General features: G+C 42.7%; 2 protein-coding genes across 2 annotated transcripts; both read left to right on the top strand.

Moving 5' to 3' along the window:
- The first annotated feature begins 18,739 nt into the window (after positions 1 to 18,739).
- Positions 18,740 to 52,738, top strand: LOC120066364 (proline-rich protein 5-like). Its single transcript, XM_039017681.1, has 9 exons — positions 18,740 to 19,064; positions 19,189 to 19,269; positions 49,680 to 49,728; positions 49,843 to 49,900; positions 50,215 to 50,306; positions 50,546 to 50,686; positions 50,802 to 50,940; positions 51,034 to 51,321; positions 51,490 to 52,738. The coding sequence occupies exons 1-9, from the start codon at positions 18,934 to 18,936 to the stop codon at positions 51,756 to 51,758; spliced, it is 1,248 nt and encodes a 415-aa protein (XP_038873609.1). The 5' UTR covers positions 18,740 to 18,933; the 3' UTR covers positions 51,759 to 52,738.
- A 9,914-nt stretch (positions 52,739 to 62,652) lies between these two features.
- Positions 62,653 to 64,578, top strand: LOC120066363 (transmembrane protein 60-like). The gene is made up of 2 exons (XM_039017680.1): positions 62,653 to 63,020; positions 63,327 to 64,578. Exon 2 carries the CDS (start codon positions 63,400 to 63,402, stop codon positions 63,802 to 63,804), a length of 405 nt encoding a protein of 134 aa, XP_038873608.1. The 5' UTR covers positions 62,653 to 63,020; positions 63,327 to 63,399; the 3' UTR covers positions 63,805 to 64,578.
- Positions 64,579 to 72,089: the final 7,511 nt, after the last annotated feature.

Here is a 72,089-nt window from a genome sequence, read left to right as displayed (position 1 = left end):
AGCTGGTGATGTTGAATGGGCCGGTCTCACAGGCAGCCTCACGGTCTGGTGAGGCTGGGAGCTCCAAGGATCTGAACCCGAGGTAGAAGCCACTGGAAAGGGAAACAGAACCGAGGACGAAGACGCAGGTACCTCCGGATCTGGGGAAGCCACAAAGGACGAAGGAGCCGGAACCTCTGGATCCAGGGCGACAAAGCTGTTTCTGGTCTGTATCAGTTCATGGCTCAACATCTCCATGGAGACCCCCGTTGCCAGAGGACGCCTTCTTCGACTTCCACGGTGAGTGACGTACCTCCATGGACGGTTTGGTTGGGTCGAGAACAGCTTCGTTCTCCAGGGAAGGGGAAAACCCGTTCAGGGATGGAACCCTGCCTAGCACCGGCCATTCAGCTGTGGAGAGCGGCGACGAAACTTCCAACAGACCAGAGCGGCGTCCAAATACTGGCGTGGAAGAAAAATAAAAAGTAGGTGGGCGTGGGTTCCCCAGTAGCTTATGTAGGTTTGCTACTTGCGTTCTAAGAGTAGAACTTCGCACCTGTAGTCCTCCGCAAGCAAGCAGTTGCTACATTGAAAGTCATCGCAGTCCACATTGTCCTGGAATTAGGGACTTCCATGCTGCAGACATTTTTTGGTACCTTTCCCCAGATCTGTGCCTCGACACAATCCTCTACAGGACAATTCCTTTGACCTCATGGCTTGGTTTTTGCTCTGACATGCACTGTCAATTGTGGAACCTTATATAGACAGGTGTGTGCCTTTCCAAATCATGTCCAATCAATTGAATTTACCACAGGTGGACTCCAATCAAATTGAAACATCTCAAGGATTATCAATGGAAACAGGATGCACCTGAGCTCAATTTCGATTCTCATATGAAAGGGTCTGAATACTTAAGTAAATAAGGTATTTCATATTTTTATTTTCGGTTTGTCATGATTGGGTATTGTGTGTAGATTGATGATGATGATGATTTAAAAAATAATAATTTTGGAATAAAATGTAACTTAAACAAAATGTGGAAAAGAGGAAACGGTCTGAATACTTTCCAAATGCACTGTATAAGTTTTTTTCCACGCGCCATAATTTGTCCCGTTCGCCAAGCACGACACACCACACATATTGATGCGCTAGAGAAATGCATACAGAAGCAATCTTTCAACCACTTTTGAGACAAGAAAGCATGGTACTTTCAAAGTGGCCTTTCCGCCCCAGACAGAGGCCCGATGCGAGTGTTAACTGCAACCTAATGCCTCAAATTTCCCGGCTGCATCCCCTTTGTGTGGCCATAATCCCCCTAAAACAATCCATGCCTTTGCGGCCAGTGGCTGAATATAATAATTATAATTCCCTTCTTCACGCTGTGTGCCAGTGCACCTCTCACTCATATAGCTCTTAGTCACGTGATCGGGTCTTTGTCACCGGCTACAAGTGAAGACAGACACATCGGGGACGCAACTGTGTGCGTCCTTATCCAATTCCGAGGCGCATATTGAAGATATTGGAAGAACTGTTCATATTTACTTTTCGTCAGCAAAAGCACTAGTCTATGTCAATCTACTATCCCCCACAGTACAAAAGTTGACCTATTCCATTCTGTGCGAGAAATAAATATTCCAAACATAGCCCGATGCGATAGTTCCCAAATTAATACAACCACTAGCATCAAAAAACCTGTTATTAAAAGATTTGCCTGATGCAACAGATGAGAACATTTAGCTTAAAATGTTGATGAACTGTTAGGCTATTTCTTCACATTCTAAGTGCAGCACTGCGCACACGGAGTAGGCTATAAGCACAAATGTTCCATTAGCAGGAAAACACCATCATCAAAAGTGACCACAAATGAGATTATGCATGTAATTATTTTATTATAAAGGTGCATTTTTATGTTGAAAATGTTCTTCCCTGTCGTGTCTTTGGCATCATTAAACTGAAGAGTTATTTCTATCAAAAATCGCAGTCCACATTGTCCCGGAACAAAGCAAAGTAAACACAGTTCCTGCAATAGTGGAAACGTTCAATAGCGGCCTCCCTTTAAGACCACCGAGCCAGCTAGGCTAATCAAAAATTCTCTGTAATTATTATTACGTGATTAAACTAACTTAATCATGTAACTGTAATTAACTAGGAAGTCGGGGCACCAAGGAAAATATTCAGATTACAAAGATATTTTAATATCTGATCAATTAGTCTTCCAATTAATGAATTATTCTTTACCTCACTTTAGTCTCATTCCAAACGTCGTAAATTGTTGGTTATCTGCACGAACCCAGTCTTCACTATGAGTCATCCATACATCAATTGTCTTAAATCATTTATTTACTAACTAAATAAATCACAGAAATGCATAAACAAACAGTAGGTATAGTTACAAGGAAATGATAGCGGATGTGCCCTAGTGGGCTAAACCGGCATCGCGGCTTGGTGGACAAAAGGGAAGTGGGGGTCGACTGAGACAAAAGACACTACAAAGTTGATAATTATAACAATTGAAATGCTAATCCTTTGCACATGAACGCTCACTCATTCGGGAATAATTGCAATCAATATATATATTTACGCTCAGTGTATCGTCTTGATCTTTGTTGGAAAGTTTGTTTTTGTTGGAGAGTTTGTCCGCCCTCTCTCTCTCTCTCGCTCTCTCTCTCTCTCTCTCTGCCGTGGTTAGAATGGATAGTTCAGAGTAACATTCAGCAATGTCGTTATAGAATAGATGTTTCGGCGGTTGTCGGTCTTCGCGTTCAATGATACCGAATTCCTAGCTGCAGACTAGTAATTAGTATCAAAGATTTGTTCTTATTCTGTTGGTTAGATAGTCTAAGAGTTTAACCACGTGGTATAGTTAAGAATTCAGCAAGAGAAATGCATGGTCTCTACTCAAACCTTAGCCCTCTGTGATGAGGTACTGGTCTATACTCAAACCTTAGCCCTCTCGGTAATCGAGTTAAGCTTGGTCTAAAGATAAATTCCCAAGGTGGGTGTTATATTCGGGAGAGCAGAAAGGGGCTGTCCCACGACGCCAGATCAGGCCTGTGCTCATGGGGCGGGCCTCTGATTAGGTTGAACTCCAAAGGGAATTGGAGTTTCCTTCATTAAACAGTCTAAAATCACATTACATAATTTCACAAATAGTTTCATATTTACTCATTCACCCCATACAACAATTAGACGCAAGCCCCACAACCGAGATTCTTGTATAAACAGGGTTATGGTAATGTGGCTGTATTGTCTCTCATGAGTTTCACAAAATTGTACTAAATGGACCAGTTCGTAGCTGGCTACGTCACCAACCTTTTATACATTCTCCAGAACATGAATATTGTTCGGTTCTCAAGTTCTTTGAGGTGGAAGAAATTCCTTTGTTCTCTCTATGAAAACTCACTCTCTCTTATACTCTGGCCATGAGGAGAGAGCTCCTCAAGGAATTTATGACCTGCCTAACATAGCCTGGTGTAGGGAGTATAGAGAGAGGGGGATGGTGCAGAGAGAGGGGGATGGTGCTCGCTGTACCCAAAGAGGGCAACGTCATGACATCCTTAAACTTGAAACTCACGCGCTGCGTATGTATTACAGTTAGGCTATACACCGCTTGTAAAGCGGATTAATGTGCTTAATTTTAAGAAGTTATTTGGCCACTTTAGTTGTGAATAAACCTGATCAAAACATATAGGCCTATTGGCTAGGCTACTTGAGGTGTGTGACTATGATTTGAAAAATTCGCTAAAAAAACATGCACTGTTTTACTTAAGCTGGGCATCATTCACAAGTGATAATATATCATTCACAAGTGATCAGCTAATATTGTCACCGATCAGACTATTCTTGATTTAATCTTGTCTTTACATATACTAAATAATATATGTGTGAATTTGTTTTTGATTTAGAATGGACCATTATCATGCACCTGTCTCGAAACAGGGGCCAGGGGAAAAATACATGTTATCTCTGCACTTAAATAGCGAATGGAGGATGCTTTTCCCATGGTTAATTTTCATATAATCCTGTTTTAAAGAGATGCAATGTACTTAATATTAGGAAGGTTGAGAAATAAATATACTAGGCCTAGCCTATAGAAAGCTGTTGGGAACCTCCTCTTTTTAATAGAGGCCATCACGCAGTTTTCTCATGCAATTGCATAGCCTATAGAAATGTTGCGCAACATGAGCTCATGGGCTCTCATGAAGTGTTTGATTAGATTTTTGATTACATTTGCATTGATGTCAGAGTGGTTAGAGGGACAATAGAGTGCGGAGTACCATGCAGCTAGCAAGTTTGGTAGGCTACTAATGACCATCAGCAGCATCAGAGCTTGGAGAAGCCTACCATGACTAAATGGTCACATGGAATTTGACTGCCATCATGACTCATGACTGCCGGTGAGGCGGTAATACGGTCACTGTAACAGCCCTATACCAGACTAAACGGCAAGCTAAAATATGTGATGGATAAAGTAATGCCGCATAATCAACTTTGTCAGGGTTTTATTTATTTTACCTTTATTTAACTAGGCAAGTCAGTTAAGAATACATTCTTATTTTCAATGACGGCCTAGGAACAGTGGGTTAACTGCCTTGTTCAGTGGCAGAACGACATATTTTTACCTTGTCAGCTCAGGGATTCAACCATGCAACCTTTCGGTTACTAGTCCAACGCTCTAACCACTAGGCTACCGGTGACATCAAGCACCCAACACCGTCTTTTCCACAAGCTTGTGACAGAATCAGAGGAGGCCACCTACGATGATCTCCTGCTTCACAGCAACGTGCGCTGTCTGAGTAAAGGAAAAGCGCTGGAGCAGTTCTGTGAGCTGCATGACCAGGTTGTGGATTTTCTCAGAAAAATCTAAATGAGGGCAGCAGCTGACCATCTTCGTATTCTGGAAATATAGGAATTCCTCTCCCGTGTTGCTTTTTTTGGTGATATTCTGTCACTTAAATTGGCTAAATCTGCAGGTACAAGGAAGAGGGAAAACAGTTGTGGACGTGGTGGAAAAACTTGAGGCCTTTACTAGGAAGCTTGAGTTGTTCGATTTGGACTGGAAGGCTACTGCACTTCAGCACACTGAAGAAACAACAGGCAGAGGGACCAGGCCGCAGTATTGTCACAGAGGTGATGGAAGATTTCATCAAGCAGCTGAGGGATAACTGTCAGTGTTAAATCTCCCAGAGGCCCACTTTCAGTTCACACAGACACAATAGAGTTATAAGAACCTTCTATTCTGTTGCATAAAACAACCATTTGATGCAATTACAGTATTATAACATAATCTTGTAATTTCTCCACCAATAAAAATGATTGTTTAAATTAATTACTCAACTGGTGTAGTTTCTTTCCATCTGTTGCTGTGCGCCACTTGCATAACAAGTTAGCTATATTTTCCGCACCAGACCACCAGACCTATTGTTTGTGCTACGGTTGCAGCTTTACATTTCAGCACCACCAAATGGTCCACTGTCTGCTTTATTAGTTGACTGTTTCCTGCATTCAACTGCTTTTTCTTCTTCTAAAGTGCTACAGTTTGGTTTAATATTTGTCTTTGGAAATCTTTTGTGTTTAATTAATTAATTTGTCTCTGCTTTAATCCTTTTTTAGGTATACATGTCTTTAGTAGCCTACTTCCCCAATCTTGCGAATATGAACTTGATATTTCCATGGGAAAATGACGAACATAACCTACCCAAGACTGATTGGGCTATCGCAGGGTTCCCCAACTGGCGGCCCGCGGGCCAAATCTGGGCCGCCAGCAATATTATTCGGCACCCCAAAGCCCCCAAAATGTATTATGAATATTAAAAATAATAGTAATAATAATTTAAAAATCTCAGACCCGAGATGCAAAATGTCCCAAAATAAATATCTCAAGAAGGAAGTTACCCCCCTAAATAATGCAAAAGTTAAATTTTTACTTAATTCACGAGGAGAGAGAATGCAGGAGACAGTCAACAATAAAGCAGGCAGCTTCACGGTAGGAACCACACATGCAGAGATCATCCGTTCACCTACTCTGTGTCTCACAAAGACACGGTGGTTGGAACCAAAAATCTCAAATTTGGACTCATCAGAACAAAGGACAGATTTCCACCGGTCTAATGTCTATTGCTCGTGTTACTTGGCCCAAGCAAGTCTCTTCTTGTTATTGGTGTCCTTTAGTAGTGGTTTCTTTGCAGCAATTTGACCATGAAGACCTGATTCACGCAGTCTCCTCTGAACAGTTGATGTTGAGATGTGTCTGTTACTTGAACTCTGAAGCATTTATTTGGGCTGCAATTTCTGAGGCTGGTAACTCTAATGAACTTATCCTCTGCTGCAGCAGATGTAACTCTTGGTCTTCCTTTCCTATGGCGGTCCTCATGAGAGCCAGTTTCATCATAGCGCTTGATGGTTTTTGCAACAGCACTTGAAGAAAATTTCAAAGTTCTTGAAAATTTCCGGATAGACTGACCTTCATGTCTTAAAGTAATGATGGACAGTTGTTTCTCTTTGCTTATTTGAGCTGTTCTTGCCATAATATGGACTTGGTCTTTTACCAAATAGGGCTATCTTCTGTGTACCACCCCTACCTTGTCACAACACAACTGATTGGCTCAAACTCATTAAGGAAAGAAATTCCACAAATGAACTTTTAACAAGGCACACCTGTTAATTGAAATGTATTCCAGGTGACTACCTCATGAAGCTGGTTGAGATAATGCCAAGAGTGTGCAAAGCTGTCATCAAGGCAAAGGGTGGCTACTTAGAAGAATCTCAAATATAAAATATATTTTGATTTGTTTAAAACTTTTTTGGTTACTACATGATTCCATATGTGTTATTTCATAGTTTTGATGTCTTCACTATTATTATGCCATGCCAAAAAAAAAAAAAAAAAAAACCCTGGATTGAGTAGGTGTGTCCAAACTTTTGACTGATACTGTATCAGCGTGGTTGCTTTGCCATAATCAGTTCAGTTTTTATCAAGTTCTGTTTCAATATTAAGGCAGGCAAGTATCTATCCACGTCATGGCCAGATTGGAAGGTTATGTCCCGGTCTTTGTGGGTGATTTTGAGACTCGCCGGGTAGAGTAGTTTGAATCTTATTTCATCATTGTAGAGGGCAGATTTAACCTTCTTAAATTACTCTCGCTTTTTGGATACCTCCACAGTGTACATTTACATTTACATTTAAGTCATTTAGCAGACGCTCTTATCCAGAGCGACTTACAAATTGGTGCATTCACCTTATGATATCCAGTGGAACAACCACTTTACAATAGTGCATCTAACTCTTTTAAGGGGGGGGGGGGGTTAGAAGGATTACTTTATCCTATCCTAGGTATTCCTTAAAGAGGTGGGGTTTCAGGTGTCTCCGGAAGGTGGTGATTGACTCCGCTGACCTGGCGTCGTGAGGGAGTTTGTTCCACCATTGGGGTGCCAGAGCAGCGAACAGTTTTGACTGGGCTGAGCGGGAACTGTACTTCCTCAGAGGTAGGGAGGCGAGCAGGCCAGAGGTGGATGAACGCAGTGCCCTTGTTTGGGTGTAGGGCCTGATCAGAGCCTGAAGGTACGGAGGTGCCGTTCCCCTCACAGCTCCGTAGGCAAGCACCATGGTCTTGTAGCGGATGCGAGCTTCAACTGGAAGCCAGTGGAGAGAGCGGAGGAGCGGGGTGACGTGAGAGAACTTGGGAAAGTTGAACACCAGACGGGCTGCGGCGTTCTGGATGAGTTGTAGGGGTTTAATGGCACAGGCAGGGAGCCCAGCCAACAGCGAGTTGCAGTAATCCAGACGGGAGATGACAAGTGCCTGGATTAGGACCTGCGCCGCTTCCTGCGTGAGGCAGGGTCGTACTCTGCGAATGTTGTAGAGCATGAACCTACAGGAACGGGTCACCGCCTTGATGTTAGTTGAGAACGACAGGGTGTTGTCCAGGATCACGCCAAGGTTCTTAGCACTCTGGGAGGAGGACACAATGGAGTTGTCAACCGTGATGGCGAGATCATGGAACGGGCAGTCCTTCCCCGGGAGGAAGAGCAGCTCCGTCTTGCCGAGGTTCAGCTTGAGGTGGTGATCCGTCATCCACACTGATATGTCTGCCAGACATGCAGAGATGCGATTCACCACCTGGTTATCAGAGGGGGGAAAGGAGAAGATTAATTGTGTGTCGTCTGCATAGCAATGATAGGAGAGACCATGTGAGGATATGACAGAGCCAAGTGACTTGGTGTATAGCGAGAATAGGAGAGGGCCTAGAACAGAGCCCTGGGGGACACCAGTGGTGAGAGCACGTGGTGCGGAGACAGATTCTCGCCACGCCACCTGGTAGGAGCGACCTGTCAGGTAGGACGCAATCCAAGCGTGGGCCGCGCCGGAGATGCCCAGCTCGGAGAGGGTGGAGAGGAGGATCTGATGGTTCACAGTATCAAAGGCAGCCGATAGGTCTAGAAGGATGAGAGCAGAGGAGAGAGAGTTAGCTTTAGCAGTGCGGAGCGCCTCCGTGACACAGAGAAGAGCAGTCTCAGTTGAATGACTAGTCTTGAAACCTGACTGATTTGGATCAAGAAGGTCATTCTGAGAGAGATAGCAGGAGAGCTGGCCAAGGACGGCACGTTCAAGAGTTTTGGAGAGAAAAGAAAGAAGGGATACTGGTCTGTAGTTGTTGACATCGGAGGGATCGAGTGTAGGTTTTTTCAGAAGGGGTGCAACTCTCGCTCTCTTGAAGACGGAAGGGACGTAGCCAGCGGTCAAGGATGAGTTGATGAGCGAGGTGAGGTAAGGGAGAAGGTCTCCGGAAATGGTCTGGAGAAGAGAGGAGGGGATAGGGTCAAGCGGGCAGGTTGTTGGGCGGCCGGCCGTCACAAGACGCGAGATTTCATCTGGAGAGAGAGGGGAGAAAGAGGTCAAAGCACAGGGTAGGGCAGTGTGAGCAGAACCAGCGGTGTCGTTTGACTTAGCAAACGAGGATCGGATGTCGTCGACCTTCTTTTCAAAATGGTTGACGAAGTCATCAGCAGAGAGGGAGGAGGGGGGAGGAGGGGGAGGAGGATTCAGGAGGGAGGAGAAGGTGGCAAAGAGCTTCCTAGGGTTAGAGGCAGATGCTTGGAATTTAGAGTGTAGTGTAGTAGTGTAGTCAGGGAAGAGTTGGATGTTGCCTTAGTAGGAGAGCTGTGTTTTCCCTGCTGCCTGGAGAACATGCTCCTTCATGCAAAAGATTATAAACTAAACCTTGTATTTTCATTTGTTAGAGTGTGTGTTTGTTTGCATGCAGGGTGCATATTACGGGGGAGCAATGGAGGGCTCAGCTCCCCCGAATGAGACGTTAGCCTCCCTAAATACAACAAAAGTCTAGCTTTGGGGGGGGTCTCTAGATTTAACTCTTTCTATTTTTAAAATGCAGTGGTAAATATTAAAATAAAAGCTTCCAAATGAAACGAACGCCCCCACCTCTCTGTCATTGTTTAAACCATTTATTTCTATGTGGTTGCGCTGTCCACTCAGTAGTGCTGAATTTCATCCTCTTCTGAGCTCCTTTATGCATCGATTTTCCTTTGTACTTCCTAATTTTCACCATTTGTTTGACATGATAAAAAATAGCCTTTATTCCAATACATTAGATTTATCAGTTGATTTATCATTGTTTGCTTTTGTCGGTCAGCTGTTTAGAGCGCTCATTACTTTGTTTTTCAGGTGCACGCAGGTACTGGTGTTCTCCGTGCCATCTGTGGCCAGAAGTAGCAAACCGTTTATTTAGCTTTATTATTTTTTATCAATATTTATTTTCTTTCCTGGATCAGCTGATGATGGTCGACAATATCACTGGACAACTAGCCTACAGCTAGACACCAATGCACATCCGATCCGACAAAACAGGGTACAAACATTATTGGGCACAGACAACAGCACAAAGGGCAAGAAGGTAGAGACAACAATATATCACACAAAGCAGCCACAACTGTCAGTAAGAGTGTCCATGATTGAGTCTTTGAATGAAGAGAATGAGATAAAACTGTCCAGTTTGAGTGTTTGTTGCAGCTCGTTCCAGCGCTAGCAGCAGCGAACTGAAAAGACAAGCAACCTAGGGATGTGTGTGCTTTGGGGACCTTTAACAGAATGTGACTGGCAGAATGGGTGTTGTATGTGGAGGATGAGGGCTGCAGTAGATATCTCAGATAGGGGGAGCAAGGCCTAAGAGGGTTTTATAAATAAGCATCAACCAGCAGGTCTTGCGACAGGTATACAGAGATGACCAGTTTACAGAAGAGTATAGAGTGCTGTGATGTGTCCTATAAGGAGCATTGGTGGCAAATTTGATGGGTGAATAGTAAAGAACATCTAGCCGCTCGAGAGCACTCTTACCTGCCGATCTATAAATTACGTCTCCGTAATCTAGCATGGGTAGGATGGTCATCTGAATCAGGGTTAGTTTGGCAGCTGGGGTGAAAGAAGAGCGATTACGACAGAGGAATCCAAGTCTAGATTTAATTTTAGCCTGCAACTTTGATATGTGCTGAGACAACCACAGTGTACCATCTAGCCATACTCCCAAGTACTTATATGAGGTGACTACCTCAAGCTCTAAACCCTCAGAGGTAGTACTCACACCTGTGGGGAGAAGGGCATTCTTCTTACCAAACCACATGACCTTTGTTTTGGAGGTGTTAAGAACAAGGTTAAGGGCAGAGAAAGCTTGTTGGACATTAAGAAAGCTTTGTTGTAGAGCGTTTAACACAAAATCTGGGGAGGGGCCAGCTAAGTACAAGACTGTATCATCTGCATATATATAGATGAGAGAGTTTCCTACTGCCTGAACAATGTTGTTGATGTACATTGAGAAGAGCGTGGGGCCTAGGATCGAGCCTTGGGGTACTCCCTTGGTGACAGGCAGTGGCTGAGACAGCAGATGTTCTGACTTCAGACACTGCACTCTTTGAGAGAGGTAGTTACCAAACCAGGCCAAAAACCCCTCAGAGACACCAATACTCCTTAGCCGGCCCACAGATAAGTATGCATTGAAAGTATAGGGAGCGTTACTTTTTTCACCACTACATCACTGGCTACCGGTAGGCCTGTTTGAAGTTCCTGGTAATACACATTGTAGCCTAGTCTAGTAAGACCATGTGTGTTAGGGTGACCATCCTGTTTTTCCCGGGACAGTTTCAGCCCCATTTCAGGTGTCCCGACTTTCAGACTACAAAAAAGGTACATTTGTCAGCAAGACGCATCAATTTATATATGCCTAATCAATGACAACCATTGAATGTCATTAGGAACACTTTTTGGTGTTAACAGATGGCTATTTCCATTGATCAAATGGCAAGTATACATGCAGTTTGGGTGATGGTATTATTTTGGAGTGGATGAACATGACTGCTGAGCTACTTTTGAAGTAGGTGCCAGGTAGCCTACTTTTGAAGTGATTTGTTTGACAATCAGATGAAAATATCTTGAGTGTTTGTGTTCATACCACAATTAAAGGTAATTAATTTTTACCATTTTAATTGTCTTTATTATTAGGCCCATAAAATGTATTCAAGCAGTGCACTCAATAGAGACTCCCTGAATGTCATGGTGTAATTTGCACTCTGTGAGTGATTTACCGGACCCATATGCATTGGGTACATAACCTGTTTATTGTTTACTCCATGTGTAACTCTGTGTTGTTGTCTGTTCACACTGCTATGCTTAATCTTGGCCAGGTCGCAGTTGTAAATGAGAACTTGTTCTCAACTAGCCTACCTGGTTAAATAAAGGTGAAATAAAAAAATAAATAAAAAATAACCTACGGTGCTTAGAATGACAGAAATCACATTTAGATTATGGTAATTCATCTTAACAGAACATGCAATTCCTGTAATGAAGCAGCCAATAGAACGTAATTTTCAAACATTTGCCAAAATGAGAGTGGTTCTGTATTTGACAGAGATGAAAATCTCTGTTAGAAACTTAGAAAGAAGGGGAATCTAAAGATAAACCGCAAGAATGAGTTGCTGATATGACTAGGATTGCTTTTAGCTTCTGGACAAATAAATAAAGTATGAGCCAATAGAACAGGAGAGAAATGGCATAGCGGCAGGTCCAATGTGCTAGCTGGGGTAGTAAATTAAAATACATTTGCCAAAATTATACAGAAATAAATAAAATACTTCACCAGAAAGCATGACTTAGCCACAGAGGAATCGAGGATCATTCGCTTCTTTAAAAAAATATCTGTTGATTGTTTCAAATCCCAAATTAGTTTCAAATTTTCTAACAAATGTTTCAAATTCAAATTAGTTGATTTTTATCACTTTATTGTAGATTTGTATGATTAACAGTGATTTGTAGAAATGAAAACATTATCATTGAAATGAAACTGTTCCACGAAAATGTGCATATTCAATCATAACTAGGACGCAGATAGGTAAAATTGTAAGATAAATTGTAAGCTTCCACAAACTTGAAACACAGATGCTGACTATGAAGTAGGCTATTTATAAAATAATTGCCTCCATCGTCGGATTTTGCCTATAGGCTACTTTGAAGCAAGGTAAGTAGACATGCCTCATAATATGAAGTACAATTTGCCGGTTTCAAACAATTAAGTATGCCTCCAGCTCACATGTTGATGCGCTGATAATCTGTTGCCTGCACTTAAATGGTGAATCGGAGGCGAGCATTAAATTATCAGTTGAGAAATAAAATATAGTAGCTCTTTTAATCGTGCACCAAAACAGTTTTTAACATGCGATTGCATTAAAAATTGTTGCTCAATGAATGGGTTAATAAAAGCACATGTTTTACTCCAGCAGCAACCAGCTGAGGAGCTGCAGGAGAAATACTAATCAAAATATACTTTGTATGCTGTTTGTGTGTGTAATAGTTGTGTTGGATAAATAAGATACATGAAGGCTAATTAAAATACATATGCCAAATGGACTACCTGACATAATTCCGCCCAAGTTTTTTTTTTCAACTGGCTCCTCCTTCACGACGTCGCCTGAATGTCCACCCGCTAGCCTGCTAGCCGCTGCCCGCTAGCTGTCTAGAGCACATCGGACTGTTAGCTTAAGAGGCTTATCGGACAAATTCTTTGGCCACTATACCTATTTTGCCAATTGGCCTGGTTTACCACACGAAGCCCTGCTGATCCGTCCTCTGAACCGGAACCCCCAACAGAAGCTAGCCAGCTAGCTTGCTACTAGCTAGTAGTCAGCTAGCCACTGCTAGCAGTCATCAGCTACCTTTAGCCCGGACAACTCTTGCCAGTCTGCACAGCACGACTCAAACCAGAGCAAATCTGACTTATTTTTCTCCATATCTCCGGATTCCTACCGCAAGCTCTGAACCTTTTTTTTCACCTGGATCATCGCAGCTACCTAGCTGCTATCCGAGTGTCCACTTCTGGCTAACGTCTCTGTCCCGAAGCAACAAGCAATTAGCCTGGAGCTAGCCTTGCTAGGCCCATCTGATAGGCCCATCTCCCGGCTAGCGGAAGAGGTCCATCAGCCACTCCTTGGGCTTCAATACCTATTTTGCCCATTGGCCTGGACCCCTACCGACCCATCATGACTGGACTACCGAAGTGGTTCGCCCGAGGGGGTTTCTTAACTGGCTCCTCCGTTGCGACGTCCCCTGAATGCCCATCCGCTAGCCTGCTAGCCGTGGCCCGCTAGCTGTCTAGAGCGCATCGGACTGTTAGCTTAAGAGGCCCATCGGACAAATTTTTTGCCCACTATACCTATTTTGCCAATTGGCCTGATTTACCACACAGAGCCCTGCTGATCCGTCTGCTGACGTAACAGCACGAGGCGGCCACAACAGACTTTCTTCCGTTGCGACGTCCCTCAAAGGCCCTTCTCCTAGTTTGCTGGCCCCGGCCCGCTAGCTGCCTGAAGCCACTCACTGGACTAATATGATCACTCGGCTACACATGCCTCTCCCTAACGTCAATATGCCTTGTCCATTGCTGTTTTTGTTAGTAATTATTGCCTTATTTCACTGTAGAGCCTCTAGCCTTGCTCAATACGCATTAGTTAACACTTTAGTTCCACCTCCCATCACCTGGTTTAAATTATATTTCTAGAGACAATATCTCTTTCATCGTCACTCTATGCACAGGTTTACCCCCACTGTATTCACATCCTACCATACCTTTGTCTGTACATTATGCCTTGAATCTATTCTACCGTGCCCAGAAATCTGCTCCTTTTACTCTCTGTTCCGAACGTACTAGATGACCTGTTCTTTTAGCCTTTAGCCGTACCCTTATCCTACTCCTCCTCTGTTCCTCTGGTGATGTGGAGGTTAATCCAGGCCCTGCAGTGCCTAGCTCCACTCCTATTCCCCAGGCGCTCTCATTTGTTGACTTCTGTAACCGTAAAAGCCTTGGTTTCATGCATGTTAACATTAGAAGCCTTCTCCCTAAGTTTGTTTTATTCACTGCCCTAGCACACTCTGCCAACCCGGATGTCCTAGCCGTGTCTGAATCCTGGCTTAGGAAGACCACCAAAAACCCTGAAATTTCAATCCCTAACTATAACATTTTCCGACAAGAAATTTGCAGGGATAGCCTGCAGAGTTCTGTCTTACTATCCAGGTCTGTGCCCAAACAATTTGAGCTTCTACTTTAAAAAATCCACCTCTCCGGAAACAAGTCTCTTACCGTAGCCGCGTGCTATAGACCACCTTCTGCCCCCAGCTGTGCCCTGGACACCATATGCGAATTGATTGCCCCCCATCTATCTTCTGAGCTCGTGCTGTTAGGTGACCTAAACTGGGACATGCTTAATACCCCGGCCATCCTACAATCTAAGCTTGATGCTCTCAATCTCACACAAATTATCAATGAACCCACCAGGTAAACCCCAAATCCGTATACACGGGCACCCTCATAGATATCATCCTAACCAACCTGGCCTCCAAATACACCTCTGCTGTCTTCAACTAGGATCTCAGCGATCACTGCCTCATTGCCTGCGTCCGTAATGGGTCTGCGGTCAAGCGACCACCCCTAAGACACTTCAGCGAGCAGGCCTTTCTAATCGACCTGGCCCGGGTATCCTGGAAGGATATTGACCTCATTCCGTCAGTAGAGGATGCATGGTTATTCTTTAAAAGTGCTTTCCTCACCATCTTAAATAAGCATGCCCCATTCAAAAAATGTAGAACCAGGAACAGATATAGCCCTTGGTTCACTCCAGACCTGACTGCCCTTGACCAGCACAAAAACATCCTGTGGCATTCTGCATTAGCATCGAATAGCCTCCGCGATATACAACTTTTCAGGGAAGTTAGGAACCAAAATACACAGGCAGTTAGGAAAGCAAAGGCTAGCTTTTTCAAACAGAAATTTGCATCCTGTAGCATTAACTCCAAAAAGTTCTGGGACACTGTAAAGTCCATGGAGAATAAGAGCACCTCCTCCCAGCTGCCCACTGCACTGAGGCTAGGAAATACTGTCACCACCGATAAATCTACGATAATTGAGAATTTCAATAAGCATTTTCCTACGGCTGGCCATGCTTTCCACCTGGCTACCCCACTGGCTCCAGGTCATCTATAAATTGTTGCTAAGTAAAGCCCCGCCTTATCTCAGCTCACTGGTCACCATAGCAGCACCCACCCGCAGCACGCGCTCCAGCAGGTATATTTCACTTGTCACCCCCAAAGCCAATTCCTCCTTCGACCGCCATTCCTTCCGGTTCTCTGCTGCCAATGACTGGAATGAACTGCAAAAATCACTAAAGCTGGAGACTCATATCTCCCTCATTAGCTCACAGATCACTGCACCTGTACATAGCCAATCTGTAAATAGCCCATCCAACTACCTCATCACCATATTGTTATTTATTTATTTTTGCTCATTTGCACCCCAGTACCGCTACTTGCACACTCATCTTCTGCATATCTATCACCCCAGTGTTTAATTTGCCATACTGTAATAATTTCACCACTATGGCCTATTTATTGCCTCACCCCCCCTTATCCTACCTCATTTGCACACACTGTATATAGACTTGCTCTATTGTATTATTGACTGTATTTTTGTTTATTCCATGTGTAACTCTGTGTTGTTGTTTGTGTCACACTGCTTTGCTTTATCTTGGCCAGGTCGCGGTTGTAAATGAGAACTTGTTCTCAACTAGCCTACCTGGTTAAATAAAGGTAAAAAAATTCAAATAAAATGAATTCCACAAAATTATGCAAATTAACCTATAGACCAATAAGCATGAGGTCAAATGTATTTACATCTACAAGTATTTCCATAAATTATGTAGCAATGGTATTTATTTTGTATTTTCTTTACAGCCAAATTGTGACCCCCCTCTTGATGGTGGAGAGGACTTTTTTTTTATCCTGCAATTCTACACATTCTGCCATGGGCGGAGAGAAGTAATGTGCAATTTTACAGCTAATTTCCTGCAAACCTACCCATTTTGCAATTCTACCCATTTTGCTTATGCCTGGACCTGGCCCTGTTTGTGTGTGTGTGCGTGTGTGTGTGCGTGTGCCTGCGTGCATCTCTGTGTGTGTAGACTGAATGAGTTTGTATGAGTATTGAGTAAGCCTTACACACCCTTTTGATTTCAAAATTTCACTGTTGTTACACGTCTCAAATGATAGGCTGCTACATCAACAGTATCGAGAGGCCGTTCAGAGTTCATTGTGGTTTTGACTACTCTCTCTCTTTCCGTGTGTTGAATGTTTCTTGGTTGGCTAGCTGCTGTGACAATAATAATAATAATCTATAAAATATTAAGTTGACAGACACAATCAATTCCTTATTCTACACGATGAAGAGGAATGCCTGTTCTTTATAATATGGTTCTTTCTGAGCATGCTTTGTCACTTTGCACCCTGACCCCACCCTGAATAGAAAGACCCTGGCGAGTCAAGGGTTTAATTTTGATGTTGTTGTTTTCTCAATGTTTCCTTTGACAGATGTTGGATGGACTCCGTCGGAGGCACGGCTCTCGCCCCTCCCCCCGACCCCTGTCACTCAACTTCACCACCTTCTCAGCCCCGCCCCCAAGCCATGATGTGGACAATAGCGATCATCCAATCAGGAGGTGAGGATCAACTCCAAGGATTAACATTTTGGGTGGTCATAAAACTATAGCCAGTCTGAAATCAACCCCAAGCACGATTCCTTATGTAGTGGATGGCAGATGATACTAGGGAGAGTTGCCCTACCATCTCAATGGTACACCTAACATGCAATAACTGGAAATTAGAAAAAAAATGATGGGTGTAAGCGATAGGGCAGAAACTCCAGTTTGCATGTCAAAGGGTAAGATTTGACCATATAGTTATCCAATCCTTACCCACCTGTCCCTACTCCCTCTAAGGATTGTATAAGTGTGCAACACATCTGGCCTATTGGATAATGGGTCTTTGAACTTTGACCCATTGACTGTGTGTAACATTTTGCTGGCCTTACGCAACATTGCTGAGTTGTTTCATCAGTTAATACTGAAAAGTTCTGCAGAAATGGCTAAAGGGAGTAATCAAAAGAAGAGACTGAGTGTGGGGTTTTGTGGGTGAGGTATAGTGAAACACACACAGAGAGAGATCAGAACAGCACAGAAAATGTGGTTACACCCTGTGTGTGTAGTGAGTGTGTGTGTGCTTGTGTGCACGCGTGTGTGTGTGCATGCTGGTGTGTATGAGCTTGTTTCTATGTCTATCCAAATGCCTATGCATACTCCATGCCTGTGTGTGTTCCTGCGTCTGTGAGAGTGGGAGTGGGGTGTTGAAAAGGTCTATTGTTCAGTGGTCTGGTGTCAGCAGACTTCTCCTGGACTGTGTGGGTTTGACCAGAAACACAAGCATTTATTCACACTGTACTTTAACCCCTCCACCGATCAGAATACACATTTTCAATCCGTTTTCACCAATCAGACAACCTCTAACCTTCTAACCAACCAGACTTCAACCCTTTAACTGCCCTCAGTAATCATATCACTGTATTTGATCTATTTTCTGTGCGGTAATTTCCAATTCTGTCTTTTTAGTCCTTCTCCCATCAGAGCATTGCTTTCTCGTCTCATTCCCGGCCGTGTTGCCCATAACCAATGATACAGGTTCAGATCGTTTTCATCCTACTACCGCTTAAGGTTACGATTGGGGGTTGGGTAATCTGATCCAAGATCTGTTGTTAACCTCAAACTGTCTTATGCTTCTAACAGGAGAGCCTAGAAGCCTAGCAAGGCTACTTCCTTTATCCTAGCTTGTCTCGCTGCATCTTTTGTCCCGCGATACATCCCCTACCATGCAGGAAACCGTCTCTCATTGTGCCTTATTGTGTCACTGTTTCCTGTCCCTGTTTTTGTTGTCAAAGAGCTAGACTTCTTCCTGTTAAGCTCATGGTGTCGCTATCAGGTAAACAGCAAAAAATATATATATTAGTTCCCTTTCTCTGCGGTCCCATATGCATTTGATTTTGTGCTGTGAATGAATTTATTGTATTTGTATGTCTGCATGTATGTGTGTATCAGTGGAGGCTGCTAAGGGGAGGACGGCTCATAATAATGGCTGGAACGGAGCAAATAGAATGGCATTAAACACATGGAAACCATGTGTTTGATGTATTTGATACCATTCCACTAATTCCGCTCCAGCCAGGGGAGGGGGAAGCAAGGAAATGGTATTGTTTTTTTTCTCCTGAGACCTCAGACAATAAGCAATAGTCACAGACCATGGCCCCGCCTTCTTCCTCCTCCCCTCCCCTCACCCCTCTCTCTCTTCTCCTCAGTGTCTCATTGAGTCTTCTGCTCTGGTCTCTGCCTCGGCCAGATGCACAGTCTCTCTTCCGTCTTTCACTTTACACTCTTGGTTCATACTCTTCGCTTCTCTTCACAACCCCGCCCCTCTCTCTATTCCCCTATTTGAATGATCTCCTTCTTGTTCAGTTTCTAGTCTTTGCTGTAGCTCAATGCTTAGTCTGCTGTCTTTCTCTCTCTCCCTCCCTCTCTTCCGTCATGAGAACTCTACACAGGCTGAAGTTGATGAGCTCTCCCAGTCTTAGTGAGCTAGGAAAGAGTGAGAAGGGATCACCGGAGGAGAGAGGAGAGAAACAGAAGAGGGCTGGGGCCAACGCTACCTGGAACAGGTATGCTGCAGCCTGACCATGCATGTAGTATATGTAGATGTAGAATATTAAATATAATTTAATGGGTAAATGGGTAAATGGAATCTGAGTGGTACATGTTGATGTTTGTGTGTGTGTCCACTAGCATCCACAATGCTGTCATTGCCGTCTTCCAGAAGAAAGGTCTGGCTGACAATGAACTCTATGTCCTCAACGAAGGTGTCAGGTGAGTTACAAACACAAGCAAACACACACATCTGTTTGCTAGCATGGCGTTTATCTGCCACGTGTGTGTATGTATGTGTGTGTGTATGTGTGTGTGTGTTTGTGGGAGGCCATGTGGTCTTGCCAGATATCTCATTATCTTTCAAGACCAGACCAGAGCTGTCAGTTCTGTCATGTCAGCCTCGATTACAGCCCAGTAAACAACTGAAGTCACGCATATCACACACTATAGAAGAAAACCAACAGGCCAGAGAGCTGAGTCTCAGCTCACAGCAAATTCTTCAGTGTTAAACACTGGGCCAGTGTCTATATGGGTTCACACTTGAAGGTGTGATCTTTAGTCTGAACCAGGTCTGTGTTTGATCATTTCATTGCAGAGGTGGGTGAGGGGCCTCTAGCGGGTCGTTTGTGTTGTTGGGTGGTTCTTGGCTGTTCACAGGTCTTGGCATGCCGCCCCACTGATTACCTCGTGGCCCCTGTACTGACTTGGTGATAGAATTGAGGGTGCTGGGAGGGGTGAAGACGGTTTGGAGGGTTCGGGGTGTCTGGACTGAGGCTAGCTTGCTGCTGTGCGGGATTATGGGTAGGGAGGGCTAAGGAGGATGGATCTGGGCCACTAAGGAGCAGGGGGAGGAGTTATCATTTGGTAATTTTTGACCTGGGGTTTGATGGGGGTGGAGGTGGCTAGGAAGGGATTTGTTGGGATGGGGCAGAGATAGAGGGGCCGGCAGGGGTAGGGGCTGTTTCTGGAGGGTCTTGGGTGGTGACAGGAGTGGGACATATTGGGAAGTGGGTTGGGCATTACCTGTGGAAAGGTCTGGTTCTGGGTCTTCGTTGTTGTTGTCTGGCGGAGTGGGTTGGTGGGGTTGGGATTTGGGTTAGGGTTTGTGGCGCTGGCCCTTGCTCTGCCGGCATAGGAACTGGTGTCGATTCAGTGTCGGAAAGGAGGTATGCTCTGATTCTGTTAAATGAGGCTGAATCTTTACAATTTCTGAATTTTTACCAAAACTGTTCTAGTGACTGGGGGGTCTTGAAACTGGCTTCAAATGATTCCTGTGGCCCCTGGGGTTTCACCAGGCAGTTCCTGCTGAATTCCAGGCGGGTCATGGTTTCTGGTCTGGCGGTTATGGTTGCTGTTGCTGCTCCTCGGCGATTGGTGGCTCCGTCCTCAGCAGCCTCCTTGTTGGGGATCAGCTTTAGCCTCACTGTGTTGTAGCAGCGCATCGCTCCTAGGTTCATCCCGGCCATCTCGCTCAGGTGGGTGTTGTTTTGGGTCTTGATGATGCCTGGTCTGGTTGTTGGTCTGCGCCAATCCTACTACACAGTAATATACACAGAGGTGAAAGTAGATTTAATTTCTTCCCTGTACGGGATCGCCTATCGTCGAATGATCTTATGTAAGCATGCCATATGTAAGCTGAAGTAAGACTTCAGAAGTGGCAGCAGACATGCTTAACTTTAATTAACATAACCATACACCACTTCAACTGGTACAACACTTATACTCACTGGTGGCCAAAAATAACTAATTGAAAGCCATGCCCCCACTAAGCCACGCCTCCAATATAATTTCCCAAGGTGCCTTGCCTTTTCGGGTGAATTGCAGATATACCACCCATGACTGTATTTGTTAGTGAAAAAGACATGGTTGTTGAATTTGTTCATTTATTGTTCTGTGGACTTCACCAAGTCAGTTCCTACTGCAGGCGAATATTGTCATTCAAATTAAAAAATGTATGACAATACATACAGTGCATTCGGAAAGCACACAGACCCCTTGACTTTTTCCACATTTTGTTACGTTACAGCCTTATTCTAAAATGGATTCCATAAAAAATGTTCCTCAGCATTATGTACACAATAATACCCCATAACGAGAAAGCGAAAAAAACTGGTTTTTAGAAATGTTTGCAAATGTAAAAAAATATACGCAATTACATAAGTATTCAGACCCTTTGCTATTAGACTCGAAATTCAGCTCAGGTGCATCCTGTTTCCATTCACCATCCTTGAGATGTTTCTACAACTTGATTGGAGTCCACCTGTGGTGAATTCAATTGATTGGACATCATTTGGAAAGGCACCCACCTGTCTATATAAGGTCCCACAGTTGACAGCATGTCAGAGCAAAAACTAAGCCATGAGGTCGAAGGAATTGTCTGTAGAGCTCCGAGACAGGATTTTGTCGAGGCACAGATCTGGGGAAGGGTTCCAAAAAACGTCTGCAGTATTGAAGGGCTTAAATTATTCCCCAGAGTAAGAGTTATACTCTTCATTTCATAGCTTTCCTCTTGGTTGCACTGCTTCCAGCCCCAGGTTGAGATTTGGAGGGCTGGTCTTTATGTTAGATCTTTCATCCAATCATATTCAGCCATCATGTGTTGCCAGGGGACTAAAATCTGCCCTCAGGCCTTCAGAATCAACAGTGCGGGCGCTTGTAGCTTAAAGTGAATGGAAATGAAAATTTTGTGTCAACCAATCAGCTTTAGAGTTGGCTATTGTACGCCTGCTGGCTGGCTCTGGTGTTACACAGGAGCCAACTAGCAGGCGTAGTGTGCGTGCACGTCTTTTGATTGGATTACCAATATTGAGAGGCAGGTCCTATGGGAAGGTCTATGCAGAACCTCAGAACTAGGAAACTGAATTTGATAAACGAATTAATTCGCGTACTACTAAGCTGTTTTTTCAACCCACAATGGCAGAAGGAGGAGAAGATATCGATTTGGTCGAGGATATAATTATAACGCCATTCTCAAGACGAACTTTTCAAGAAAAGTTAGACATTGTAAGGAGAGGTCGCACGACGCCGACGCTACAAAGCCTGTCACAGGCGGGAAAGGGGTTCGTTCGCCACTTTCAAAGTTCCAACTACGAGCGCTATCAATGGCTCACAGGCTCCGAGAAGCACTGTAAACTGTACTGCTGGGAATGCCTATTATTTGCAAGTGATCGATTTGGTGTTTGGAGCCACACTGGCTTTGCAAACTTGAGTTGTCTAACCAAGGCAGCAACGAGACACCAAAGTACGGCTGGGCACTTACAAGCAATGGTGCTTTTGAAAACTTTTGGGGACACCCGAGTGGATCTACAGCTCAACGAACAAGCGCGCAGGGCAACGGAGCTGCACAATGAAAAGGTGAAGAAAAATAGGGAAATATTGAAAAGACTCATTGATTGTGTCATGTTTTTGGGTAAACAGGAACTTTCATTTAGGGGACACGATGAAAGTGCTGACTCCACAAACAAAGGGAACTACGTGGAGCTTCTTTCTTTTCTTTCTGAAAGCAACACAGATTTACAATACCACCTGTCCACTAACAAAGTGTTCATTGGGACGTCAGGCAAAATACAAAATGACCTAATTTATGCTATTGCTGAAGTGATGGGAGAAGAGATCAAAATTGAGATTAAAAAAGCTCAATTTGTTGCTGTTATGGTGGACAAGACAACAGATGTGGGAAATGCAGCACAGCTCTCACTCGTCCTGCGTTATGTGACGGACACAGGAGTCAAGGAGCGATTTATCCGATTTGAAGATGTGACAAGCGGCAAGCGAGCTGATGACATTGCCGCTCTTATTTTCCGTTTCTTGGAGGAAAATGAATGTAGTCTGGATAAAGTTGTGGCACAGTGTTTTGATGGCGCAGCAGTCATGGCATCTGGACTCAATGGGGTGCAGGCTAAAGTTAAGGAGAGGGCACCGATGGCCTTATTCATTCACTGCTATGCACATCGACTAAATTTAGTACTGACTCAAGGAGCATCAAAGCTTAAAGAATGCAATGTCTTCTTTGCCAACCTCAATGGCCTTGCAGCATTTTTCTCACGATCCCCTAAGCGCACGCAACTGCTGGATGACATCTGCAAACGTCGTCTTCCTAAGGTTGCACCAACGAGGTGGCAATATACATCTAGATTGGTCAATGCAGTCTTTGAAAAGAGAGTTGCCCTAAAGGAGCTGTTTAACCACTTACTGGAACATCATGATGACCATGACGGGGATACTGTGCTTATGGCTGATGGATTTAATGCACGTTTGGATGATTTTGAGTTTTGTTTTTTGCTTGAAAGATTCAATGGGATTTTTAATTATTCGGATGTGCTTTTTGGAATTCTACAGAAACAAACTTTGGATGTACAATTCTGCCTGACAAGGGTGAACGAGTTTTGTGACACAATTGAGCGAGAGAGGCGCAGGTTCAGTCAAATCTACGATGACACAGCGCGCATCTCAAGTTCACCCAGCGCATGCAGAGGCCCAGCACAAGGAGACCCTCGCACATACTACCAACAACTCCACAGCAATATTCTGGACAACATTCTTTGCCAGATACGAAACAGGTTTCAAGACCACGAAAAATGTATGTTTCTCTCCCTCCTGGACCCCCAGCACTTTCAGACCTACCGGAAAAAATTCCCGCAAACAGCCTTCTCCAGCTTAACAGAGAGTCACGGAACACTGTTCGACCTATCCAAGCTAAAAACAGAACTGACTGTAATGTATGCTATGACTGATTTTGAAGGGAAAAGTCCCTCTGATCTCCTTGATTTCCTTAAGCAGAAAAATCTGAATGAGGACATGGAGCAACTTTACACATTGGCATGTGTGACAGTGACTATCCCTGTGTCCATGGCTTCTGTCAAGCGGTCATTCTCGGCCTTAAAGCGAATCAAAACGTTTTCCAGAAATGCTACTGGACAGACTCGGCTTTCAGCATTAGCCTCCATGTCGATAGAAAAGGACTTATTGGTGGAACTAAAACGCACAGATAGACTGTACAACAGAGTCATTGAAGTCTTCTTGAGGAAAGAAAGGAGGAAGGATTTTGTGTTCAAATAATCAGTCTTTGGTGAGTAGGCATACAATGCATTTTATTTTTTATTAAATGTATATGTATGTTTCGCATTTTATTTTGTTAATATTAAATAGCCTATATATTAACAAAATAAAATGGCAAATAGCCTATCTTGCAAATTATTAGTTTTCTTTCTTTTATTTTCAGTGAATAGTTATGTGTCTTTATCATCACGGTGAAACTGCTTTGGGTGCGACAATGCGCTGTTTAATGAACACACTGTATTTTTTTTTTTTTGGACTTAAAGCTCAAAGTTTGTGGACCAGAAATGGATAGAAGAAGAATATTAATATAACTCTGTTGCACTCGACTATGTTCTTGCCTATTAGTTGAACTGTACTGTATTGTACTCTTCCCCTGCAATTCTCTGAATAAAAATGTCAATTTCAAGGTGACGCAACGCCTGGTTATACTGCGTTTCTGTCTAAATGTATAGTGTCTAGAGCCATGGCATCATAATGATGGTAATAAGAGGTGGATTAATTCGGGTGGGACTGTGTAGGACCTCACTGAAGGCCCAGGCCCCAGGCCCACGGCACGCCACTGTATTTGCATGATTTAGCATAATTAATTCATCATTACCGTTTTGTTTCATTCATGTGACAAATCAATACTGGTTCATAACATGTGACAGATCAATACTGGTTTATAACATGTGACAGACCAATACCTCACGAGGCTTCTTCTCTGTAAGCTGAGACCTTGAAACTGAGATATCTTTTGTTCGTTCTCAAAACAAGGTCTGGGTGTACTGCCAAATTGCAGCTACTGATAGTGAGGATTTGTACAGTCAGCCACTTGCATGAACACAGAAATTGGTTATTAGAACAGTACATGAATAGATAATCTTAGGAACTCATGGCAGGTTGAGTTACAGGTTCAGATATCAGAGGAGAGCTGGGGGAACATATGGAAAACAGTATATAAAGCCACTCTACATGTAACCGAACAAGATAGTTTCAATTCAAAGTACTACGTCGTTTTTTTATGAGCCCTGATAAACTTAATAAAATGTAAAAAAGGAATATCAGCAAAGTGTTGGAGGCAGTGTGGACAAATAGGTACTTTATCACATATATTTTGGCATCGTCTAAAGTTTTCCATGTTATACAGGACATCACAGGTATTATTATTCAACCAGACCCATGTCATCTCCTCCTAGGTATTGTTCCTGTGGATACACTCCAATCCTCCCCACTTAAATTGATAGATTATCTTTTAGCAGCAGCAAGGAAATGTGTAACAAAATTATGGAAAAATTAACATGCACCCTCAAAAGATATTTGGTTAGGTCTATGCAGGGAACTTGCTGACATGGAGAGAACTACATCAATCTTGCAGCATAGACAGCATAGGTATAAAGGTGTCTGATCAGAGTTCCTGACATATCGTACAGGTCTTATTCTGTCATTTCTGGGCTTTTTGTTTGTTTCTGTTGTTTTTGTGTGACTTAATCCAAATGGTATACTTATTCAGACTCTTGAAATATATGGTACATGTTCTTTATATGCTCTTGAATAAAAATGTATATAAAACATTTTTTTTTTTTTTAAAGCACGAACATTACAGTTCCCATTACAGTGGTATTTCAGTTCTTTTATTTTTAATACATTTGCAAAACTTTCTTAAAACATTTTTTGCTTTGTTATTATGGGGTATTGTGTGTATTTTGATGAGGGGAAAACATTTATTTAATCAATTTTTGAATAAGGCTGTAAAGTACAAAATGTGGAAAAAGGCAAGGGTTCTAAATACTTTCCAAATGCACTGTACACCATAAGGCCTTACTCTGATGGCCATGTTTTACCCTAACACAGTGGTGTAAACCTCCTGGTTTACAGGCCACATCAGGCCTGCAAGTCACATTATGCTGGCTTGCAAAGTGATGTATACTTCCTATTGGAATCCAGCCAGAGTTAGAACATCCAACAGTTGGAATCTTTACTCACCCGCAACCTGCATTCAGAATGACTCTCATGGTTAGGAACATTGATAAAGGAGACTAGCTAAACAATTTAAACTGGAACAACCATTTCAGTAATGGATGCAATAAATATAAGTAACTGATTGAATAAGTTTATTTTTTGTATTGTTTTATCTTTGTATGGCATAAGATTAATCAATCGATAAATGAACATGTAAAAACACATATATAAAACATCTATCTGCAGTAGAGCATGCTGAGAAATATGATAACGAGGGCCGTGATTTTGATGGAATGTTTTACTCTCCACAGAGTAAAACTGACACAATCACACTGTCACATTCAACACTTATTAACACCAACACTGAGGTTCTTTGTACACCACTGAGTGTTAATTTCACGCTTAGAAAGTTAATTTAACTCCTGAATCAACACTAGAAGTGTTACACTGAAAAATGAACACTAGGTAAAACTGTCCAGTTTGCTGTGTAGGGTCTAGTCCAAACATTGTTTCAATATACAGTATCAGTAAGAAGTTTGGACACACCTACTCATTCAAGGGTTTCTATTTATTTTTACTATTTTCTACATTGTAGAATAATAGTGAAGACAAAAAAACTATGAAAAACTATGAAATAACACATATGGAATCATGTCGTAACCAAAAAAGTGTTAAACAAATCAAAATATATTTTATATTTGAGATACTTCAAAGTAGCCACCATTTGCCTTGATGACAGCTTTGAACACTCTTGGCATTCTCTCAACCAGCTTCACCTGGAATGCTTTTCCAACAGTCTTAAAGGAGTTCCCACATATGCTAAGCACTTCTTGGCTGCTTTTCCTTCACTTTGCGGTCAAACTCATCCCAAACCATCTCAATTGGGTTGAGGTCGGGTGATTGTGGAGGCCAGGTCATCTGATTCAGAACTCCATCCATCTCCTTCTTGGTCAAATAGCCCTTACACAGCCTGGAGGTGTGTTGGGTCATTGTCCTGTTGAAAAACAAATGATTGTCCCACTAAGCACAAACCAGATGGGATGGCGTATCGCTGCAGAATGCTGTGGTAGCCATGCTGGTTAAGTGTGCCTTGAATTCTAAATAAATCACAGACAGTGTCACCAGCAAAGCACCCCCACACCATCACACCTCCTCCTCCATGCTTTATGGTGGGAACCACACATGCGGAGATCATCCGTTCACCTACTCTGCATCTCATAAAGACACGGAGGTTGGAACCAAAAATCAAAAATTTTGACTCATCAGACCAAAGAACAGATTTCCACCGGTCTAATGTCCATTGCTCATGTTTCTTGGCCCAAGCAAGTACCTTCTTCTTATTGGTGTCCTTTAGTAGTGGTTTCTTTGCAGCAATTTGACCATGAAGGCCTGATTCACACAGTCTCCTCTGAACAGTTGATGTTGATATGTATCTGTTACTTGTGAACTCTGTGAAGCATTTATTTGGGCTGCATTTTTTTTTTTATTAATAAAAAAAAAAAAATTGTACCCCCCTTTTCTCCCCAATTTTCATGGTATCCAATCGCTAGTAATTACTATCTTGTCTCATCGCTACAACTCCCGTACGGGCTCGGGAGAGACGAAGGTCGAAAGCCATGCGTCCTCCGAAGCACAACCCAACCAAGCCGCACTGCTTCTTAACACAGCGCGCCTCCAACCCGGAAGCCAGCCGCACCAATGTGTCGGAGGAAACACCGTGCACCTGGCCCCCTCGGTTAGCGCGCACTGCGCCCGGCCCGCCACAGGAGTCGCTGGAGCGCGATGAGACAAGGATATCCCTACCGGCCAAACCCTCCCTAACGCGGACGACGCTAGGCCAATTGTGCGTCGCCCCACGGACCTCCGGGTCGCGGCCGGCTGCGACAGAGCCTGGGCGCGAACCCAGAGACTCTGGTGGCGCAGCTAGCGCTGCAATGCAGTGCCCTAGACCACTGCGCCACCCGGGAGGACTGGGCTGCAATTTCTGAGGCTGGTAACTCTAATTAACTTGTCCTCTGCAGCAGAAGTAACTCTGGATCTTCCTTTCCTGTGGCGGTCCTCATGAGAGCCAGTTTCATCATAGTGCTTGATGGTTTTTGCGACTGCACTTGAAGAAACTTTCGAAGTTGATTGACTGACCTTCATGTCTTAATGTAGTGATGGACTGTCATTTCTCTTTGCTTATTTGAGCTGTTCTTACCATAATATGGACTTGGTCTTTTACCAAATAGCGCTATCGTCTGTATACAAACCATACCTTCTCACAACACAACTGATTTGCTCAAACGCATTCAGAAGGAAAGCAATTCCACAAATGAACTTTTAACAAGGCACACCTGTTAACTGAAATGCATTCCAGGTGACTACCTCATGAAGCTGGTTGAGAGAATACAGAGAGCGTGCAAAGCTGTCATCAGGGCAAAGGGTGGCTACTTTGAAGAATCTCAAATATATTTTGATTTGTTTAACACTTTAAGATGTTGATTTTGATGTTGATTCCCTATGTGTTATTTCATAGTTTTGATATCTTTACTATTATTTTACAATGTAGAAAATAGTAAAAATAAAGAGAAACTCTTGAATGAGTTGTGTCCAAACTTCTGACTGGTACTGTATACTTAGCACTGGAAACAAACATGAACAGTACGTTTAAAAGAGAAAGCTGGGTTGCACAATACCCAGATATCATGCAGTTGTATGGGACTTACATTCCTTGGTGTAAATACATGTAACTACACATTAATAATCTATATATACCCAAAGGTATGTGGACACCCCTTCAAATGAATGATTTCGGCTATTTGAGCCACACTCGTTGCTGACAGGTGTATAAAATCGAGCACACATCCATGCAATTTCCATAGACAAACATTGGCAGTAGAATGGCCTTACTGAAGAGCTCGGTGACTTTCAATGTGGCACCGTCATAGGATGCCGGCTTTCCAACAATTCAGTTCGTCAAATGTCTGCCCCGGTCAACTGTAAATGCTGTTATTGTGAAGTGTAAACGCCTAGGAGCAACAACGGCTCAGCCGTGAAGTGGAGGGCCACACAAACTCACAGAACGGGATCGCAGAGTGCTGAAGCGCATTGCACGTACAAATCGTCTGTCCTCGGTTTCAACACTCACTACCGAATTCCAAACTGCCTCTGGAAGCAAAGTCAGCACAAGACCTGTTCTTCAGAGCTTCATGAAATGGGTTTCAATGGCCCAGCAGCTGCACACAAGCCTAAGATCACCAATTCGCAATGCCAAGCATCAGCTGGAGTGGTGTAAAGCTCGCCGCCATTGGACTCTGGAGCGGTGGAAACTCGTTCTCTGGAGTGATGAATCACGCTTCACCACCTGGCAGTCCGACGGACGAATCTGGGTTTGGCGGGTGCCAGGACTCAATGCATAGTGCCAACTGTAAAGTTTGGTGGAGGAGTAATAATGGTCTGTGGCTTTATTTCATGGTTCGGGCTAGGCCCCCATAGTTCCATTGAAGGGAAATCTTAATGCTACAGCATACAAAGACATTCTATACGATTCTGTGCTTCCAACTTTGTCAACAGTTTGGGGAAGGCCCTTTCCTGTTTCAGCACAGCAATGCCTCTGTGCACAAAGCAAGGTCCATACAGAAATGGTTTGTCGAGAAGTTGTGTTGTGGAAGAACTTGACTGGCCTGCACAGAACCCTGACCTCAACCCCATCAAACACCTTTGGGATGAATTGGAACGCCGACTGCGAGCCAGGCCTAATCGTCCAACACCAGTGCCTGACCTAATGCTCACTAATGCTCTTGTGGCTGAATGGAAGGAAGTCCCTGCAGCAATGTTCCAACATGTAGCGGAAAGCCCTCCCTGAAGAGTGGAGGCTGTTAAAGCAGCAAAGTGGGGGACAACTCCATATTAATGCCCATGATTTTGGAATGCTGCCAACTCAAGAAAAAGATTCAAACTGTAACCAGTGCCTCCAACCTGGTTCAGGTTATCAGTCAGCCTACCAGGGTAGTTACAAACAGCACAGGAATTAAATCATCAAAATGTATTCACATCTTTACCAATGCTGCAGAAACTTGCTTTAAAGCAGTATCCAAGTCCATTGGATGTAGTGATCACAATGTAGTAGCCCTATCTAGGAAAACCAAATGTCCAAAGCCTGGGCCTAATATAGTGTACAAGAGGTCATACAATAAGTTTTGTAGTGATTCCTATGTTGTTGATCTAAAGAATATTTGTTGGTCCGTGGCATGTAATGAGGAGCAAACAGGCGCTGCACTTGACACATTTATGAAATTGCTTATTCCAGTTACTAATAAGCATGCACCCATTAAGGAAATGACTGTATAAACTGTTAAATCCCAGTGGATTGATGAGGAATTGAAAAATTGTGTGGTTGAGAGGGATGAGGCAAAAGAAATGTCAAATAAGTCTGGCTGCACAACCGATAGGCAAAAGTATTGCAAATTGAAAAATCATGTAACTAAACTGAATAAAAATAAGAAGAAACTACATTATGAAAGAAAGATAAATTACATAAAGAATGATAGTAAATCGCTTTGGAGCACCTTAACTGAAATGTTTGGGGAAAAAGCAAACTCAGCTCCATCATTCATTGAATCACTAAACTGACTGATATTGCCAACTACTTGAATGATTTCTTCATTGGCTAGACACTACACATCCAAATATATCTGACCAAATTAGGAAAGACAAGCATTGTAATTTTGAATTCCGTAAAGTGAGTGTGGAAGAGGTGACATTTTTTGTTGTTGTCTATCAACAATGACAAGCCACCAGGGTCTAACAACTTGGATGGAAAATTCCTGAGGATAATAGAGGACAATATTTCCATTCCTATTTGCCATATACTGGCTTTACTGGCTCAAATAGCCAACCAACCAATCAACCTGTTACTAAGCCTTAGTAAACTTTTGGGAAAAAATGTGTTTGACCATATACAACGCTATTTTACAGTAAACAAATTGACAACAGACTTTCAGCACGCTTATAGGGAAGGACATTCAACAAGCACAGTACTTATACAAATGACTGATGATTGGCTGAGAGAAATTGATGATCAAATGTTTGAGGGCTTGTTTGTTTGACTTCAGTGCGGCTTTTGACATTATCTACCATAGTCTGCTGCTAGGAAAACATATATGTTATGGCTTTACACCCTCTGCTATATTGTGAATGAAGAGTTGCCTGTCTAACAGAACACAGAGGGTGTTCTTTAAAGGAAGGCTCTCCAACATAATCCAGGTAGAATCAGGAATTTCCCAGGGCAGCTGTCTAAGCCCCCTACTTTTTTGAGTAAAGCCAGTGTGTCTATGTATGTGGATGACTCAACACTATACACGTCAGCTACTACAGCGACAGAAATGACTGCAGTTTGTTTCAGAGTGGATGGTAAGGAATAAGTTAGTCCTAAATATTTATCAAACTAAAAGCATTGTATTTGGGACAAATCATTCACTAAACCCTAAACCTCAACTAAATTGTGTAATAAATAATGTGGAAACTGAGCAAGTTGAGGTGACTAAACTGCTTGGAGTGACCCTGGATTGTAAACTGTCATGGTCAAAACATATTTTACATTTTTGATTTAACCTTTATTTAACTAGGCAAGTAATTTAACCTCTCTTGGGTACGTGAGACGTTAGCGTCCCACCTCTTCAACAGCCAGTGAAACTGCTGGGCGCCAAATTCAAATACAGAAATACTTATTATAAAAATTCAGAAAACAAAACATATTTTACATAGGTTTAAAGATTAACTTCTTGTGAATACAACCACGGTGTCAGATTTTAAAAAATGCTTTACGGCGAAAGCATACCTTACGATTATTTGAGAACATAGCCCAGCAGACAAATCATTACAAACAGTAACCAGCCAAGTAGAAGAGTTACACAAGTCAGAAATAGAGATAAAATTAATCCCTTACCTTTGATGATCTTCATATGGTTGCACTCAGCAGACATTCATATACTCAATAAATGTTCCTTTTGTTCGATAAAGTCTCTTTATATCCAAAAACCTCAGTTTTGATCTCGCGTTTTCTTCAAGAATCCACAAGCTCAAACGCAGTCAAAACAGGCAGACAAAAAATCCAAATTGTATCCGTAAAGTTCATAGAAATATGTCAAAGCCTAAATAATCGATAATATTTCAACCGGACAATAACGTTGTCAATATAACAGGTAGACAAGAAAGGCACTCTCTCGGTCGAGCGCATGAAAAAGCTCTGTGACACTTTAGGGTCCACTCATTCAGACTGCTCTTACTTCCTAATTTTTCAGAATACAAGCCTGAAACAATTTCTAAAGACTGTTAACATCTAGTGGAAGGCATAGGAACTGCAATTTGAGTCCTAAGTCAATGGATACTGTAATGGCATTGAGAAAAAGAAACTACTTCCTGAATAGGTTTTTCTCAGGTTTTCGCCTGCCAAATCAGTTCTGTTTTACTCACAGACACTATTTTAACAGTTTTGGAAACTTTAGAGTATTTTCTCTATCCAAATCTACCAGTTATATGCATATCATATCTTCTGGGCCCGAGAAGCAGGCAGTTTAATTTGGGCATGCTTTTCATCCAAAATTCCGAATGCTGCCCCCTACCCTAGAGAAGTTAAGAACAAATTCTTATTTACAATGATGGCCTACCAAAAGGCAAATGGCCTCCTGCTGGGACGGGGGCCTTGGATTAAAAAAATAAATACAATATAAATATAGGACAAAACACACATCACAACAAGAGAGACACAACACTACATAAAGAGAGACCTAAGACAACAACATAACAAGGCAGCAAAACATGACAACACAGCATGGTAGCAACACAACATGACAACAACATGGTAGCAACACAACATGTTAGCAGCACAAAATCATGGCACAAACATTATTGGGCAAAGTCAACAGCACAAAGGTCAAGAAGGTAGAGACAACAATACATCATACAAAACAGCCATACGTGTCAATAAGAGAGTCCATGATTGAGTCTTTGAATGAAGAGATTGAGATAAAACTGTCCAGTTTGAGTGTTTGTTGCAGCTCGTTCCAGTCGCTAGCTGCAGCGAACTGAAACGACGAGCGACCCAGGGATGTGTGTGCTTTGGGGACCTTTAACAGATTGTGACTGGCAGAATGGGTGTTGTATGTGGAGGATGAGGGCTGCTGTAGATATCTCAGATAGGAGGGAGTGAGGCCTAAGAGGGTTTTATAAATAAGCATCAACCAGTTGGGTCTTGCGACGGGTATACAGAGATGACCAGTTTATAGAGGAGTATAGAGTGCAGTGATGTGTCCTATAAGGAGCATTGGTGGCAAATCTGATGGCCGAATAGTAAAGAACATCTAGCCGCTCGAGAGCACCCTTACCTGCCGATCTATAAATTATGTCTCCGTAATCTAGCATGGGTAGGATGGTCATCTGAATCAGTGTTAGTTTGGCAGCTGGGGTGAAAGAGGAGCGATTACAATAGAGGAAACCCAGTCTATATTTAACTTTAGCCTGCAGCTTTGATATGTGCTAAGAGAAGGACAGTGCACCGTCTAGCCATACTCCCAAGTACTTGTATGAGGTGACTACCTCAAGCTCTAAACCCTCAGAGGTAGTAATAACACCTGTGGGAAGATGGGCATTCTTCTTACCAAACCACATGACCTTTGTATTGGAGGTGTTCAGAACAAGGTTAACTTGTTATGGCTTGGGGGCAGTATTTCGACATCTGGATGAGAAGCGTGCCCAAAGTAAACTGCCTGTTCCTCACCCAGTGGTGCATGTTCCCAGTCCGGTACCACCAGTTCCGGCACCACGTACCACTGGGCGAGTGCAGGGAGGAGGAACAGGGCGTACTGGACTCTGGAGACGCACAGGAGGGCTGGTACGTGGGGCTGCCACAAGAGGGCTGGTGCTTGGAGAAGGCACCGGATAGACCGGACCGTGAAGGCGCACAGGAGGTCTCGAGCACCGAGCCTGCCCAACCCTACCTGGCTGGATGCTCACTGTAGCCATGCCAGTGCAGCTATGTACACGTACAGGAGACACCATGCGTAGGGCTGGTGCCATGTACCCCGGCCCGAGGAGACGCACTGGAGACCAGATGCGTAGAGCCGGTTTCATGGCACCTGGCTCGATGCCCAATCTAGCCCGGCCGATACGAGGTGCTGCTATGTACCGCACCGGGCTATGCACACGTACAGGAGACACCATGCGCTCTTCCGCATAACACGGTGTCTGCCCGTACTCTCGCTCTCCACGGTAAGCACGGGGAGTTGGCTCAGGTCTCCTACCTGGCTTAACAACACACCCCGTGTGCCTCCCCCCAAGAAATTTTTGGGGCTGCCTCTTTCTCCTGTTGCGCTGCCGTGTGCGTGTCGCCAACTCCATTCTCCTGTAACCCTCCTCGCACTGCTCCAGCGAATCCCAGGCGGGCTCCGGCACTCTCCCTGGGTCGACCGACCACCTTTCTATTTCTTCCCAAGTTGTATAGTCCAGATTCTCCTCCCAGGTCCAGTAGTCCTGCGATCGCTGCCGCTCCTGCTGCTGTCCTTTACCACGCTGCTTGGTCCGGTTTTGGTGGGTGATTCTGTAACGGCTTTCGTCTTCCTCCTCGTCTGAGGAAGAGAAGTTTCAAGGATCGGAGAACCAATGCGCAGCGTGGTACGTATCCATATTTATTTGAATACTTTTCAATTATGAACAAAACAATAAACAGACGAAAACCAACGAAGCTACAGTCCCGAACTAGTGAACACAGACAAAACAGGAACACACGAACAGGAACAATCACCCACAATACATACTACAAAACAGGCTACCTAAATATGGTTCCCAATCAGAGACAATGACTAACACCTGCCTCTGATTGAGAACCATATCAGGCCAAACAAGAAACCCCACATAGAAACAGAAAACATAGACTGCCCACCCCAACTCACGCCCTGACCATACAAAACAAAAGACAAAACAAAGGAACTAAGGTCAGAACGTGACATAACCATAAACATCAATGCCTTTCTTAAAATCAATACACAGAAGTATATATTTTTAAACCTGCATATTTAGTTAAAAGAAATCCAGGTTAGCAGGCAATATTAAACTAGGGGGAAATTGTGTCACTTCTCTTGCGTTAATTGCACGCAGAGTCAGGGTATATGCAACAGTTTGGGCCGCCTGGCTCGTTACGAACTAATTTGCCAGAATTTTACGTAATTATGACATAACATTGAAGGTTGTGCAATGTAACAGGAATATTTAGACTTATGGATGCCACCCGTTAGATAAATTACGGAACGGTTCCGTATCTCACTGAAAGAATAAACGTTTTGTTTTCGAAATGATAGTTTCCGGATTTGACCATATTAATGACATAAGGCTCGTATTTCTGTTGTGTTATAATTAAGTCTATGATTTGATAGAGCAATCTGACTGAGCGGTGGTAGGCAGCAGCAGGCTCGTAAGCATTCATTCAAACAGCACTTTCGTGCATTTGCCAGCAGCTCTTCCCTGTGCTTCAAGCATTGAACTGTTTATGACTTCAAGCCTATCAACTCTCGAGATTAGGCTGGTGTAACCGATGTGAAATGGCTAGCTAGTTAGCGGGGTGCGCGCTAATAGCGTTTCAATCGGTGACGTCACTCGCTCTGAGACCTTGGAGTAGTTGTTCCCCTTGCTCTGCAAGGGCCGCGGCTTTTGTGGAGCGATGGGTAACGATGCTTCGAGGGTGGCTGTTGTCGATGTGTTCCTGGTTCGAGCCCAGGTAGGGGCGAGGAGATGGACGGAAGCTATACTGTTACACTGGCAATACTAAAGTGCCTATAAGAACATCCAATAGTCAAAGGTATATGAAATACAAATGGTCTAGAGAGAAATAGTCCTATAATAACTACAACCTAAAACTTCTTACCTGGGAATATTGAAGACTCATGTTAAAAGAAACCACCAGCTTTCATACGTTCTCATGTTCTGAGCAAAGAACTTAAACGTTTTTACATGGCACATATTGCACTTTTACTTTCTTCTCCAACACTTTGCATTATTTAAATGCATGTTTCATTATTTATTTGAGGCTAAATTGATTTTATTGATGTATTATATTAAGTTAAAATAAAAGTGTTCATTCAGTATTGTTGTAATTGTCATTATTACAAATAAATACATTTAAAAAGAATCGGCCGATTAATCGGTATCGGCTTTTTTGGTACTCCAATAATCGGTATCGGTGTTGAAAAATCATAATCGGTCGACCTCTAGTGTGGACTGAGAAGGGCGGGAAAGACAAAAGGGTCACTACGCAGTTGATAATTATATTAATTGAAATGCTAATCCTTTGCACATGAACGCTCACTCATTCTGGAATAATTGCAAACAATATATATTTATGCCAAGTGTGTCATCGTGATCTCTGTTGGAATCGTCAGTCCTTCTGTTGAAAAGTTCATCCAAGCGTCTCTCTGCTTCCCTGAAGTCTTTAGATGTTAGGATGGATACTTCATAGTACCATTCAGAAATGTTCTTATGGAATAAATCCCAGGTTCACATAATTTCTAGCTGCAGACTAGTAATTAGTATCTAAGATTTGCTCTTATTCTGTCGGGATCGATAGTCTCAGAGTTGAACCATTTCCACCCATGTAGCCAATGCTCCACGTGGTATGGTTAGGAATTCAACAACCATTACAACATTAGCTTAGACTGAGGTTTTTGTGGTCTCTACTCAAACCTTTGCCCCCTCAGCTGACCGAGGTATGCATGGTCTGAAGAGGATTTCTTCAGGCGTTTAAAAAAATTCGTAACAGTAGAAAAGGGCTGTCCCATGAGCCAGATCATGTCTGTGCTCATGGGAGCGGGTCAATGGCTTAGTTAAACTTTAAAGGGAATACAATTCTCTCACATTAATGGTTTAACATAGCATTACATAATTTCACAAATAGTTTCATCTTTACTCATTCATTTGATAAAATAATTAGACGCAAACCTCATAACGGAGGCTCCTGTATGAACAGAGTTATGGTAATGTGGCTGTATTGTCTTTCATGAGGTCATTAACATGAAACAAAACGGACCGGGTCGTAGCTGACTCCACCGATCGTTTACACATTCTCCAAAACATGGATATTGTTCAGTTCAAGTTCTGTGATGTAGAAGAAGTTCCTTAGTTCTACTGTGAAACTCTCTCTCTCTATGTGTCTCTTTCTGCATGGCCAGGGGGAGAGAGTCTCCTCCAGGAATTTACGACCTGAGATAACAGAACCTGGGTATAGGAGAGGAGAGGGGGGGAAGGAACTCGCTATACCCTAAGAGGGCCACGTCATGACACCTGTCTTTCTAAAACTACCCCATCCCCATATTATTACTTACCCTCTTGCTCTTTTGCACCCCAGTATCTCTACTTGCACATCATCATCTGCACATATATCACTCCAGTACTAATGCTAAGTTGTAATTATTTTCGCCTCTATGGCCTATTTATTGTCTACCTCCCTATTCTCCTACATTTGCACACACTGTACAACGATTCTTTCCATTTTTCTTTTTTTTGTGTTATTGACTGTACTTTTGTTTATGTGTAACTTTGTGTTTTTGTCACACTGCTATGCCTTATCTTGGCCAGGTCGCAGTTGTAAATGAGAACTGGCCTACCTGGTTAAATAAAGGTTAAATATAAAAAATAAATAAAGGGAGAACTCTACAGTGCTGATTTATGACATCTGAATGTGCATCAGATGGCAACAAGATCATATTGTACAGCAATTTCATCAGGTAACATGGATACAAAGCGGGCGAGAGGTGGTTAGAATAGGACGGGAGGCCAAAAGTCCGTGTAACCAATAGAGAGTCAGAATACCGACTGTGGGAACAAACAGTCTGTCCCATGGTTGGGTAAAGAAAGTTTGTAGTCAACAAAGTATGCAGGAGTCATGAGGCAAATAGCAAAATGCACAATAATTAAAAAATATATATAACGACTTGGGGCTAGCCATTGTAAGTTCAGAGCCACTCGCCCCAACAGTGCGTGTGTGCTGGAGGTGAGTGAAAGCTCGGGAGAGAGGGGGGGGTGAGGTGGAGGTACCTGTACCAGACAGGCGGAGACAGGCCAGGGCAGACAGTGAACAGATCGCCAGGGGGAATCCAAGCAGCGATGCAGCAGGCAATGGGAGAAGCTTTTATTTCTGGAGGCAGATTGCTTGTAGAAAATGCCAGTGAATGGTCTTTGAACAGCAGGAGGGGGCTTCAGAGGACGCTTCAAAGACTCCTGACACTTGTTGGGACCAAAGACCGTTTACTTCACACCTTAGTGCTAATTGAATGTGTATCTGGCTCAGTTCCAGGTTGGAATGGTGTCCTCAGGTCTCTGCTGTTTGTTGGCTAGAGCACCCTCTGTATAGGTTGGAAAAAGAAAACCTTGGAAGCAGTAATCTCTCCGGTTAATTTTGGTCAAAATGATGTCGTAGGTTTGGAGTTTTGATCTGGAGCGAAGGCCATGCTGTGGAGAGTAGCATCCTGCATATGTACCTGCCGAAAAATCCAAGTTTATCTAACTCCAAATCTATCCTTTTGTAAAAAAACATGTTGAAAGATGTGAGAGCTCACAGAAAGCTGTGTCTCTCTCTGAGGTGGGCGCGTCATTATTGACACAACAGTAGCTAAAATGGGGAGAAGTCTGTCCATAATAAAGCACTGCTCTACCTTCTTAACAGCACTATCAACAAGGCTGGTCCTACAGGCCCTAGTTTTGTCACACCTGGACTACTGTTCAGTCGTGTGGTCAAGTGTCACAAAAAGGGACGTAGCAAAATTGTAATTGGTTCAGAACAGGGCAGCACGGCTGGCCCTAGGATGTACACAGACAGCTAACATCAGTAATATGCATGTCAATCTCTCCTGGCTCAAAGTGGAGGAGAGATTGACTCCATCACTTCTTGTATTTATGAAAGGTATTGACATGTTGAATGCACTGAGCTGTCTGTCTAAACTACTGGTGCACAGCTCGGACACCCATGCATACCCCATAAGACATGCCACAAGAGGTCTCTTCACAGTCCCCAAGTCCAGAAAAGACTATGGGAGGCGCACAGTACTGCATTGAGTCATGTTGATAAAACGTTTACTGGAGACAGGAGATCAAGTGGAGACATAGGACGAGGTGGATATTTGTATAATAAGGCCGTTTTATTCAAGTGTAAAGATATCAGGCAAAGCGTGCAGCACGGCCCCTTCTGTCTGATTCGTATGGAATCGTCGGGAAAGAGGCCGCTCTAAACAGTTCATACAGATTATATAGGCAACAAGCAAAGTAGGTTGATCTTGTAGTCTGGCCTTCTGATTGGTCGATCTGGGTCGTGGGTAGTCCTGATCAGGCCTGGTATCAACGTTCCATTGGTTCTTGAGATAATTCTTTGTCTTGTGCTCCAACCTTGAGTTGTGTGTGTCTGTGGTTGTCATGGGGGAGGGGAGTTGTGTGTGTCGGTGGTTGGTGTCTAATGAGACCAGCATATGTCCAAGGGAAAGAGGGGGTGTGTGCATTTTGTATAAAAGATAGCTTATGTTGAGAAGTTGTTATTACAAGTTTCCAGTATCTATTACAATTTCTTACAAATCCCCCTCTTCTTATAGACGTGAATAAACTAGTTAAAATTTGTCAGAAGACAAATTTTGATTCCCCCTCTTCACGTCTCACAAGAGACGTGACATAAAAGTATAAAAAAAAACAAAGCTATGGGATAAAATTTGTCAGAAGACAAATTTTGATTCCCCCTCTTCACGTCTCACAAGAGACGTGACATAAAAGTATAAAAAAAACAAAGCTATGGGATAAAATTTGTCAGAAGACAAATTTTGATTCCCCCTCTTCACGTCTCACAAGAGACGTGACATAAAAGTATAAAAAAACAAAGCTATGGGATAAAATTTGTCAGAAGACAAATTTTGATTCCCCCTCTTCACGTCTCACAAGAGACGTGACATAAAAGTTTCTTAGTCCTCAAATAGATAGACAGGTCCAGCTTCTCCATCATCAAGCAATGGGAACATTTGGGCCCTTTCCTGATTAGGGTCTATGGCGGCAGTGATAACACGGCTAGCAAGCGTGCGCGCACATGGAATGCAACAGCATCCACAAAGTACAAGAATGCCTGCAAAAACGGAAATAGATACTAGGATAGAGGAAACCAGCGTCTTATATTTACCAAAAGCATCCATCCATGAGTCCCACATAGAAGTGTCCACTCCAGAATGCTGTTTCATCTTACCATTAAGGGTACGAAGTCCCTCCAATGCTACAGTCAGACTCCCATCCGTAGCTGTGTTGTTGGGAATGAAAGTACAACACTGTTCACCAAACATTGCACAGCCAATAACATATCAACCGCGATTCTATTTTGAAATGCCATCAGGGATGTGGCTGCCAATTGTCCATGGACCGCCTCAAAGCCTTGTTGAGTCCAAAATCACACATTATTAACCCAAAAACGAGAAAATGTTAAACCCTCAGGTCCATCCCTCTATACAACCTGTACCAGGTGGGCTCGTCGCCACCCGGGAACTTCAAACCTTCACAACAGAGAGGACAAACATCACTTTTTATTCATTCGACAACCTCTACTACAGCAAACCAAGGGTCCTCCTCTGTCAGGCCCACTCTCCTGCGAAAGCTTGATTCCGTAACAGCCTCTCCAACTGTAGCATCAAGCAACGGCATCATACCAGAGGTCCTTGCCACATCTGTAACAGACTTCTTCAAACAAGGTATGATACAGGCAGCACAGCACATGAGCATAAGAAAAACAACAACAACTAGAGACAGAAATCCAGTAACCATCATTGTAGTGTACTTACCAAACCAACCACCCAGCCAGGGTAACAGTCCACTCTTCTCCACACCTGCAAGACCCTTCATCTCCACTGATAACCTTGCCAACCCACTCAGAGCTTTTGAAATGCTCCCATCCGGACTAGTATTGTTAGGAACAAACGTGCGACACTGTTCTACAATCATTTTACATACAACTCCCTGGTTGGGCAGAATCATGTCCAATTCTAGACTATTTTGTCTACTGGTTTGAGAGGTAGCATCCAATCGTTCAGCCATCCCCGTAAGTACTGTGTGGGTGTAGTTAACAAATCATTGTTGATTATAGTAGATATAATTGATCCAGGCATTCTGCTTAGCATCAACAATAGCTGGGCCAAAAATGGGCAATAAATGCCACAGGCCATCATTCCTGTTTGATGTCTGGTATTCGTGGGGGACCCCTATTGGGACCCCAACAGGTTGGTGTGCATGTTATCTGTACCCTCGGACCAAGGAGCGTCACGGTTCTGCCGTCTCCTGAGTTGGTACCGAGTCTCTGTGTCATGTGCAGCTCCCAGAAGTTGGTTAGCTATAACCTCAATAATAGGCAATGGTGGTATCAGACTGGCCAAAACACATGTGCAACGACAATTTCCTTTCAAAATGGGGTCAACCGCCTGGCAGGTCCACACATCCACCATACATCAGCAACACCTCTAGTTAATAGTGGCATTAGTGATGCAGGTAGTAGTAGGGAGCCTCCCATAGTCTATACCCCTACCTGTACCAGTGATACAGCTGTAATATCCCCCATATGCCTTAACTCCCCACGGTACCTTCTGGGGAGGGACTTCTGGGAACACAAAACTCAGAGTTTTACACAGGGTTGAATTTGGCTTAAACTTTCCGATATACACATCCAACCTTCCCCATTACTTAGGGCAAATGGGTGAGCAGCCAGAATAGGTCTGGCATGTCCACATACGACACAGTCCTTTCTATTAAGTGTTTTGTAGGCCAACCACATATTCTCCCTTTCCTCATAACCAGTTTCAGTCCCCAATTGTTCACTATCTGAGATGTCTTTTATATTTATTACCTGTACCGGATTGGAGAGCTTAGGTGGTGGTGTGGGACTTGGTCTTGAAGTGGTGGAGGAGGCCGGCTGAACCCTGGTCCGTTGGAACTGGTGGTGGTTCTGGCAGCACTGTGATGGTAACATCCCCATCGTATCCTAATCAGACAGCTCAGGACTACAAGCAGTCCTGTAAAACCCCACCCTCTCCCAGAGAACACATCATCAGCCAGAGATCAAACAACACTTTCACTTCTATGAACGTACACAGTGTTGAGAGGTCGGGGTCAGGGATTCTTCATTAAGGAGTTGATCCCCGAGCTCTATTAGCAACGGTTCTTCTCCTTAACTCTGTGATCATTCGGCAGTGTCAGTGTGTCTCACCCTCCAAGTGCGATATGCCCCCAGGTCGAGTGATTCACCTTCTCCTTTAATTCACCTGCAACGCATAGAATCCTGGACATACAGGTTTGGCTAACAAACAGTTTCTCATTTGTTCTATCTGATTATATATTTAACTTCTATACCCATTTGTTAGCTAGTAATTTGTCATTTTTAATTCGTTTATTATCCAATAGGCCCCAATCCTATCCTAGACCACAATGTACCCCTCTTCCGTTTGATACCTGGCTCTGGCCAGGTATCAACCTTACCTACTCTTAATAATGACTTAGGTAAGATTAGCAAAAGGAATAACAGCCCATTCAAAACCGTCATAGCCAATGTTTAAAAACAGAAACCTGACTCCTCTGAGGTCAATTGCAATTATGGTCAAGAGTTATAAACTCTATTATAATCAATTTACCTCAAAATTAGTATTCCAAATGACCACAATTTCATTATCCTCACTACATTTCCCCGTGGGTGATCAAACCACATGAAAATGCAATGAAGATAGGTCAAAAGGTTACATCACCTCCTTACATTCGTGTTCCATACTATATCTAGACATACTAAAAGAACCCTTTATCTTAAAAAATCCCTTGTCTAAATAAAACTCAGAAAATAATCCTCCTAATATATATATAAGTGTACTCCTTTAAGATATCTTATCTCTGGGAACACGGAAACCCTTAACCTTAATGTTTACTCCAAAAAACAAAATTATGTCACCAGCATTCAACCAGGCTCCCCGTCGGCTGGGAGACCGTTGAGTGCTGCAATACTGCCATCTTCTGTCCATTCTCTGCACAGCTCTCCACCCGCTCTTATTCAACCTTCTCAATTTGAGCCATATTAGTTTCTTATTTTAACTATTGTTTTCTAAATTTTGATTTTTTGATTTTTTTTAAATCTGTTATTACCTAGTTAGACTAGAGTGTCCGTGACATACATCCATGGGGATCCGGTTATAGTTATTCTATTAACCATGTGAAAGTGCCCAGGGACACCCCAAATATCAGTAGGAATATCACAAATAAGGGGCCAGATATCCCTAGCCTTGCCCAGGGAGGGAGAAATGTCCCTCTAACTGGGCGAGGTTCCTTTTTCAGGGGAGGCGGAGTTTTGATGCCGCATCACCTGAGTCAGGAATGTCTTCATTTGGAATCGAATTTAAGCTGTTTAAATCAGCTCTGACTTCTGTCAGTGTTCTAGAAGGGATTGGGGCTGGAGTGCAATGTGTGAGGTGGTGCCAAGGTGCGCCTGATTTACCTTTGACCTGGACTGAGTGTGAAGTAACCTCCCTCACTTCGTACGGTCCAGTCCACCTGGGTTCTAGCCACTTTCTCTTGTGGACTTTAACCCCACCCAGTCACCAATTTTTTACCTTCAGTGGTGGCGGATCTCCCGTCAGCTCCCGTTCTTGGACCTTGTGAATCTGTGTGGAGAGAGCTGCAGAAAGTTCCGTCAATTATCAGACATTACAATTTGTTGTACATCAAGGGCGGGCATATGACCTCCCTCCCTTGGTGGACCAAGCATGACTCTACCAGTCATTATCTCATGAGGAGAGAGATGGGTGCCTGCACCTGGCGAGGCTCTCATGGCCATCAATGCCAGGGGCAGGGCTTCAACCCAAATCAACTTCAAACCTGCACATACATTTGATTGGCGCGTTCCACGAGACTTTTGAGATTGTGGCCTGTACACTAACCCAAACTTGTGCACAATACCCAATCTTTCCTCCACCTGTCTCAGGTGTTGGTTACTGAAATGGGACCCGTTTGTCGGATCGGATTTGCCTTGGAACTCCATACCTTGGTATGAGTTCAGTCTGCAGCCACTTAATGACTGACCTGGCATCCTCACGTGCTGTTGGTATTGCCTCGACCCATTTGGAAAACCTGTCTACCATTACCAAAAGGTTAATTTTGATTTTTTGATTATTTTTATTATTATTATTTTTATTTTTTTTAAACAGTGCTGAACGTGAATTCTTTGCACATCAGATATGCTGCAACTCCATGGTGGGTGTGGATTTCCAATGGATGGCACATTACCAGATGAGCTGTTTTTTCCAATAGCTTTTGCCACTGCAGCCACATACCTGGAGCATGTGGTTTGGCCTAGTTCAATGTGGTCCAGTTTGGAGGAGTGATACATCAACACTCTACTCTCCCCCTCTTAGTTCTGGAAAAGGATGGATGATGTAAATCCTTCCCTTTCAGAAACATCCAGATGGAACTAGTTTTTTTTTTTTTTTGTCAGGTGCTGTTAAGGCTGCTGCCACTTAGAGATCTGTTTTCAAGAGTGCAAAAGCCTTTGATGCTTCAGTAGTCCAGGTCAATGATGAGTGTAGGTTAGTGGTGGCCAGCTTCAGGGCCATGGGGCATATTCGTCAGACATGCCCTGGAAAGGGGGAGGTGATTGCTGATTTGGGTCTAGATTCGGGTGGTTGTATGCGGGTTGAAGGGCCGCACGTGGTTGGTACATCATTGGCCTGACTCCTCCACGTCCTCTTGGGGTGGTTTGTAGTGCCCGATTGGCCATCCAGTAATGTTGGGTCGGTGTCAATGGGTATGGGCACTGACGTGCCATATGTCCAGTTTGTTTACAATTGTAGCAGTTCATTGGTCTTGCTTGTCCTGTCTCCCAGGGTGATGGGTAACGTGGTTGTTGTCCCCATGTTGAAGGATAACCTTGTTGTGTTGGTTGATAGTATGGTGGGGTGACCATGGGTAATGGCTGATCCAGGAGTTGTGATGGTAGGGGAGGTCCCTGTGGGGTTGACATGGGGGGTTGTTGTTGCTGTATCATTTGTGAAACCGTTTTTTCAATGATTTGTGAGATGTCTGGTTGATCTTCAGCCACCATCTGTTTCTTGGGTTTTTCCCCTTTCTGGGCCTCTTTCAGTTGTAGTTTCAAAAGTTGTACCTGTAGGGACTGGACTTGTGTTTCAGCCCCTCCCTTATCCTTGTTGTATTGGGTGATGTGGTGATGCACATGGGAGTTGAACTGAGCCTGGGGAAGTGCCATTAACCCCACAGTGCCTCTGAGTTTGGTACGGACCTCGTTTGGAGCTCCGCTCACCACCATCTCCTTCCACATGCTGGCCGTAGTGGCAGTGTGGTCATATGGTTCTTCGTGGACAGTTCTCCATGTGGTTTTTGCTCTGTCGAGGTAGGCTGCCGGTTGTTCCCCTGGATTGATGGTGAATGATGAAAGGGTTGCATGGTTTCGTTCTGTGGGATATGCCCTTCTCAACACTGCCCACAATTGTGCTCGGAAGTCTCCCTGGGCCAGTGCCGCTGGGGCTGTGGCAAGATCTGCATCTCTTATCAAAGCACTCATGGTGGTATGGTCTGTTGCTCTAGCCAGAAGGGCCCTCATGTCACCTAGACAGAGCCGTAGACCTGAAGTCAGTGTTTGCAGTTGAAGGAGCCATGCAGAGGCACCCCCATGCAGGCTGGGTAATTGTTCCATCAAAGTGGTAAGGTCTGTCATTTTCCAGGGTTGGTATTCTTCATGCCCTCCGTCTGGAGTGGGCCTCAACGGCATCTGCATCTCCGACCCTCCCCGTCCTCCATGTTGGGGATCCCAGTCTGCCCTGGACGAGACACCCCTGCTGCTCTGTTCCCTGAGACGTACGGACTGTCTAATAGGTTCGACCAAATCCGTCACCTTCCCCATCATTACCCCTTTTATATGGTACGAGCCCCCTCCACGTTCAGCATCTTCTAACATAGATTTGGCCAGTGCCACTGAGTCCTTGAGGTCTCGCTCCACCTCCTCTTCATCTTGTCCTGATCTGTTCTCACCTCCATCGTCCTTGCTGTGGTTTCCTCTTAATGAGGCCCCAGAGGAACATTGTCCTGGTGGCGACCATGACCCTTCAGAGACTATTTGACTATCCCCCCGTGTTCTGTTTCTGAACCAGTCTGGGTTTGGAGTGGAAGAAAACTGAATCAGCTCTGTCTTCTCTCTTCAAAGGGCCTGGTTGAGACCCACTACCCCGTCCTTGTGGGTAGGTTGGTAGAGACCAACCGTGTCCCTGTAGTGAGGCGGAGTTCGAACCCCCCCCCACGTCCCTGTGTGTATGCTCTATCCCTTTCCTCCCTTTCTCGATGATCAGGCCTCTCTTCACACACGAGTTGCCCTTCTTGGATCCCCAAAGTCATGCTTCCTTTTAGGTGTCCTTCATGCACCACAAACACCGGTGCCTGTACCACAGCAGGGGTCAAAAAAGGGTTTTGAGGGAGGTGGGTGAATGGATTTTGAAAATAGGGAGGTGGTGTTATTTTCTCTCCCTGTGGCAGTTCTGGGTATAGATGGGTTGGGGCCGATGGGGCTGCTGTGGTGGTAGGTGGGGCGTCATTATTGTTGGGCCTGCCCTCTCTGGTGTCAGATGGGGCTCCAGTGACCACCCCCATCATGTCAGGTTTCCTGTAAGGGAGTGCTCTCCTGATTTCTTCAATCGCCCACATGCCTATTTTTAGTTCTGCCTCTGCTTTCTCCCTATGTTTTGTACCTTCCTTTGTGAATAAGTGGTTCTTATTCCTTTCAATTTCACTTTCTATCCCTTCCTTCACTACTTCCTCTAATTCTTTCTCCATAGTGAGGAGTTGCCCTTTTGATGGGGCCGCCCCACTAAGGTAACCTGCCTGCGTCCATTTTAGCCTCACTTCTTCCCAGACCTTTTTAATGGCTTTATATTGTATTCTCCCCCCTGCTCTGTCCTTCATTCTCTGATCTAAGTATTCATTGAATTTGTGTTTGGGGACGGTGGTCGTGGCCATTTTGTAATTAAGCTATATCTGGATCTATTCTATTTTTTTTTCCCGTTTTCCAACAATATTTCAGCTATATCCTTTTGGAACCATATATTAGTATATTCAAGCACTCCTAAAATAATTGGAATAAAGATTTTAGGAACTTTTTCCAAAAAGTTATTTTTGGTTTTCACTTTTTCGATTAATTAAATACTTTGCCAAAGTATTTCGGCAATATCCTTTTGGAACAATATATTAGTTAATTCAAGCGCTTCTATAATAATTGGAATGGCAATTTTAGGAACTTTTATTCAAAAGTTATTATTACTTTTAACTTTTTCGATTAATTTTAACTTTTTCGATTAATTAAATACTTTGCCAAAACATTTCAGAAATATCCTTTTGGGACAATATACTAGTATATTCTAGCGCTTCTAAAATAATTATTTAATTAATTCTAGGACTCATTTTTCTCAAAAAATATTATTATTACAATATTCAACTAATTAATTAAATACTTTCCCAAAGTACTTCAAACGTGTTTTTTTTGACAATATATTAGTGTATCCTAGCACTTCTAGAATAATTATCAAATGATTTCTAGTCCTTAAGGCAAACCCAGCAGCACGAGAGGGAAAAAATCAAGTCAACTTATCAGCACAAAATAGCTGCTTCACAGCAGCTCACACATTCTGACTCGGCGGTCACTTTAAACACAGCCTCAACTTAGCATATGGCTAATTAGTAGCAATCGGTCTCGTGGAACGTTCAATCACTCACATTAATTTGGAGAGTTTCAGGTTTAATACCATTACTCCTAGTTCAAGCTTAGATTTCTCCCCGATGCTCCTAGTGGAAGAATATTTCGACTAGTCCCAGATTACTAATGCGACTTGAATCCCGAAATGTCAAGCTTAGATTTCTCACCGATGCTCCTAGTGGGGTGCCATTTCCACTAGCCCCAGATTACTAATACGACTTGAACAGATTACATTACATTTCAACACTTCATCAAGCTTAGATTTATCCCCGATACTCCTAGTTGAAGAACAATTCAACTAGTTCCAGATTACTAATACGACTTGAACAGATCAAGCTTAGATTTATCCCCGATACTCCTAGTTGAAGAACAATTCAACTAGTTCCAGATTACTAATACGACTTGAACAGCATCAAGCTTAGATTTATCCCCGATACTCCTAGTTGAAGAACAATTCAACTAGTTCCAGATTACTAATACGACTTGATTTTATACTTCGCAGATATCTTTACACAATGCCTTAGATTCTAAACAATTCCACATAAATTTAACAACAATTCACACTCACCCCAGTAATCCTGATCACAATTTAGATATTGGCTATCATACAATATACAGATTTTGATTAAACAGGCATCTGCTTACCTTATAGTTTCGAGCTCTTTGATCAGTTTCCTGGGTGAGTTGAATCGCGATATCTCCTTCGGACAGGTCACCTCTCCTTCTGGAATCTTTCTCCCACACGTCTCCTGTCTGATCAATTTTCTATGGACCGAATTCAAAGGTGTCTAAACCATCCTCTGCTTACCAAGTTTTGTTGATAAAACGTTTACTGGAGACAGGAGATCAAGTGGAGACATAGGACGAGGTGGATATTTGTATAATAAGGCCGTTTTATTCAAGTGTAAAGATATCAGGCAAAGCGTGCAGCACGGCCCCTTCTGTCTGATTCGTATGGAATCGTCGGGAAAGAGGCCGCTCTAAACAGTTCATACAGATTATATAGGCAACAAGCAAAGTAGGTTGATCTTGTAGTCTGGCCTTCTGATTGGTCGATCTGGGTCGTGGGTAGTCCTGATCAGGCCTGGTATCAACGTTCCATTGGTTCTTGAGATAATTCTTTGTCTTGTGCTCCAACCTTGAGTTGTGTGTGTCTGTGGTTGTCATGGGGGAGGGGAGTTGTGTGTGTCGGTGGTTGGTGTCTAATGAGACCAGCATATGTCCAAGGGAAAGAGGGGGTGTGTGCATTTTGTATAAAAGATAGCTTATGTTGAGAAGTTGTTATTACAAGTTTCCAGTATCTATTACAATTTCTTACAGTCATGACTACATGGAACTCTATTCCACATCAAGTAACTGACACAAGCAGTAAAATTAGATTTTAAAAAAGAGATAAAAATACACCTTATGGAACAGCCGGGACTGTGAAGCCAACATAGGCACAGACACATGCATACACACACACGATAACATATGCACTATACACACACGTACACATAGATTTTGTATTGTAGCTATGTGGTGGTGGTGGAGTAGGGGCCTGAGGGCACACAGTGTGTTGTGAAATCTGTGAATGTATTGTCAAGTTTTAAAAATTGTATAACTGGCTTAATTTTTCTGGACCGCAGGAAGAGTAGCTGCTGCCTATGCATAATAAATACAAATACAAATGAGATGTTCGATGAGCAGGTGTCCATATACTTTTGGTAATGTAGTGTATATATATCTACACAATAATATAGTATCTAATTTCACATAGATGGCTTTGAAGCTTTTACCTGTTTTGTGTTATTAGTGTATTGCACTAGACAAATGTAGGCTCTGTTCATGTGTGTTAACTCTCTTGACTTTGTTTACTCAGGCACCTATTGAAAACAGAGCTGGGGTCATTTTTCACAGAATACCTCCAGGTAAGTGATGTTACTGCTAAATGGTGAAATAATATAATGGATAGATTGTTTCTGATTGGGCCATAATATACATTTTTACCAATGCTTTTTTTATTGAACCTCTCTGTCACTCAGAACCAGTTGCTGACAAAGGGCATGGTCATTCTCCGGGACAAAATAAGATTCTACGAAGGTATTTGTGGTGTCTTACTTTTCATAGAATTTTAGTAGATGTGTTAACAGTGACAGTAGAGAGAGCAGTCAGTGCTCCAAATAAAAATAATTGAACTGAAGCTTAGGGTTTGTCAGGGTTACCTTTGTCAGGGTTACCATTGTCAGGGTTACCATTGTCAGGGTTACCATTGTCAGGGTTACCATTGTCAGGGTCTGTGATGTTCTGTGCTTAACGCACCAAAGTCAACTGAGGCCATAGGTCCCAAACTGCTGTGCTTTGTGAGATTATTTTAGTACTAACAGTAGTTGGTTTGCTCCTCCTTTGGTGTTAAGGTCAGAAGTTACTGGACTCTCTGGCAGAGACATGGGACTTTTTCTTCTGTGATGTTCTCAACATGCTACAGGCCATCTTTCACCCAGTACAGGTATCACTCTCCTTCCTCATCTCTCTCTCACTCTATCTCTCTGTCTCTCTCTGTCCTGACTCTCCTCTAACCTGTTCTCTCTCTCTCTCGCTCTCTGATTCTCTCTCAGCAGACAATAAAGAAGAACATTCTCTCAGGGAATTAAAGCTGCATTTTCATAACCCTACATCCCCCTCGCCTCACCCTTCGCTCCATTCCTCTTTCTACCTCTCCCCTTCTTCTCTCCTTTCTTTCTGCAGGGTAAGGAGCCTAGTGTGAGACAGCTGTCTCTGCTCCATTTCAGGAACACCATAGTTCTGAGTGTGAAGCTGGAGGATGCTCTGTCTCGGCCTCGCGCCCGCATTCCCCCCTCCATCACGCAAATGCTGCTTATACTGCAGGCATGTACAGAACACCTCTCTCTCTGTCTTTCTCTCCCCTTTTCTCTGTCTCTTTATGTCCCTCACTCACACACACACATGCACGCTCTGACCTGTCTTCTCTCTCTCTCTGTAGGGTGTCCATGAGTCGCGGGGTGTGAGTGAGGACTACCTGCGTCTGGAGTCTCTGGTCCAGAGGGTGGTCTCTCCTTACCTGGGCACCCACGGCCTCTACTCTGGAGAGGGCAGCGTGGCACACTGCTCCTGTGTGCTTGGTTAGATACATATACTGCCCTGTTCACTGTTCTTCCACTACGTTTTCCCTCTCCTTTACTCTCCTTCTCTTACACACTCTGTCCCTCCCACAGAGAATCGTTTCCAGTGGTGCTGGCCTAAGCAGCCTGTGGACCAGCCATCTAAGAACCCTGTGGTTCGTTCTAAGAGTTACAACATCCCTCTCCTCCTGACGCCCGTGGCAGAATACGACCCTGATGCCAGCTCGGTGGGCAGCGGGGGCATCAGACGCCACTCTGCCTGTGAGATCATCTCCTGCCTAGAGGAACAGGGCCTGGCCTACGCCGACATTGCCTCTGGAATTGACCCCTCCACCTCCAGCGCCTCTGCTAACAAGCTCTGTGTGGTTCCACAGTTCACAGGTAGGGCCTCAGTCCTCCTCACTAGGTCCTTACTAGGTTAGGCTATGCATACACTACAAACTGTAAACTTCCAGAGGCGCAGGGTGGAAAAGTTGCCATAGTAGGAAAAATAAGAAAAATATTCTTGCCAGACTGATTGATCCTAACCGACAACCTTCCCTCTGGCAGGAACTATGGAGTCTCCTCTCCCCTCCCCCTTAATCCCCCCTCTCCACTCCCCAGGACCCCTCCACAGGACGGAGGTAACAATGACCCTCACAGACATGGTCAAGGGTGCCCCCTCCTCTCTCCCCAGCGGATCTTCCAGCCCAGAGACCATCATTGGACAGGTGCTGGAGTCCCTGGACACAGATTTAGATGGGATATTCATAGAATTCCCACCCTGCTGCTCGGAGTCAGTGGGATATGGTCGGGAGAGCAGGCAGAGCACTGTGTAGAGAGGGAATCATGGGTAGAAGATGCGCCTTAGGCACACATGTGTAGGATCAGCTTACCCTCCCCAAATATCTTAGCTTAGACATTGGAGGGAAGTCTTTAGGCTAGAGGCAACCTCGTCCTTATAAGGATTTTGTGGCTAAGTGCACTCCATACTTCTCTCCACAAGATACCTCTTTTTAGTCAGCATTTCCTTGGAGAAGAAAAAACTAACTTTTGTAAGCATTTGATTCGATCTGATAATGTCTGCATTTTTTGGGATGTGTTTTGTTTTGTGTGTTTTGAAACTTAACTCTCACCACTATGATGCCATAACCTGTGGGCCCTTGGATTGTGTCTGGGTTTTCTACAAAAGCTTGGGAGAACTGCAGTTACCAGAAAAGCTTTTGGAGTAAATAGAGTATGTGAATATGATTTGGTCACATCTTGCTCCTCATTCTAAGAACCTGCATAGTTCAGTATGTATTAACCTGGCTTGTCCCAGCTGTATGTTCCCTCTCCCCTCTGTGATTTTTCACTGTCATGCCAAACATGTATGGCGTGAAAATGATAGTCAGAGATGGCTAAAATACATCTGGGACCGGTCTATCATCCTCTTTTCAAAGGTCATAAAGCAGTCATGTTATGATTTACTTAATAATGAAATGTAATTGTTTGTTTCCTGTTTACATAGGAAGAGAAAATGAGGGTTTAATGATATTGAATGTTGTATCATTCACTGTGTTGTGCGGCACTTCAACTGTAAATACATTTTTGTTTTTTAGGACAGCTAGATATTGTGAAGTAAGCTTTTTAACTTAACTTGTGTAAGCTTTTTAACTTAACAATAAGGCCTTTTTAACTGAAGCTATTTTTATGATGTTTTACCTCAACCGTTTTTGTATACTTTGCTTTTTTTAAAATCTGTAATTAGAAGTTTTTATCCATGATTGTAAATTATCATTAATTTGTGATATCAGATTTTAATAAAAACTTCAGTGGCTAAGTACAGATTTCCATTGCCTTCTTAAATAAAATGTTATTTAGTCCATTGACTTAATTTAATCAGAGAGGAAGAGGCAAAGCGAGAGGTTTCACTCAGGGCAACAAAAAAATAAATCTGTCCGTGAAAATAAACCCATGAAGTAAGGAATTTTTGTATGGCGGTCAAAGACTGTCAAAAACAAATGTAATTGCTAATTTGCTACGTGAGGAAGTTTCATAATGGTTAGAGTGTTACTAATGCACTAATATACAGTAAGTGGACACACGTGGCATTTAAGCAACTTTGAAAAAAATGAGTTGTGCCTGTTGTCATAGAGATAGATAGAGTACTCATCATGGATATAACCCGTTATAGGTCGTTATCAACAAAACTTCACAAAACAGTGCAGTGCCTTAGATTTGGCTGCTGGGGGCAAAGAGACCACCAGTTCTGCTAAAACCATTGACAACTGCATGCCGTTTTCTAGAGATTATTAAATAAATGTTATGACTATTTGGTTTTAATATCACCTCTTGAAGAGCAGTCAGAACACCACATTTCCGATTATTCCACATTTAGTTCCATCAGAGTTATGCACCAAGTAACTGCATGCTTTTCATGATCAGTAAACAATTGATCATGTAATTTCAGATACTAGAGGGCCTATCCATTTGGCATGTAGCTAGCTAAGCAAAGAACATTTAGCTTGCTTTATCAGAGATTAGGCTTTTGAAAAGAGCTTGACATCGGCAAACCCTCGTCCTGGTAAAGTTGTCAGTCGAACTACGGTCATCACCACTATAGATGGCAAGCAACTCAAACAATATTTGTATATAGCCATCTAGTTTATCTCCTTAAAGTTAGTTCGTTAACTAGCCATATTGAGGTGATATGTTAGCTAGCCAATTCGACGTGGTAAATCAATCAATGTAGCCTATCATGTCTGTTAGCAGGAATTGTGATTAAATACGCTCTTAAAAACAATGTTGAAAAGGGGATAATGTTAGTTAACTTTGCTAGGTAGGCCTACATTGGTTGGAGAAAAAAGTACATTAGGTCTACTCACCACTATGTTTAGCCAACTGTACAAAGTTTCAACCAGTAGTTTGCTAGTTTGCAAAGTAAACATTATCAGCTAACAGTAGCCTACATCTGCAAATTTCACCCTTCTCCTGCTTGACAGGCAGAGGCCAAAAAGGACTATACATACTCCGGTATAGCTCACTTTTATTTTATATCACTCAAATATCCAATTAATGGCGGTGGCCAATATTGAGCGATATCGTGAGGCTATACCATCACATATCTGAAATTACATGATCAATTGATGTTTACCGATCACGAAAAGCATGAAGTTACTTGCTGAATTACTCTGATGATAGAGCTAAATATGCGCAATTGTTTTGCATGGAATAATCAAACATTTGTAGTTCTGACTATGCTCTTGAAAAGGTGATTATATTACAACCAAACTGAACAAAAATATAAACGCAACAATTTGAAAGATTTTACTGAGTTACAGTTCATATAAGAAAATCAGTAAATTCATTAGGCCCTAATCTATGGATTTCACATGACTGGGAATACAGAAATGCATCTGTTGGTAACAGATTCCTTAAAAAAAAAGTAGGGGCGTGGATCAGAAAACCAGTCAGTATCTGCCTCATGCAGCACGACACATCTCCTTCTCATAGAGTTGATCAGGTTGTTGATTGTGGCCTGTGGAATGTTGTCCCACCCCTCTTCAATGGCTGTGCAAAGTTGCTTGATATTGGCGGGAACTGAAACACGCTGTCATACACGTCGATCCAGAGCATCCCAAACATGCTCAATGGGTGACATGTCTGGTGAGTGTGCAGACCATGGAAGATCTGGGACATTTTCAGCTTCCAGGAATTGTGTACAGCATTATCATGCTGAAACATGAGGTGATGGCGACGGATGAATGGCGCGACAATGGGCCTCAGGATCTCATCACGGTATCTCTGTGCATTCAAATTGCCATAGATAAAATGTAATTGTGTTCATTGTCCGTAGCTATTGCATGCCAATACCATAACCCCACCGCCACCATGGAGCACTCTGTTCGCAACATTGACATCAGCAAACCGCTCGACCCACAAGGATGCCATCTGCCCGGTACAGTTGAAACCAGGATTCATCCGTGAACAGCACACTTTTCTACAGTGGCGATTTTAGCATGTAAATCTTGGTGGGGAAAACGCAACATTTTTTTTTAGATGCATGCCAGCAAAGCCAATACACTACATGACACTAAACAATACATTTATTGCACTATAACAGTGACAAATGGTGCCCACAAACTGTTAGTTCCTACATAAAGCTATCCTGACAGCAGAGCTTTCCTTTCATAATATAACATGCCATTTAGCAGATGCTTTTATCCAAAGCGACATACATTTTTACAGAAGGGCGGCCCAGAAATCAAACCCACAATTCTGCCATTGCAAGCACCATGCTCTACCAACTGAGCCATACAAGAAAACAGAAGAAGAGAGATGCACCATGTAGTGAATCCTTACCACCGCTACACCTGGCTATCAGCGGAGACTTGTCTGGCAGTTCATTCAGCTTAATTTACTGCCTTTTTAAAAACCATAGCTGACTTGTTTACACAAATATGGTTTCTACTGACTTCTTGTGGACATGAGTTTTGACTTTTGAACTATACACAAACCTTATTACGTTTATGTTCAGTAGATTCATAATGTTTGTTCTTATATCATTAACACTTAGCTTTTAAGTGCAAGCATACGAGCTGTGACGAGGTAGGCCTATTCGTTCAGCACTTTCAAAATGGACAGAAATTCAGATAGATGTCAGATAATTCAGCAAGATTTTGAGGCCTTAACTTTACTCTTCTCTAAGTCACCACACAGAGACAGACACAAAGACACAAAGAGAGAGAGAGAGATGCGGTTAGCCTACCATTTGAAGTATTTTATTAGGTGCTCTAAAAAGTAAGGAAAATACAATTACGAGGATCCCCTTTTATAGACCATATACCAACGCACAGACAGCACAACCCTGGCTATATCAACCGAAATTACATGGGTCTATTACTAAACTTCTTGTTGAAAGAGAATACAGTATTTGAATGGGAAGGAACTGTCACTGGCAAACATGGTTACAGACCCAAAAACATGATATAGTGTCCCCTCCTGGTGAAGAAAAACACATGAGCTAATTATAATACACAAAGTAAGCAAAACAGTGAAATGCATCATTCCAACATTGCCTAAAATTATGAATAAGATACTAATGAGAGACCTATTTAAGCAATATAACAATTGAGATGTACAAACTATGGCATAAGGGAACGATGATTGGATAAGAGGTAAGACGTCATTTCGTTTAAGAGGGGTCATAATACCCATAAAACCTAACACTTAAAGGGCTGTGTTATGTGTAGGCTTACCCTGGCGTGACGTTTTGATAACCTTGTAAATCTCTTTCGGACAAGATTACTTTTATCAATATTGTAACGACCCTGGGTTTATAAGCGCGGAAATCGACACTGCCGCACGAGCATGCTTTTGCGACAGTCGATAGCGCGCCGGACCTCGGGCTAGAAGGTCGAGGGTTCGAGACCCGCGCCCTGCTGTTTCATTACAATATATTAATCCGCTTCTTGATATGCTACACCTGTAAAAGGGATGGATTAACTTGGCAAAGGAGAAATGCTCACTAACAGGGACGTAAACAAATTTTTGCTCAAAATTTGAACATTTCAGGGATCTTTAATTTCAGATCATGAAACATGGGACCAACACTTTACATGTTGCGTTTGTATTTTTGTTGATCGTAGTTAACATTTATTTAACAACACCTTGAAAACGGCACCAAATTGTCAATGCTTTTAGCTGAGGATCTCATTGCCCCTCAGCAGGCAAATCTAGCCCTCAGCACCTTATTGTGACGTTTTATTGATAAAGTTTTAGGACTAATGCCCAACTGAGCATTCTACTCAATGCATCCACATTGGGCGGTGATGAAGATTTATTTCTAAAGTGCATTACTGTGGCTTGAAAACACGATGACATTTCTAAAGGCAAATAATTAGTAGGAGGAAACCTTTTGTCGCCAGATTGACTTTAGATGCAGTATAACGTTAGCTACTGTGGGAGTTATTGTCACATATAGGGACATATATAATACTATAGAGCAAAAACATGTGTACATCAGACCACAGGAGGAGAAGGCGACACTTAAGTGCATAGGACAGCTGGACATACTAATGTTAGAGGGACACATAGTCTGCTGGTCCTAATAAGGGCAAACATACCAAAGAGCACACCAAGCTAAACATAAGTACGAAGGCCAAAGACATAGGCCCATAGGATAGATGGACATATATTATTTTTAGGACAAGAAGGGGTCCTGCCACCATTATAACCTAACTGAAAGCAGATATGGGCGTTATTGGGCGTGAACAAGCAGGAAGCTTAAACTAAAAGATAATGGTGGCAGATGGACTGAGGGAAGGAACTTCATTTGCATGTGGGATGGACTCATATGCTGTATGTGTATAAGAACACAGCCAGTGCTAAGAAGGGTCGGCTATTCCGCGGACCAGCACGGTTCTTGATAACTTGTATTAAAAGCCAATATTGAATTCACAAGTTCTTGTAAGAGTGTTATATTTCTGAGACGATTCTCCACGACACTACCTAACTACGATTGAGGGGAGACCTCCAGATTTTAACTAGCTAACATTAGCATTGCTATCTATTTTTCACAAGCTTTGCTAGCTAATGACAACATTGCAATCTGTCTAAAGTAAATTTGACAATATGATGATGGCAAAGTTGTTTCCTACAACATATGTGCCTACTTTAGCAATGTCATTATATTCCCAAGCCCCTATAGTATACTTTAGATGAAACAGTCACTAGCCCCGGTTTAAAGTCTTTAGCCCCGTTCTACCTTCGAGCATCAATATGGCGGCTGAAAAACGTTGTTCTACAAAGGGTTGGTCAAAAAAAGCATTGTGATTGATTGAGACATATTCTAAACCATACTGTAATATTCATATGTGTAAACATACTGAATTATAATTGGATGCATTTTACAGCCATATCATACTGTGCTATGATTGGTTAAAACCACCCAAATGGTTAGGTCATGGTCAGTTTGATCCTGGTTGGCGATACGTTAACATGCCAGTTATAGCTAGCTAATAAAGAGCTACTTTAAGAAATATCCTGTAGTAATGCATTTTATTATTTTGTACAAAGTGTGCAAAACAAGACATGGTGTCAGAGTAAAAGGTCTTAAAAGATGGATTTTTCTGGAGTTCCTTCATCTCGAATGGACTGGGAGTCTACAAACTTACTTACCCGATGCATGGCGTATATACAAACAGCATGTGGAGCTAATGTTCACGGGTCCTCTGAAGGAAAGAGGAGAAGAGGAAAAGTGTAGCTACCTGCTCCTCTGGATCGGTGAAAAAGGGAGAGAAACACTACGATCGTTTTGAAGCATATGTTGTGCCGAAGACCAATACGATATTCGCTAGGTACAAATTCCATGAGAAAGTACAGGGAGCTAGCGAGTCTTTTGAACAGTTTGTGACAGAGCTGCGTCTGCTTGTGAAAGACTGTGATTATGCAAACAAGGATGAGATGGTCAGGGACCGTATTGTATTTGGAATACACTCACCGCGAGTGAGAGAGAAACTTTTGAATGTTGGGTCTGAGGTAACGCTGGACAAAGCTATCGACATAGCCAGATCTCACGAGCTATACCACAGGCTCAGATGAAAACCATTTCGCGCTGCAGCACGAGCGCATCACGTGAACAAGCAGTGCATGCAGTCAGGCAGACATCAAAGCACACCTCCGGTGCGCAGAGAGCGCGTTTTAGAACGGAGAGAGACATAACTCCAAAACAGAGAGACACAGACTCAAAACGCACCAAAACATGTGGATATTGTGGATACAAAGTGCATGGCGAACAAGGAAATTGCCCAGCTAAAGGCAAACAGTGTACTAAATGTGGAAAATGGAATCACTTTGCAAAAGTGTGCAGAGCTTACCGTGGAAAAACAGTACACACAGTGAGTGAAGATGAAATGTCAATCAAAGAGTCAAACGCTGATGAACTGTTTATTGATTCAGTGACACAGAAAAGTCAAATATCAGAGACAGAGCAAGCCTTTGCTGACATTGAGATAGGAACACAAGGCACAAAGCTAAAGTTCAAACTAGACACTGGTGCACAAGTAAACATTATTCCTCTGAATAAGTACCGCAGCTTGACATCTGAGTGAGCTACAGCCCACCACGTGCAGACTGACTGGTTATGGTGGTGAACAGCTCCCAGTAAAAGGCACATGCACTTTCAAATGCAAATACAAGGAAAGTGACATGATGTTGGACTTTTATGTTGTTGACAATAGAGCACCTGCAGTGCTAGGTCTTAAAGCATGTTTAGACATGGACCTCATCAAGCTAGTTTTATCAGTGACAGCACCAGTAGAGACAGACAATGTACTGGAGGAGTTTGCTGATGTTTTTAAAGGAATAGGATTATTCCCAGGAGAATGTACCATTCACCTTGACCCAGACGCAATCCCTGTGGTTTACCCACCGAGAAAGATTCCCCTTGCTCTCCGTGCCAGTCTGAAGAAAGAGTTGGAGAGCATGGAGCAATCTGACATAGTCACCAAGGTTACAGAACCGACTGACTGGGTAAACGCGTTAGTGGTGGTGGAGAAACCACGCGCAGGCAAGCTCTGAGTATGCCTCGACCCAAGAGACTTGAACAAGGCTATCAAACGCCCCCATTATCCTTTACCGACGCTAGATGGCATCACACACAAGCTAGCGGGAGCACACTACTACAGTGTCATGGACGCTAGATCAGGCTACTGGGCTATCAAGCTCACAGAAGAGTCATCTAAGCTCACACCATTCAACACACCGTTTGGACGCTACAGGTTCCGTCGCCTGCCTTTTGGGATTATCTCAGCCCAAGACGAGTTTCAGCGAAAGATCGACGAAGTGTACGAAGGCCTCGACGGAGTTGTGGCAATTGTGGACGACATCCTTGTCTATGGTCGAACCAAAGAGGAGCACGACCGAAACCTCTGCGTGATGCTGCAAAGGTCCCGCGAGAGAGGAGTCCAGCTCAACCCCGAGAAGAGCACAGTCGGCGCTACAGAGGTCAGCTACTTCGGACATCTTCTTACAGCGACTGGAATCAAGCCAGATCCACAGAAGATCTTAGCCATAAAAGAAATGGAGCCACCAAAGAACCGTGCAGAGCTGGAAACAGTGCTTGACATGGTCAACTACTTAGCCAAGTTTGCACCCAGCCTCTCCAATGCTAATGCACCCCTGCGTCAACTGCTAAAGCAGTCCAGTGAGTTTCTCTGGGACAAGCAACACGACATTGCTTTCCAGAATGTGAAAGACTTGATCACGAGAGAACCAGGACCAATCCTTGCCTACTACGACCCCGACAAAGACCTCAGACTCCAAGTGGATGCGTTGAAGTATGGACTAGGTGCAGTGCTACTGCAAGAAGGAAAGCCCATCGGCTACGCTTCCAAATCTCTCACAGACTGTGAAATCAACTATGCTCAAATCGAAAAGGAGCTCTACGCCATTCTGTTCGGATGTAAACGTTTCCATCAGTACATATATGGACGACAAGTCATTGTGGAATCCGACCACAAGCCCCTTGAGTCAATTATGAGGAAACCACTAGCCACAGCCCCGCCAAGGCTACAGAGAATGATCCTTCAACTACAAAAATACAACTTCACAATCACGTTAACATGCCAGTTATAGCTAGCTAATAAAGAGCTACTTTAAGAAATATCCTGTAGTACTGCATTTTATTATTTTGTACAAAGTGTGCAAAACAAGACACATACTAAAAAAACGTTTAGCATGGGTACTCCTATAACGCAAAAATGGGCATCTTGTTTTCCGTTCCATCTGAGAATTTCCTGCGCATCCAGTGTCCCTTCAGCCCAGCCAATTCATTAGCTTGATCTCCACTGTAAAACGCATATAGACATTATTTCCCCTTGCTTCTAGCCTAACATTTGGTTTGTAACAACCGGGGTTTGTACAAACATTGCTGTCTGTCTCTTGACATTTGCAGCATTGTTTCAATATTGAAATTCGATCTCCACTGTCCTATTTTGAATTTATGTATCAGGACTAGAAGGACATCTTTTCTCAGCCAGTCGAAATGAATCAACATAATTTTAATCTATATATGCAAATAAATGCCAATAGAAAAACAGGTCAAACGAAATGAAATGCAGCTACTTTGCTGATATTCTAGCTGCATGGTTTGAATTGACTGTGTTAACTGTAGTTGGCTAGCTAGCAAGCGATAAGTGCTGGCAACGGAACATTTAGAATGAACAACTGTGTGGCGTCCATAGATATAGAACAAAAAGACTTAACGACTGAAAAAGTAGCCTATTTATCAAAATAACGTTTTTTATTTAAATGTAAACCAGTTGTAGAAAAGCAATTGTAAGCAATCACTCGGTGGCGTCGTTGCCATTGTAATTGTTAGGATTTATGTTTATGCACTATAGCCTGCTACCATATTGTATGAATATTGTTTTGTTACACACACACACACACACAAACAATACAGATGTATGTGTGTAAAGACTGACCAACATTGAGTGACAGGCCATAAAAGCTGTGGTCAATCTGGAGAGGTGAGGGGTGCATCTCTCTAGGCCAACCAGGGGGGGTAGGGCACTGGACAATACCATATTAGGAACTGTTTCAGTGTAGAATCGACAGACACAAGACGGATCTAATCTACCCAACAACCAGATGTGGACAAAGGACAGCACTAAGGGACTTGGACAAGTCCGAGTGCCAGCATAGGCTGGGCAAAGTCTAAACCGCGCTCAGCCTCTACTGTGATAGGCCAACAGACGCGTTGGAACTACGTCATCACGGTATAAGAACAGCTGTTTACGTACTTCCTGCCAGTTCCCTGTTCTACCCTGTGTGGAGATACAGCGAACCCGTATATACGAAAATTGCATTTGCCATTCATTGTTTGCGTTAATTAAACATAATTAAAGAAAGTTAGCAGACCTTGCTTTTTATTTATCCTGATACCGGATTTGTTACACGCAGAGCTTTCATTATTAATTTCACATTTCCACAAACTTCGAACTGTTTCCTTTCAAATGGTATCAAGAATATGCATATCCTTGCTTCAGGTCCTGAGCTATATGCAGTTAGATTTGGGTATGTAATTTTAGGCGAAAGGTGAAAAAAAGGGTTGGATCCTTAAGAGGTTTTAAAGTAGTTGTACACTAGAGGGCGTTCATATGACCGCAGCACAGCCGTGCTAAACAACTGTTGTTTAGCACGCCCTCTCGTGAACAATTGCTTTATTAACAATGGCAAAAACGCGACCGAGTGACAGTTCCGCAATCTGCGGAATCTGCCCTCTCGTTGGCTAGAATGGTCCCACCTGATCTCGCCTCCTACCGTCTGCCTTCCATCTGTGAGGACAACATGTATTTCCATTGTTAAAGCGGTCACATGTCTATCTTGTCAATATAATCAGAGGCAGAGGCGATGCGAGGGATAACTGGGCCCAAAATCTGTCTTCTCCAGCAGGTGGCGTTTTATTCGGTCACTAAGTGAGGAGTTTTTGTTTGGAGGTCAATGAGTGTCGAATTTAGTAAACAAAAAATGTCATGGTTTATTTGTTTCGTGTGGTTTTTTTGAGCAAATAAAAGTTTCACAATACTTAGGTTGTTACAAGTGTACGGATTTAAGTAGACATTTTGAGAGAAAACACTATGTCGAAGTTGTGCCTGTTATCGCACTCGTATCTGCCCTCTCATTGGCTAGAAGGGTCCCACCTGATCTTGCCTCCCCGTCTTCCTTCCATTTTTGAAGACATTTATTTTCAATGTTAGAGTGGCCAATGGAGGGTCTGGACAATATAATGGCTTATCTGTGATATAATAGACGATATTTAATTTAATTTATTGACTGAACTAAACAAAGTATGGACAGCGTTTGTGTACTTTACGGTTTCAAGTTTTTATTTTCCTTCAATCAGAGGGGTGTTTTTTATGATTGACAGACAATATTTAATCGTAGTGGTTTATAGGAGGGTCCAATTTATTTTCCACTAACTACTCTCGGAAGATAAACCTAAACATTAGAAAATGCGGTAGCCACGTCGTAACCAACTTCCAATGAAAACACAGTATTATTCATGATATGGATTTTACAGATACATTTTTTGGGTGACAAATCCTCTGATCCAGGTAAGGAGAATGGCTGTCTGTCTCAAATGTCAATTCGGCTAGATTAGATTTGGCTAAATTCGACTAGCTAGCTACCGGCAGTTGCTGAACTATAGCTAAATACGCTAACCAATATGTTGTTGTCATTAATTGACTAAGTGGAAATTGTCATATCAATGGCAAACTAGATTGATCATGATGATGATCCACCATTGCCAGGAAGACAACATTGCTACTCCCTCCTACTACAACCAGTGTAATTCGGCATGTTTAGCAAATATTGTCTCTCATCCTAGTTGTGTGTGTGTGTGTGTGTCCCACCTTCAGGCTCATCTCACGCTTGACCAGAACCTGCCAGTGTCACAGTTAACGTTCCCCCTCCAGGCCACCCCTCACTTAAATGAGAATGTCTCTGGCCCAGAGAGTCCTCCTGTCATGGACCTTCACCATCATATTCCTCATCATGCTGGTCCTCAAACTGGACTCCAAGATCCACTGGAACTGGTTCCTCATCTTCCTCCCTGTATGGACATTTGACACCATTCTCATCCTCATGCTGGTGGTGAAGATGGCGGGTCGGTGCAAGCCCGGCTATGACCCACGGGACGACCAGCAGAACCTGCGGCAGAGGGTGTTGTACCTGGTGGCAATGCTGCTGAAACTGGGCTTCTGTCTGACGCTGTGCGCCCGGTTGGAGAGGCTGACGGACATCTGGCTCAGTGTGGTGTGTGTCCCCCTCTGGGCCATGCTGGTCGGGGCCATGGTGGAGCTTGGCTACAATGTCTTTCACTACCGGAGAGACTGAGAGGATGGAGAGGGAGAAAGATGGAGATGGATTTTATTTACTCAGTCTAAAGACTGCAAGTGAGTCTGTAAGGGAGGTGAATGGGAGATTATTGTAATCCACTGCAGGAGAAACTGAACTGAAAAGGACTGTGATGAAGATAACAAATGGATTGGTTTATTTTACTACAGCAGAGATGGAAAGAAGGGGGGGGGGGGGGGAGATTGCTCACACTAGTACAGGATGTAAAGACTACTACAAGAGAGACCGAGTGGAAGGAGAGAGTAGTGAAATGGCACTAATGACAATGTATTTGAGTTTATAATGCTCCCAAATGTAATCTTTATTTCGCCATAGTGATGCATCAAGCAATGTTGCAGCCATGATGGTCTCTGCCAGGGGAACTGAAGTCAAGACTGGGACTATTCCACGGTAACCGAGTGATGCTGAGACTCAGATCTTCGACTTTAAAATGTATGTCAAACAGAAAACAATGATTGCAAACTCCATGCACAAGGACTACTTTTAATATTTTGCACAGAAAATGTTACTGTAGATAATAGGCAGAATCTACCGCAAACCCACAGCTGATTTATTATTGCTCAGCTATAATTAAGAACATTTGCATCTGACTGGAAGTGTGCAGAAACTTTTTCCTGTTTCTTCAGAAAATGTTATGAAAATACATTTACTTGAAGAAATGCAAAGTTTGGTAACTGAATTACATTTTGTGCTGTTTACTGTCATTTTGTTAACTAACTTTTCATTGTTTTTCAAATATATGTGTGGGACTCAGTGGTAATTGACTCATTTGATGCTCCAGTGGATAATTATTCTGCCGTGTGATATTCGAGACGTGTTGGTTGAGAATTCAGAGTATTCGTAAGCAGACTCGAACCCTTGCTCTCCAGACAAACTGACTGGTCTGTGCATGTGCCTGTGTTATTCTCTGATAACTGGGACAGTTAGTTCCAATGGGTTTATATGTGAACATTGGTATTGATTATGTTTCTTTGAAGTGTGATGGGGATATGTTTTCCCCTGGAGACCATGAAGAAACACACATCATAAAATGTCTCCACTTTGCTGAAGTTTTCTAATATCTGCCTGGGTTGGATTGATGAAAGCAGAATGACTGATTATACAACAGGATGTCCCTGCTTTCATTTATCCAATCACATGCAGATCAGTGACTACCTCAAAGAAGGGAGAAGGTGTACATTTTCTATGGTTTGGAACATGGCTCAGAGTCTGATATGAAGTGAATTACATAACTGGTAACCTGACCCAATCCAGAGAGTATGGTGGGAGGAATTGCCTGGCCTCCGTTGTGTTGTGTAAGAGGTCACTGGTGACTCAGGGACAGGACTTGTACTGTTACTGGGTGTACTGTTACTGGATCGTTCCACAAAATGAGTGCCTTTTGCGTTCCTTTGATATTTTAAGTAGACATTTTAAAAGCCTGAAATTTTAAAAGCCTGTTATATTCAATGAAGTTCCCTTTTAATATAGACCACATGGAGAATTCAATAAATCTGATTTTTTATTTGAATAAAGAGTTGCTAAAGTGCCAAAATTCAGCATTTTTACATGTCCCTCTGTGACTTCCAGGAAGATTTTAACCCACTTATCCCCAAAATCTCAAAGTTTTTACCATTGTTGTAAAGCCCTAGTTAGGGAGTGAACATTATTTAAAATAAGGGTTACATGGAGAAAAGCATACCTCACTGCAGCAAAATATATTTTACATAAACCCTCCCTGAATGCTGAAGAACTACAAAAAAATGACCCTATACCAAAAATAATAATTAAAACAAAGTGGATAGCAGAGAACATGTCTACCGTTTACCCTCACTTATTGGACAGACCAGAGCCTTACAGTGCCTTCAAAGTGTTCACACCCCTTGACCTTTTCCACATTTTGTTGTGTTAAAGCCTCAATTTAAAATGGATTAAACAGAGATGTTTTGGTCACTGGCCTACACACAATACAACATTAATGTCAAAGTGGAATTATGTTTATAATTTGTTTTTTTACAAATTAATAAAAAATTGAAAGCAGAAATGTCTTCAGTCAATAAGTATTCAACCCCTTTGTTATGCAAGCCTAAATCAATTCAGGAGTAAAAATGTGCTTAACAGGTCACATAATAAGTTGCACAGACTCACTCTGTGTGCAGTAATAGTGTTTAACATGATTTTTGAATGAATACCTAATCTCTGTACCCCACACATAGAATTATCTGTAAGGTCCCTCAGTCGAGCAGTGAATTCCAAACACAAATTCAAGCACAACGACCAGGGAGGTTTCCCAATGCCTCGCAAAGAATGGCACCTATTGGTAGATGGGTAAAACAACAAAAAAGCAGACATTGTATATACCTTTGAGAATGAAGTTATTAATTACACTTTGGGTGGTGTATCAATACACCCAGTCACTACAAAGATACAGGCCTCCTTCCTAACTCAGTTGCCAGAGAGGAAGGAAACTGCTCAGGGATTTTACCATGAGGCCAATGGTGACTGTAAAACAGTTAAAGAGTTTAATGTATTTGATAGGAGAAAACTGAGGATGGCTCAACAACATTTTATTTACTCCACAATACTAACCTAATTGACAGTGGGAAAAGGAAGCCTGTGCAGAATAAAAATATTCCAAAATTTGCATCCTGTTTGCAACAAGGCACTAAAGTAATACTGCAGAAAATGTGGCAAAGCAATTCACTATTTGTCCTGAATACAAAGTGTTATGTTTGGAGCAAACCCAATATAACACATTACTGAGTCCTACTCTCCATATTTTCAAGCATAGTGGTGGCTGCATCATGTATGCTTGTAATCATTAAGGACTGGGGAGTTTTTCAGGATAAAAAAATAAATAGAATGGAGCAAAGAACAGGCAAAATCCTAGAGGTAAACCTGGTTCAGTCTGCTTTCCACCAGACACTGGGAGAGGAATTCACCTTTCAGCAGGACAATAACCTAAAACACACGGCCAAATCTACGCTGGAGTTGCTTACCAAGAAGACAGTGAATGTTTCTAGGCCGAGTTACAGTTTTGACTTAAATCTACTTGAAAATCTATGGCAAGACCATAGATAGCAATAATCAACAGCATATTTGACAGAGCTTGAAGAATCGCTGCCAATGGTGCTTCTACAAAGTATTGACTCAGTGATGTGAATACTTATGTAAATGAGATATTTTTCTATTTAATTTTCAATAAATTTGGAAAAATGTCTAAAAACATGTTTTCACTTTGTCATTATCGGGTATTGTGTGAAGATGGGTGAGAAAAAATACATATTTAATTAACTTTGAATTCAGGCTGTAACACAACAAAATGTGGAATAAGTCAAGTGGTATGAATACTTTCTGAAGGCACTGTAGATATGGAGTTTTACAAACTGTTCTTTGTCCTGTAAGCATTACATGGCAACGCCAGAATTTTGATATGAGAAGGTTGTGGGTTCACAGACCACTGTGGACAAGAGTAGTGGTGGGAATATCTTTTTTTATAGGTAAAGCATTGCATGAATATATAATCGTTTTTGCAGGTCAGAGAAAAAAATAGCAGTTTATAAACATTTAATCTTGCCACTATAGGGGGTGCTGTTTTCGCATTAGCATAATTTCCTCTACAGATTAAACTGCCTCTTATTCAATTATTGCTCTTACTATATGCATATAATTAATACCATTGGATAGAAAACAATCTATAGTTTCTAAAACCGTTTCAATTTTGTCTCTGAGTTAAACAGAAGTCATTTGACAGCACTTTCCCTGACCAAGAAGAAGAATGCAAGATGTGTATGCTCGCTTCAACGCTCTGCCTATATATGGTCACGCCACCTATGACCCGAAACACACTTCATTCGTCTTCCTCTGGGTGTCAAGAGGACGTCAGAGGAGAAATTTTTTGTTTACCTTGTACTGACGTGAAATAAGACCTATTTCTTTGGCGTGACCGACAACTTCCGGTTCTCTGATTCGCGCTATTTGGAGGTGCGATTGTCTACTGTTTTGCTGCCGTTACGGATGAAAACTATCTCCGTCTCGAAGTTTGTTTGATACATGTGACCATATCATCTTAATGTATGTTTTTTCAATATAGTTTAATCAGATTATTTGAATTTTTTCGGGAGTTTTGCCGTGTTCCGTTCTGTGACTTTTTTTACTTTGGCCAGTCGACCAGTACATATGCTAAATGAAGAGGGAAAGTTGCCATTATGAATGGATTGAACGACTCATCAGGACTAAGGACACATTGATCAACATTCTGATGAAAGATCAGCAATAGTAAGACCCAATTTACGATGTTATTTCATATATCTGTCGTGCATGTGAACTGGTCGGGGGCGCCCAGCTGGTTCTGGCTGGCGTGGCTATGCTAATTTAGCGCTACATTTTGTTTTCGCTATAAAACATTTAATAAATCTGAAATATTGTTTGGATTCACCAGATGTTGGGCTTTCAATATCTGTACGCTGTGTATTTTTCTGAAATGTTTTAAGATAAGTAATTAGTTATATGACGTTGGTCTCTGTAATTGTTCTGGCTGCGTCAGCACTATTTCAGATTGCAGCTGCAATGTAGAACTGTGATTTATACCTGAAAAATGCACATTTTTCAAAAAAAAACTATGCTATACCATAAATATGTTATCAGACTGTCATCTTATGAAGTTGTTTCTTGGTTAGTGGCTATATATATTTTTATTTAGTCGAATTAGTGATAGCTACTGACGCAGGAAAAAACTGTTGGAGTAAAAAAATTGTGTCTTATGCTAACGTGGTTAGCTAATAGATTTACATATTGTGTCTTCCCTGTAAAACATTTTAAAAATCTGAAATGGTGGCTTTATTCACAAGATCTGTATCTTTCATCTGGTGTCTTGGACTTGTGATTTAATGATATTTAGATGCTACAATTTACTTGTGACGCTATGCTAGCTATGCTACTCAGTGGGGGGGGAGTGGGGGGTGATCCCGGATCCGGGTTGGTGACTCGTTAAAGGTTTTAATGCAATTCTACATCATTTTACATATTAGCAGAATCTTTTAATACCACACAAATTACCAAAATCACAGGCTAAGAACGGACATAGTTCTATGTGTACATCTTTTCATATTTCTCCAAAGCCAAATCAGTATGTCTTGTTTGCAACAAAACTGTCCCTGTTTGCAAATAATTTAATCGGAGACGTCGTTAAGAATCTGAGCATGGTACTTTCAAAAAAAGTTAGGCTTACCTTTCCACCCCAGACAAAGTAGACCTACCGATGTAGAAAAATCTAAGCTTTGGCTTCTGGCTACTCTTCTTCAGTGGCTTAACACAACGAGAGACGGTCACAAGTGTTTCCATAAAAGCTGGCTGGGTTTAAACATATTCTATTGTACAGAAAGTGAATAGCCTAATCAATTGATAGTAACAGAATTAGATTACTTCCCAAGCAAAGTTATTTTTGGTCTCTGCTATAGAAGGTTGTATATCAGCGTCTGAATGTCAATGAAGCTAAACAATGATATCTCCATATGCATTGGCGTCACATCTTTCCCAGGAATGTTACAGCTTGTTTCTAGCATAAAGCATCACGGACCAAAGCGCTGTTATAAATCACTTTATATAGTCGGATCCGTTTTATTTTCTTCAAAATCTTAAGCTAATAATGGTAAAAAGGGGAACGTATTCCTAATGTCTGTGCTTTTTGCCATTTTCTTTAATAAAAGGTAGGCCTATAGCATACCCTCTCATAACAGCCCTTCACTGACACGGAGGTAGGCTATTTAAAGGAGGTAGACTATTTAGAGTGCATGGTTGGTGGCGGAATTGATTGGCAAATGTATGGATATAGCAGCCTACAGCCTAATTTAGTCTGTCAAACAGGTAGGTCTACCTCTTATTTCTTAAAAAGGAAGAAAGAGCTCCAACGCAAAGCCCACTTGTTGTTAGTGAAGTCTAATTAAAATAAAGAAGTTGATATGATTTATGTCTACTTGAATTTCAGCACTATGAGCAGTCCATTTCTGATTGATAGTGCTGCGGCTGCTGCTTCAAATTTCAGCACCAAATCAAATAAAATTTATTTATATAGCCCTTTGTACATCAACTGATATCTCAAAGTGCTGTACAGAAACCCAGCCTAAAACCCCAAACAGCAAGCAATGCAGGTGTAGAAGCACGGTGGCTAGGAAAAACTCCATAGAAAGGCCAAAACCTAGGAAGAAACCTAGAGAGGAACCAGGCTATGAGGGGTGGCCAGTCCTCTTCTGGCTGTGCCGGGTGGAGATTATAACAGAACATGGCTAAGATATTCAAATGTTCATAAATGACCAGCATGGTCAAATAATAATAATCACAGTAATTGTTGAGGGTGCAGCACCTCAGGAGTAAATGTCAGTTGGCTTTTCATAGCCGATCATTAAGAGTATCTCTACCGCTCCTGCGGTCTCTAGAGAGTTGAAAACAGCAGGTCTGGGACAGGTAGCACGTCCGGTGAACAGGTCAGGGTTCCATAGCCGCAGGCAGAACAGTTGAAACTGGAGCAGCAGCACGGCCAGGTGGACTGGGGACAGCAAGGAGTCATCATGTCAGGTCGTCCTGAGGCATGGTCCTAGGGCTCAGGTCCTCCGAGAGAGAGAAAGAAAGAGAGAAAGAGAGAATTAGAGAGAGCATACTTAAATTCACACAGGACACCGGATAAGACAGAAGTACTCCAGATATAACAAACTGACCCTAGCCCCCCGACACATAAACTAATGCAGCATAAATACTGGAGGCTGAGACAGGAGGGGTCAGGAGACACTGTGGCCCCATCCGATGATACCCCTGGACAGGGCCAAACAGGAAGGATATAACCCCACCCACTTTGCTTAACCACTAGAGGGATACCTTCAACCACCAACTTACCATCCTGAGGCAAGGCCGAGTATAGCCCACAAAGATCTCCGGCACGGCACAACCCAAGGGGGGGCGCCAACCCAGACAGGAAGATCACGTCAGTGACTCAACCCACTCAAGTGACGCACCCCTCCTAGGGACGGCATGAAAGAGCACCAGTAAGCCAGTGACTCAGCCCCTGTAATAGGGTTAGAGGCAGAGAATCCCAGTGGAGAGAGGGGAACCGGCCAGGCAGAGACAGCAAGGGCGGTTCGTTGCTCCAGAGCCTTTCCGTTCACCTTCACACTCCTGGGCCAGACTACACTCAATCATAGGACCTACTGAAGAGATGAGTCTTCAATAAAGATTTAAAGGTTGAGACCGAGTCTGCGTCTCTCACATGGGTAGGCAGACCATTCCATAAAAATGGAGATCTATAGGAGAAAGCCCTGCCTCCAGCTGTTTGCTTAGAAATTCTAGGGACAATTAGGAGGCACACACCACAATGTAAGTTACTTGAATCTGGCTTATTGTGAATTCAATAACTCTGATAATACATCATGGGCAAGAAACATATTGTTTTTAATAAAATACATTTTAGTAGTAGCAAGCTATCAAAGCAGTTCTCCTCAAACTGAACAGAACATAGGCTATAGGCTAATCCATGCGCAAAATGTCAGTGCCTTTGAACAGAGTCCATGCCCCGACGAATTGAGGCTGTTCTGAGGGAAAAAGGGGGAAGGTGTTCCTAATGTTTTGTATACTCAGTGTATAGCCTAATAAGCAACTAATTCTAAAACATTGAGAAAAATTGACATTTTATCAATTACAAATGACATGACCTTCCCCTAAACTATATTTAAAAAATACTTAACCCTCCCCTTGACTGAAATTGAAAAAAGCGTAACCCTCCCCCATTTTCCTCCAGGTAACCGTTCTGTAAATTCCGAACCATCCCTTACTTTGTTGCTTTGACAAAGACATATCTGAAGATTATTTATTTCATATGATTAGTGATTCATTCAAAAATAGGAACATTGAACATCTAATAGTCAAATCATAATGTAAAAGCAGGTGAGCTGGTTCTACCATTCTGGACATTTTCTGGTGTTTAGTGGTGTAAAACTGAGCTGGTCAAGCATAACACTTCAACCCTGTTAACCATAGACAGGCTAGAAATGTTTTAACATTTTCTTGCATTCAATTGCCCCTACCTGTTGCACACAACATGCTTCCATTCCCTGTTGCAATGGGATTTATGGCTGATTTAAGATGAAATTGTCAACCCTGTTACTTTATTTGGGACTTAATATAGTATTGAGATGGTAAAACGTGTTATTTATTAAGTTGAACATTTCCTCTTTATGACAGAATGTTACAATTTGATGAAATCCATGTTTTTTTCACAAATTACACATCTCAAAAGG

This window comes from Salvelinus namaycush, chromosome 21, assembly GCF_016432855.1.
Source record: "Salvelinus namaycush isolate Seneca chromosome 21, SaNama_1.0, whole genome shotgun sequence".
Classification (NCBI taxonomy): Eukaryota; Metazoa; Chordata; class Actinopteri; order Salmoniformes; family Salmonidae; genus Salvelinus; species Salvelinus namaycush.
This window is presented reverse-complemented; position numbering and strand designations above follow the sequence as displayed.

Excerpts from the sequence above, each read along its gene's own strand:
- LOC120066364 (XM_039017681.1), top strand. The coding sequence starts at position 18,934 with ATGAGAACTCTACACAGGCTGAAGTTGATGAGCTCTCCCAGTCTTAGT. Across the intron at positions 19,065-19,188 it reads GCCAACGCTACCTGGAACAG|CATCCACAATGCTGTCATTG; the intron begins GTATGCTGCAGC and ends TGTGTCCACTAG. Across the intron at positions 49,901-50,214 it reads CAAAATAAGATTCTACGAAG|GTCAGAAGTTACTGGACTCT; the intron begins GTATTTGTGGTG and ends TTTGGTGTTAAG.
- LOC120066363 (XM_039017680.1), top strand. The coding sequence starts at position 63,400 with ATGAGAATGTCTCTGGCCCAGAGAGTCCTCCTGTCATGGACCTTCACC.